Raw genomic sequence first — 65,272 nt, forward strand, 5'->3', positions numbered from 1 at the left:
TGACTAGTTTCCCCATAGGTTTGAGTCCGAGGACCATGCAAAACCTTGGTTCTGTCTAGGATTTTCTTCTTGAAGTAGCTGGTTTCCCTATAGGTTTGAGTCCGAGGACCATGCAAAACCTTGGTTCTGCCTAGCACTTATATTTTCTAGTGACTAGTTTCCCCAAAGGTTTGAGTCTAAGGACCATGCAAGACCTTGGTTCTGTCTAGCACTTTCTTCTTGAAGTAGCTGGTTTCCTCATAGGTTTGAGTCCGAGGACCATGCAAGACCTTGGTTCTGTCCAACACTTATATTTTCTAGTGACTAGTTTCCCCATAGGTTTGAGTCCAAGGACCATGCAAGACCTTGATTCTGTCTAGCACTTTCTTCTTGAAGTAGCTGGTTTCCCCATAGGTTTGAGTCCGAGGACCATGCACGACCTTGGTTCTGTCTAGCACTTATATTTTCTAGTGACTAGTTTCCCCATAGATTTGAGTCCGAGGACCATGCAAGACCTTGGTTCTGTCTAGCACTTTCTTCTTGAAGTAGCTGGATTCCCCATAGGTTTGAGTCCGAGGACCATGCAAAACCTTGGTTCTGTCTAGCACTTATATTTTCTAGTGACTAGTTTCCCCATAGGTTTGAGTCCGAGGACTATGCAAGACCTTGGTTCTGTTTAGCACTTTCTTCTTGAAGTAGCTGGTTTCCCCATAAGTTTGAGTCTAAGGACCATGCAAGACCTTGGTTCTGTCCAACACTTATATTTTCTAGTGAATAGTTTCCCCATAGGTTTGAGTCCGAGGACCATGCAAGACCTTGGTTCTGTCTAGCACTTTCTTCTTGAAGTAGCTGGTTTCCCCATAGGTTTGAGTCCGAGGACCATGCAAGACCTTGGTTCTGTCCAACACTTATATTTTCTAGTGACTAGTTTCCCCATAGGTTTGAGTTCGAGGACCATGCAAGACCTTGATTCTGTCTAGCACTTTCTTCTTGAAGTAGCTGGTTTCCCCATAGGTTTGAGTCCGAGGACCATGCAAGACCTTGGTTCTGTCTAGCACTTATATTTTCTAGTGACTAGTTTCCCCATAGGTTTGAGTCCGAGGACCATGCAAGACCTTGGTTCTGTCTAGGACTTTCTTCTTGAAGTAGCTAGTTTCCCTATAGGTTTGAGTCCGAGGACCATGCAAGACCTTGGTTCTGCCTAGCACTTATATTTTCTAGTGATTAGTTTCCCCTTAGGTTTGAGTCCGAAGACCATGCAAGACCTTGGTTTTGTCCAACACTTATATTTTCTAGTGACTAGTTTCCCCATAGGTTTGAGTCTGAGGACCATGCAAGAGCTTGGTTCTGTCTAGCACTTTCTTCTTGAAGTAGCTGGTTTCCCCATAGGTTTGAGTCCGAGGACCATGCAAGACTTTGGTTCTGTCTAGCACTTATATTTTCTAGTGACTAGTTTCTCCATAGGTTTGAGTCCGAGGACCATGCAAGACCTTGATTCTGTCTAGCACTTTCTTCTTGAAGTAGCTGGATTCCCCATAGGTTTGAGTCCGAGGACCATGCAAAACCTTGGTTCTGTCTAGCACTTATATTTTCTAGTGACTAGTTTCCCCATAGGTTTGAGTCCGAGGACCATGCAAGACCTTGATTCTGTCCAACACTTATATTTTCTAGTGACTAGTTTCCCCATAGGTTTGAGTCCGAGGACTATGCAAGTCCTTGGTTCTGTTTAGCACTTTCTTCTTGAAGTAGCTAGTTTTCCCATAAGTTTGAGTCTGAGGACCATGCAAGACCTTGGTTCTATCCAACACTTATATTTTCTAGTGAATAGTTTCCCCATAGGTTTGAGTCCGAGGACCATACAAGACCTTGGTTCTGTCTAGCACTTTCTTCTTGAAGTAGCTGGTTTCCCCATAGGTTTGAATCCGAGGACCATGCAAGACCTTGGTTCTGTCCAACACTTATGGGAATTCAGTGAATCGGGCTACTGGACCCACGAGGATTAGCCCCTTGGCAAATGTGTGGGGCATAGATTTGATGTTAGAAGCCCCTAGAACTGCTCGTGCCACTGGCACTTCGAAGTGTAGCTTTGAGTGGGAACTGAGTTAGGGCAACAACCGCATGCTGTTGGAAATGATGGGGAGGCGTTCGCATAGCTTGCACCACTGCCAAAATTATTTCTTTCGAGGGACCCTTGTTGACAAGGGCTTGATCTTACCATGACTAACCGCCACCTGCACCAACGCACAAGCCTCCCCACAGACGGCGCCAATTGTAAGGTCTCATTTTTCAGCCCAATACCACACAGTGGGTGGGATCTTGGACCAACGGGCCCAATACAATGAATTTGTAGAGAGTGGGCTAAAAGGCTAGGCCTTGGTGAACGGACAGTCGTTAATCATGGTGTTCATGATAATCGCACAGAGGTGAACTGGGTTTATCTAAGAAGACTTTCTCCTCGGCACAGCCTGGGTGGTTCTGGTTCTTTGACCTGGTCCCCCTCCCATTTCTGGACTGCCTCTTCCTTCTTTTTATACTAGCCTTTCCCCCCCCCCCCCCAATGTCCACGTGTAGATTCAGCTTTATAGGGCTGGTACTCGTCTCATCAACCCATACCTAAAGTGGTTGGGAGTGGTTGTAAAAGCTGAAAAGCATGGCTTTGTCAGGTGTAGAGTACTTAATTGCAGTAATGGCAGCATTTCCCTTATTCTTTGTCGTTTTAGTACTTTTCTTGTTCGGTGAAATGACCCAGAATGTCATCACCAAGACCGAGTTGCTCTCTTTGCCTTCGACTACATTTATGGCTGAGGAGGGTCCTTCCCATGGCCGAGGAGGATCCTTCCCATGGCCAAGGGGTGGGCCTTCCTTGGATCGGGCCTTAGGCCCAGCACAGACATTAACATGGGCTTCCCGATTTTATACCCCCACATATATAAATATATATAAATATATATATATATATATATATATTTTTTTTTTTTTGTTGAATTAATATTCAAATATTATAAAAATTCCACTCAAATTTTTCGTCTTAAGCCTTTTCAAGCCAGTCTTGTGGAGGAGAAATATAATTTTTTAACTAATTAATTATATTATATTTACCGTGTCATATCCTAATTTTTTCAAGTGTCACGGTGTCATTGTATCTCATGTCTTTGTCGTTGTCCATGCTTTTTAGTTTAAAAGTAGCAAACATAAGCCAAAACCTTATTGAAGTTCCCTTCATTTATTTTATTTGTTAGGAAAAAAAAAATTAAAAAAATTGGAAGTAGAGGTTCCTGTATTTTTACTCCAATGACCAATGCCCCAACCCACGCCAAAAACAAGAGATTAATAAGTCATTTTCCATGTAGAAGCCCCGTTGTGTCAAAGTGTTCAAAGTCCTTGTATGTTAAAAAGACTTCATGTGGAGGCAAAGCCAAGAAACACCAACAACCCCCTCTCATATATAATTTTTTCTCTTTTTTTTTTTTTTTTTTTGCTTTTCTCTTCTCTCTCTCTTTCTCAACTTCCCTCCTTCAAACTGAAGCCAAAACACAAACCCACAAAACAAAGACAGCCTCTTCTCAGTTCTCAGTCCAATGTCTCTTTCTCCTTAACAACCCTTCCTGCACACCCTCTAGCTAAAATAAATAAAAGTCCCTAAATTTTTGACATCTCTAGCCCAAATACTAAGCAAGGTTAGGTAACAGATAGCTACCTTGAACACATATCAAACCCTTACTTCTACAGCATAACCATCACAAGGGTGTTCTTGCAATTCAACTCATATCATCAGCTCCTCTTTCGTTGGTTGCCGAAGGAAATAATAAGCCCGCTTCCCTGACCAACAACTTTATACGTCGGGGTTTTTTTATTCTATTTTTTGGCTTCAGGTGTATGTGTATGTGTCTTTCTTGGTTTTTTGTTTTGGACAAAATGCAGCTTTACATATCTCCAAGTTTGAGGCACATTACAGTGTTTCCGGCCAAAGGGTTTAAAGAATTTATGAAGGTGAAGGTTGGCTCAAGGCGGGTTTCGTATCGAATGCTTTTCTATTCGCTTCTGTTCTTTACATTTCTTCTCCGGTTTGTGTTTGTGTTGACAGCAGTTGACACCATTGATGGAGAAAACAAATGCTCTACCATAGGTACGTACATTCTAAGCCAGTAGCTCACTCGGTTTTGCATAAGCTAGACACTTGCAGCATTGGTATCCTGGTCTTTGAAAAAGTGTGACAAGAAATCTAAGAGAAGCTAACCAAAATTCAAATTCCAATATTAGTGTTAAAACAAAGACAAAGTTAGAACATATAAAGAAAATTTGTTATATTATGGTGTACTATATATTATCCATCTTGGTCTGTTGTGTTATAGGAAGCTCAACCACAAATACAATAGATATAGTATAAGATCTGTACTTCTGTTGTGGTTTGCTTATCTATATGGGTTTTTTTTTTTTTAATAATTATTTTATTGGAAGGTTGGTTTATTGTTTATATGTTTATCACTAAAAGACATAATCATCTAAAGCATGAACAAGTCCCTAGGATTAATGCAGAAGGATGTTTATTCTGCCTAGAAGCTAGAACACCTCGTAACTGACATTTGAGGATATAAAATTTGATAATTTACCCATAAACTGGTATAAAAAATTGGATGATAATCCATTTAGATTAATTATCTATTCAGACATCAGAGTACTCATTAAATTCCAGTTTAAAGTAAATTAATAATTACCTGATAAATTTGAAAGACTCAAGTGGGGAATTCAAATCTTGTAAATCTCAGTCTCTTGCGTTTTGCCGGGAGATCCAGTTTACGTAGACAGACTTGGCTATAACTGTGAATTATCTAGAATACCCCTATGAAAGAATGATTTAATTTGGTATTCAATAATTCAATGGTTCATTCTTAGTCATTTTGTCCATGATATAATTAATAGGTACAATAACACAGAAACATGTGGTCGGTGAAATTGATTCACCCCAAAATAAAATAAAATAAAAGTTGTCGGTGATGATGATAAGGATAAATTTTATTTTATTTTATTTTTTATTTTTTGGGTGCTGAATATTAACAATATTATTATGCTTAATTTCTACACAGTTACTGATGTAATATTATGTTCTAATTGTATAGGATGCCTGGGAAAAAGATTAGGACCAGGTATTTTGGGAAGAAGGTTCGAATCAAATGTAATCTCTGGACCCTTATTTTTGTTTAAAACTGTTCAATTTAGTGTTTTTTTTTCTTTCCCAATTATATAGTATTCATGCTAATTTGGATTATTGATTGAAAATAATTTTGGTATTTGCAAGGTCCCAGAAGTGATATACCAAGTACTAGAAGAGCCCATTGGCATAGATGAATTAAAAGGAAGATCTGATGTTCCTCAATCTTTAGAAGATTTTATGGCTGAGATTAGAAAAGGGAAAACAGACGCAAAGACCTTTGCTTTCAAGCTTAGAGAAATGGTACTGATTTTTTTCATCTCTGTTACACTAGCTCTTTTACTAGTACTAAGAAATTAAATGCTATTCACCAATAAGAAGTGTAGGGGCCATTTGGCAGTGGAAATAAAAACTGTTTTTTGTTCTTTCAATTTTACAAAATGTCAATTTCCTGTGTCTTCAAAATCATAAGCCTATTAATCATTACCAGTGGAATCAAAACCAAAAGTTCTCACAAAATTTATGATCATTTCTGAAAATAGTTTTCAAAGTTATACTATTCACTTTAATTTTCCATCCAATTCAGTCCTTAATTTATGATAACACAGAACACATTCAAGTAATTGACTGTGACTAAGACAGGGTCTCAACTAAAGCTTTTACAAATATCAGGTTACTCTTCTTGAACAAAGAACCCGGACAGCCAAAATCCAAGAGTATTTATATCGCCATGTAGCATCAAGTAGCATACCAAAACAGCTCCACTGCCTTGCACTAAAGCTAGCCAATGAGCACTCCACCAATGCAGCTGCCCGCCTCCAGCTCCCTTCTGCTGAACTCGTCCCGGCCCTTGTTGACAACTCCTACTTTCACTTCGTCCTCGCTTCAGACAATGTGCTAGCTGCATCTGTTGTTGCAAAATCACTTGTCCGAAACTCATTGAGGCCCCAGAAGGTTGTCCTACATATAATCACGGATAGGAAGACTTACTATCCCATGCAGGCATGGTTCTCACTGCATCCTTTGTCTCCTGCCATAATTGAGGTCAAGGCATTGCACCATTTCGATTGGTTTACAAAAGGAAAGGTCCCCGTTTTGGAGGCAATGGAAAAAGATCAACGTGTTCGATCACAATTTAGAGGCGGGTCATCAGCCATTGTGGCAAATAATACTGAAAAGCCTGTTGTCATTGCAGCAAAGTTACAAGCATTGAGTCCTAAATACAATTCTGTGATGAATCACATTAGAATACATCTACCGGAGGTAAAAAGAAAATAGTTAGCTATGGCTTAATTATCATTTCGAAAGTAGACTCATTGTTTATGAAAGCAAAATTGTCATTGCTTTTTTTTTTCTTCTCTGCAGTTGTTCCCCAGCCTAAACAAGGTGGTCTTCCTGGATGACGACATTGTGATTCAAACAGATCTTTCACCACTATGGGACATTGATATGAATGGAAAGGTCAATGGAGCAGTCGAAACTTGCACAGGAGAAGATAAGTTTGTAATGTCAAAGCGGCTGAAGAGCTATTTGAACTTCTCCCATCCTTTGATATCAAAGAATTTCAACCCCAATGAATGTGCATGGGCTTATGGAATGAATATCTTTGATCTAGAGGCATGGAGGAAGACCAACATAAGCCTTACATACCATTACTGGGTTGAACAGGTATATCTCCATCATACACTACCTTGGTTTAAGAACAGAAAAAATCAAAGTAAAGTGATGCTATTCAGTTTTCTAACTTTTTCTTTTAATCCTTGTATTTGAAATTTCCAAACAGTTATATTATAAATAATCCCCAACTTTGTTTTCCTCTATGCAGAACTTGAAATCAGACTTGAGTTTGTGGCAACTAGGGACATTACCTCCTGGACTAATTGCTTTCCATGGTCATGTCCAAGTTATCGATCCCTTTTGGCACATGCTGGGGTTGGGTTACCAGGACAATACAAGCTTTTCTGATGCTGAGAGTGCTGGTGTCATCCATTTTAATGGCAGAGCAAAGCCTTGGCTAGAGATAGCATTCCCAACACTCAGGCCATTGTGGGCTAAGTATATCAACTTTTCTGATAAATTCATCAAGAGCTGTCATATTAGGGCATCCTAGGTTGGATTTTGAGAAAAAAAAATGCTGAGCATATTGATAAAAGTATATCTTTCTGTATATGAAAAAGAAATGAGAGTTCTTTGCTGAAAGAAAGATGATAACAGCAACAGCATCCTGTTTTTGTGAACTCTCATTTGTTGTTTGAAGCTCCCTTCTTACTCTTCCTATTTCTTTCTTATTTTTCTGATCTTCAAAGGTTTCAAATCATAATTTATTTATTCAAAGTTCTTGAAATTTGTATACATATATATTTACACACACAAAAGTATACATATATCCAAGATGCAGGACAGCTCTTTTTGTCTGGCACTTGGACAGAGAAGGAAAGCCTCAATTGTTATTCACCAACCCCCACTTCCCCCCCCCCCCCCCCCCCCCCCCAAAAAAAAAAAAAAAAAAAAAAAAAGAGAGCAAAATAAGAAAATGGGCTGCGAAATAAATTCATCAAAGATGTAATCATTTCTGCCATCTCTAATTCAAGACAATCTCAGAGGCTAAATACACCGAGTCTCAAAACATGATCCCATCATTCTATATTCAAAATGCCAATCCAAGTTTTTGTCATATATCATATAACCAGTAGAGCAACCAATATAGCACATACATTGACATATAAAAGTGGTCAGTAAAAGCACAACTGCGTTCATTCAGGCAATTCAACAAACACTACTTAAAGTTCTCAATTCCTAATCATAGATCAAAACAGAGTTATTTAGCTTACTTCTTTCCAGTTACATTAGAAACCAAACCCCTAAAAAACTTTGCAGACTTTGTAATGGGTGAATTGATTGCCATCAAATTATACAGAACATTCTCAACTTCGCCTATCGATGGCCGCGTCTTGAACCTCATAATCACTTTCAATTCTCCTTCTTCTTCAACAAGAATAGTCCATTTCTCACCACTCACAACCCCATCTCTCACACACTTGAAAACCACACCCTTTCTCTTACTCAAAACCCCTCTAACCTCCAACCCCATAAATGAATAAACCACTTCAAATGACCCCACAAACCCACTCAGCTCACCAAAGTTGCTCTCCTCTTCAAACACCCATTTTGGGTTGAAAATCACCACAGGCTTTGGATAAAAACTCTCGGTAACGGTTTTTATAAATGCCAATTGTGAAGCCTCTGGGGCCAAAAAGACTGCCACGTCAGCAGAGTTCAAAATATTGGTATCAGCATTAGTAACTGAAGAGATGTCAATGTTTTCAATTTGGTTGGCTGAGTTCTGAGTTTGGAAGGCTTTAATTGCAGCTTCTGTTAAGGTAAGGTTAGGCCATAGGATTAACAACTTAACAGGAGAGCCTTTTCTTTTAATGGGTAGGTCTTGAAAGACATTGAAAGCTAGTTGGGATAGTGATGCAGACGAGTCATCAATGACCGGTATTTCAATCCGGAACCTGGGTTGCTTTAGTTTCTTGAGTTTACCAACTAGTTTGGGGTTGTTGAGGGGCTTCTCTAAGGTGGTTGAAAGGCAGGTTTTTGCTTGGAGTATGGCTTCTTCTTTTGAGGTGGGTGGGGTGTAAGAGGAGGATAGTGAGGAGCGGATTGATATGGGTTTGTGGTGTAGAGTTGGGGGAAAGAATGAGACATGGGAATGGTGTTGGTGTAGAAGGATTTGGTGTGAATGAAATGGCAGAGACGTCAATGGAGTTTTTGAGTGTGGAAATGGGGTTGATGGCTTGGCAGTTTTAATGGTTTGTAGATGCAGTTTGAGAAGATTGGAAGCCATTTTGAGGCTTGGAACTGAGTAAAGAAGGCTTGGTGGCTTGAAAAGAAACTAGCTTTCAAAAGCTCTAATCTAGATAAGATTTCCTATCAGAGGATACTAGCCTCACAAGATTTGTAACATAGAAGTTGGTCCCGGTTAGTAACTGTCAACATCCTTATCCACTCCATCATTGTAAGATTTTTTGTCATTGTTGCAACCCCTTTTCCAAACAAAATTTTAGGCTCCATGATAACGCCGTCCTAGGAGGTATTAGCTAACCAATGTGCATCCTAAATTCCTAATAGGCTAATATTTTTACATCTGCTCATCAAGGGTTTTTTTTTTTAGAAAGATCTGCTCATCAGGTTGATTATTCTGATTCAGTATTTTCCACCATCGAGTTTCAGTGAACCTTTTCCTCGATGAGAAAATCAAATGCAACATTATCACGAGGTTCCATCAAACAGGCAAAAAATAAACAAAGATGGCTAGACAAATTTATTAACATTTACATGGTCATTCCAGCATCAATTCATAATAGTAGTTGCAACGCAAATAAAGTCATCCACCAAATCCAGTTAGACCTTAGAAGACTTCGGCAAAAACTAATACAGGCAATAACAATAACAAAATGAATACACTTGTTTGGGTCAAAATGTAACCCAAATCATCGTAGGTTGCCCAACTTAAGCAACTGGTGGGCGAAGTACATGATCCTGTGAGGTGTCCACTGCAGCAGGTGGCATGAACTGCCACATTGCGACTCCAGGGTAACCAATGATAGGCAACAATTTGTTGCCAGAGGCCTGGCCCTGAGCAGCATATGCAGCAGGGATTGCAGGAGGGGGAGCCAAGTAGCTAGGTTGAGCATTCATGGCTTTCATTTGCTGCTCCAACTTCTCTTTTTCTGCCTTTAGCCTCTGCTTCTCATCTCGGAGCTCATTCTTCTCAGCCTACACAAGGTAAAAAGGAACTTTAATATAATTGGCATTAACTGCCTACATCTTTCCTCATCATCTTTTGGACATACCCCTAGTTTCAAGGTAAATCGTAATGTAAATATGAGTACACCATATAGAATATAAACCTTCAGGCAAGCATTTAATTCTCAAAAATTTTCATTTAACAGGAATTAAAATAAATTCACCTTTAATTCTTTGATCTTCTCCTGGAGATTTGAATTTGAATCCTTCAACTTTTGGGCTTCACCCCGTAACTGAGTCACCATTCTGACGGCGTCAATTAAAATAGCAGCCTTGTCCGTTTTAGGAGGCCTTCCAGGCTCCAGAATAGTGCCCAGTTCCACAAACCTAATCATGTCAAACATAAGAACATGCAAAACACACAGGGAGGAGGTTGAGGAGAAAAGAAACCAAGAGAATACTTGTCATTCAGTCTATCCCTACGCAGCTTCTCCCGAGAAGCTTTGGAGCTAGATGCACAGCATGATTCAGATCTACCCCTGTAGCAGGAAATGCAAGAGATAGGTAAGATAAGATCTAATAACAAATTCTTTGGCTATATTCTATAGTTTTCAAACAATGTACAATAGTAAATAAAAAAATATTTGACCCATGTATTAAACTTCTACCGAATCAATTTTTGGACATATTTTATTTTATTACATTATTTAGCTAAGAAATTTAAATGGAAAAAACATCTTTCTAGACGTTGTGCTAATTTTGATGAAAGGATACTGTAAATTGATTGATTAAGCTAAATTACAATCTGGGCTACCTATTGTTACATCATCTTCACTAAAAACTTGTAATGATGCATAAATCATATATCAGTCACATTAAAGTCCCACTTGCAACACTAAACTGTATGGTATTGGCAGCTTGTGACCATAGGCATGCATTTGACTAACTGAAAAACTCGACAAATTTCATTTAATTACTTAAACTCAGGCTTTTGTAAGACTAGCTATGCATCTATTCATTACAAACAGTTGATGAAAATCCTCTTAAAAACACACAGACATAGGGGAACAAAGTTTAAAAGCCTTCACCAAGGATTAGCAAACACAAGCTTTTGTGAGTAGTATAGAACCTTGTTCCATCCATTTAAACCGAGAAGAGAAGAAAGGAAGTTTTGTACCTCTTCTTTGGGCAAGACTCCTTGACGCCATCTGAATCCCCCAACGAGCCATCAATTTCCACACTAGAAATAGATCATATAATCACACAATAACTATAAGAAGGCAGTAACCATACAGATACCCATTGACAAGGTCCTAAAATAAGATCAACCACATGTTGCAGCTTGCAATTACATACAAATTGATTCTTACTCACTAATTAAATGTTTAACATGACTTCTCAGATTATATAAATAACAGCATATCATTCTTCACAGAAACACAAAGCATTAAAATGAAATCATGTAACCTTATTTGTACTGAACAAGGTATTGTAACTTCCAATAAATTCTGTTAAAACACTATCATCTAAAAGAAAAGGATATCATATCCATAGTCTCCAGAACTTTGCTGACCAGCCACTGATACCAAAACCTTTTCAGAACTAAAGTGAGTATTCTGCATTGCATTGGTATCGAGATAGGAAGGAAAAGAACGGTTTATATGGGTATATTGCTACATCTTCAAAGAATCAGGAGGAAAGTGTGATATATAATAGTAAACAAATAGCGTCTGAGTCACTTAGTAACACCCTATTTTTTCTGTTCTAACTTCTGTCAATCAACGAAAACCAATAAGGTCACATAAACACCAATGAGCCACTATATTGAATAAACCCCTTCCATAATTACAAAACAGCTGATTCCACCCTCCGTGGCAATTCAAAGAGTTCCATCTTTGTAATAGCCCCAAAATAACAAAGTTCACATTCTAATAATGATTATAATGCACCCCATCATTTTTCTTTTTTTGATTACAAGATAGAATGCCCCATCACTTAATCCATAGACATATCCCCAAATTTATGGTACAAAAAAGACAATAAAGCTAAGTTTTTCAACATACACACAAAAAGATTTCCCCAAAAAAAAAAAAAAAAAAAAAAAAAAAAGAAAGAAAGTAAAATGGGTAACTAGAAATGTACCAATTGGACTCAAATTAATCATGCAGTAACACCCAAAAAAAAAGTCCAGGCACATGCATAATTACAACAATAATTTCAACCAGTAGTCATTTATGAGCCCCAAAATACCCAGACAATCAATATAATTAATTTTCCCTTAATAGTAATCAAACCCTGAACCATTTCACATGCACAAGACCAAAATCAAACAAAATTACTAATTGTATTAAACCACAAATTCCAATACAAACCAAGAGAACCCAAAAACAAAGAAAGCCCTAAATTGATAACAAGATACAGAACCCCAATCAAAGAAAATTGGGCAAAACCCCAAAATCGAGAGAGGCAAAGAAGAGCTGAGCAAGTACCTAACACTGGAAGAACCATTCAAAGCCTGTACAGGCCAAGTGAAACCCGGGTTAGGAACAGAGAAATTCGCATCGGGAACAGGGATATCGTCCATCAATCCGTAATCGAAGAGCCAATTGGTGTTGTTTTCTGGGGTCACCATTCTTTTGCCGGAAAAAAAAAAACCCTAAATTTTTTTTTCCGGCTAGGGAATTTGGGTTATCCTCGGAAACAAACAGAGGAAGAGGGTAGTTTGGGCGTGTTTGGAGAGAAAAAAAAAGAGAGAGAAAAGCAAATGAGTGTTTTATGTTTTTTTTTTTTTTTTTTTTGGTAAGTTGCGTGGGTATTTGAGGTTTTCGGGAAAAGTGGGAATGAATATGGAAAGTGTTTGTAGGGAAAATCTCAGAAATGGAAAATGTTAATATGGGGTGATTGGTGGCTGGTGGAGTTGGGAATTTGGGATGGGATGGGATTCGTCATCCTTCACCCAGTAAACTCATTTTCTTTTCTTTCCCTCAATTTCTTTTTCCTTTACTTTCCCCTTTTTTTATTTTTATTTTTTTGGGGTTTTTGGGCTTCAATGTTCAAGCCTTTTTTTTTTTTTCTTTTTTTTTTTTTTGCCTAGTCCCAACCGATTGGAACGAAAAGAGAAATGTTAGGCTGAAATTTACGGATTCTTTATGCTCTTTATTTAGTCTAAAAATTTATTGAGTACCTACTTATGGAGTAGGTGATAAGTAGCCCCCTTCTCTTAGAAAATACTATGACTTTTATTATAATAATTGAATTTTGAGAATATTAAGATAAGGTAAATATATATTGTATATTATGTCATTAAATTATTAATTTAGTTAATGGATGCACTTAGAACATTTGTTATTGAATTATTTTTAAAAAATTGTAATACCACTTTTACGGAAATTATAGAAAACCGTCAAAAAATCAATGTCTTTTTTCATTTCTCATAAAAAGCTTTTAAAAATATTTTATAAGCCAATATCCTTCAGGCAACAATTAACTTCTCCCTTAAATTATTTCAAAAAATATATATATTTGCTTTGTCACATATATAGTGTTTAGGACTTCTTTTCTTTTTTTTTTTTTTTTTCTTTTTTCTTTTTTAAGAAAAAGATAAGTGCAATAATATTAATTTCTAAGTTACAAAACTCTTGGCATGGCAAGTAGCTAGAGGTACTTCATGATTTATGAAAAGGTGACCACAGAGATTTGTTGCCTCAACGTGAATCACCATCACTCCATGAAATAAATAGATATTGGACTACAATCTTTATATTCTTCTCAAAAATTAAATAAATAAATAAATAAAAATAAAGAAGAAAGAGAGACTACAATCTTTATAACATACGCATGGGGAATATTTTAGAAAGTTCAGGTTTAACAAAATCTCCTTTTTTTTTTTTTGGTCAAAAGGTTTAACAAAATCTCTAAATTCGATTGGTTTTTATATATTCTTCATATAGATTTTATAAAAGCTGATATTTTAAGTGATACATAAGGCCTAGATCTTAGCTTTCAATTGGGTTCAGTATTTTCACCAGATATAGACGGTTTCTTACTTTCTTAGCCTAGTGGGCCTTTTCTAATAATAAGATAACTTAAATAAAATAAAAGGTATTACCCCAAAAAAAATATATATATATATATATATATATAAATAAAAGGCCTAGTTCACTTTCTTGCGTACGTAATTTTCTCCTATCATAGTCTTACATTTCTTTTTAAGATGAATCATAAGCTTAATTGATTGGACATTAGAGCATGCCTATGCCTATGCCTATGCCTATGCCTTACACACAATGTGGTCCAATAATGCAAAATTATTACTATTTTTTTTTTCTTCCACTAGTTAAATTTGTTGCCATCGAATAAGAAATTTAGAGTTTAAATACCACCTATACCAAAATCAATTGATAGATTTTGGTATCTTAGCCTGATTATAAAAACAATTATCAAATCATGAAATATACGCAAAATGATGAAATTCTATCTTTTTTTTTTTTGAGAAACCTTCTATCCTATTTATGCACACACAAATAAATAAATAAAAAAAGAGAGCAAGATCATAGTCTTTTGTTTGTGTATGAGTGTGAGAGAGGAGAAAATCATATTCTTAATTGAAGTCCAAATTCTTCTGATAAAATAACCAAACTACCTTCAATAAGGATATCCATATCCTGTCCGAAATTGTAATTCTTGTTCAATGAGATACTCAAGACTTCCTTTCTCACTCAATTCCTCTTCTAGCTCTTTTGGTGTTGGTCTCTAAAACCCTACCACCCCTTCCAAAGACTTCCAACGTTTTAAAAGGATCCCAAAGAGAGTGAAAATAGTTGGATTTTCAAGTTTAAATATTCTCAGAGACAAATTGGTGGAAATTACAGTCTCTACTGAGCCAGCTTACTTTTGGGCTTTGATTTATAATTTAGGGTGGATGACCTCAGTCTTTACTGAGCCAGGCCAGCAAACATTTTCACTTCCCACACAAAACAAAACTGAGTAATTTCTTTTTTTGGTATACAATAATCAAAACTAGGTAATACACAAGAATGACAGCAGTCGCAATACAAACATGCTTCTCTTCTTTTAAGATTTGGATAAGGCTTGGCTCTAGTGCTCCAGTGCAGAGAAACCTGAAGCAATGGAGCTAAGCAGAATCCTTAAAATTTATAAGTTAAAGAGTCATCCTCACCTAAATTGCCTCCTCCATTAGTGATGGCACCATGTTTCATAAATGGAACAACTTTAGCTCATAACTGTGACAGCGTGGCTGTGGCTGTTCGGCTGAGGTGAAGGGTTACTACTTACTAGCCAGAATTTCTCTATTCAAGGAACATTTAGGTTCCTCCGAACCCCCACAAAATGTGTTACAATAATATACCAAATTCAGGCCAAATTGGGCAGCCGAAAGATGCATCTTCTAACCCTGCCAATAAACCCACTTAGATAGGCTCAAGAAGTTGCCACAGCATCCCACCGCCAAATAGTCCCGTCCTCACAGCAGCTGAGAATGGTGCTGCAACATACAGAAAGGGAGGTTGCATGTTATACTTTTAACAGTCACTACAGTTGTCATGATCATAAATAATAGTCACATAATCTAAGGCTATAACTAATAGTCTAATATATGTGGGCTGACCTTCCATCAAATGACATGGCAGTTTGTCTAATTGGAGACTTTGATTGAGCATGTGTCAGCCTGAAAGAAGTTAAAAAGAGTAAGAAAACATCATTCATATAGTACAGAAATTGCAACTTTCTTTAACAGAAACTTTAACCAAGACAAGCAAAACCAACCAACCTTGCAATAAGAACAGGGGGGCTGGATTGCAATTCCCAGACAAAAATCTTTCCTTCCCTATTCCCTGGTAGATAAGACCATATAGGATTAGAACTCCACATACTGTAATGCAAAAGCTTGAAGACATAATGCTCAAGTGGATGCAATTACAAGGAATTATATCAGCAATTTCCTGGTTGATGATTCATACAATTTCACATCCATTGACAATAAATCTCATGTTTCTATGCGTGTTTATATTACTAAGCGTTGCATTACCTATAGCAGCTGCATTATAATGAAAATCGCAGGAAAACTTGATGAACCATATATCACAGTCTGGAACAGGGTATTTCTGAAGGATGTCAACTGATCCCTAAACGATAAATGTCAAAAATAAAAAGATAAACTGGGGATTTCACATAATCGATCAATGTCAAGAATAAAATTTTTTGAATAAACTGATGTAGCTTAGATATTCATAAAAGACAATTCATAAGTGCTGGACTGATGACAAATTCTAACCTCCCCAGGAGACTGGTCCTTCACTTTAGGTTCCCATAAAACAATTTCATTGTCAACGCTCTGGAAATGGCAGAATAAGAACATTAGTATGAGCATAGATGACATCACCAAAAAAGCATCTAGAAGCAACTCCAAGTTCTGATGACTCCTAGTACTTTCTACAGTTACATTTGCTCAACAATTTCCAGTTCAAGCCAACTGACAATAGATTAAGAGTTTGACATGTCACTTTTTTGACACTTATCTTTTCATTTGAATACATGTATTAGAGGTTAATATTAACACAAATGAAACACAGTTTATAAAGCAGCAAATGGCATCTCGAGAAGTTATTTAAAGCATCTGACTCCCTGATTTCAGTTTGTCAATCAAAAAAGGCAACACATTTTCAAATCTTTTAATGTTTCAGCCCACATAATTTGTTCCCCCCCCCCCCCCCCCCCCCCTCTTGATTTTGGATTAGCAAACACAAAATGGTGAATCAAGCAATAATTCACCTTTGAGAGGATAAAATCACCGAGCCACCTATTACAGTCAACATAGTTTGAATGAATTGAAGCTGTGAACACCTGAAAAGGGTAAGGTGAACTAAGATACAACGAGAAAAAAAATATTCATCAGTAACAAAAAAAATGGCTGCTACTCACAGGAAACTGAACATATTTTGTGGGGAACTTAGAAGGGAGATCAGTCCATGTGAATGATTTCTCTACGTATGTCCAGAACTCTGAAGCAAGATTATAACAAGACAAAAAATTTTAAAAGAAGTTATAATGATGTTAACTTGCTAAAATTAACTAAACTAGCTGACCTGCCTGGCATTCAATCAAGCAGGCCAACTCTCAAATGAGAACCTGACAACACACCATCTAAAAAGTTCCAATCATTTGACTTGGAACATTTGAACACTAATATGAAGAAATAAAAATGTTCCAAAAAATTCAGGCATAAATAAAATCCATAGACAACTAACAGAGAATTTTTTGTGCAAATCATAAGTGTCCTAAACTGATTGAATTATACGAAGAAAGAAAAATGTTCCAATAAACACTTATGGCACAAATAAATCTATACACAACCGATGGAGAACTTTTAGTGCAAATGATAAGTGCTCTATACTGATTGTTTTCTAAACAAGCTTTTTCCAAAAATTTGTACTTGTATTCCTAGAATCCAACATTTTTGGAAAAACCAATGCTTTTAACACTTTAATCCAAGATACAGGTCACTTAAGACATTTCATAAAGAATATAATTATCACCCCCATAACATCCTAGAGCAACATTAATGGCTTACCAGAAGATATGATGCACTACATAGACTGTTACACTCAATATGATCGGTATTAATATAATTTGTGATCGTTGTTTATAATTTTTAATGTTAATTATTCTGTGATGCATATTTTTTTTTTCATCTATTCAAATTGGTGTGTCAAACAGTGTTTTAAATCAGACAATCCATCTAAGCAGTCCAATGTTCCAATTTTGTTCAATAACTGTTTCTTTTTTAAATAAATTGCAAGAAAAACAACAGTAATGCCTTACCTTTCATTGACCAGATCTTAACAGTGTTGTCCATGCCACAACTTGCAATGCGATATATGTCTGAAGGATGAAAGTCCTACATAGCCAAAATAGTGTTTGTATAATCCTTTAAAAGTCCTTATTTTGCAACATGAGCTACAGTCAAATAGTGAATAAAGAACTCAAGGGTTTTTTAGTTTTTCCCCCTATATCAACTTCATAGGGAGGAGGCCGTTACTCTTTCTATCCTTCACTCACCACACTCAATACTTCATTACGATGACCCCCAGCTCCAGAAAATATCAAAATGCAAATGCCAGTATGGACATTCCATATGCGAACTGATTCATCCTGGTCACAGTTGAATATTAGTAATAATTATAAAACAAAAAGGTAGGAAAAAAAATGGGTAGAAAAAAGAGAATTTTATGATTCATACTTTGCTTGCAGATACCACCAGTGATGGCTTTAGTGGTTGAGTCCTGATTTCATTTATAGAATCCCCGTGGCCAACAAAACTCTGCACGACACAAGCATGTCACAGGGCAAAACAAGAATTATTTATAATACTATATTTCAGAATTACACAGTTATATACCCATGAATAAGTATAACCATAAAATAGTATTTTATGACTTTCAACCAAATTTAAAACTATATATATATATATATATATCTTAACTGTATATGAATAGTGCCAATGCGAGAGGCAGAAGGGTATGTATATAGCCTAGATAGGGTGTGACAAATAACAAAAGCCAACTTGGGTTCATCTCTAGGCAACCGAAATGTACGCCCTATTTTTAGAGCTGCTTTTGTTCTATAACTACTACCCAAAAAAAAGTCTCAAATTCAGGAAATAAGAAACCTTGTGTATTTTCTCGCTGCCGGCATCAATGACACGGAGTATACCATTGAGTCCTCCAGCCACTACAAAAGGCATACCATCAATGCTGCATGCCCATGTCACAGTGTAGAAAGACTCATCCTTCTGATCTACAAAACACATTGAATTCATATCGGTTTTTTACATATGAACACATTGAACAGTCATTCATTAGAAAAATAAGAATCAAAGATAGCTATCAACAAAAATTATGTCATTCATCAATGGACAGTTGTCTCCACATACATCTTCATCAACATAAGACTGCAAGACAGCAATGACACCCCCTTCAAGACATTGGTATACAGTCACCTGTGGAAACAAACATCAAAAATTACAACTACAATTACACCAAAATAAATAAATTTTGTAACTTGTACATGTTCCACCAAAAATTATGTCCTTAATAACAAATGGGTCTCCACCATATTGATATAAAAATTGTTACTTTTATATGTCCCACCTAAAAATAAGTCCTTAATAATAAATGGGTCTCTTCAAAAATATAACTTTAACCAACACTCTAACATTTGCAACATATAGTGCACTTAAACTAGCACAATAACACAAAGAACAAAAGTATAAAGCTACAAGTATATATGTCACACAAAATGTCAATATAACCAAAACCCAGAAGAGAAAATGGATATATATAGTAAAAAAGGGAAGACGGACCCGATTGCCGCCAACAGTGGCGAAGACGTTGAAGTGGCGAGAGTCGATGAAGTTGAAAACGACAGCGTATAAGGGGCGCTTGCCTTCTTGGAGTCTGTTGGTGACTCTGTAGTCTCGCTTCTTTGATGGGGTCGGCAACCCCATCACTGGCTCGCTCCCAATGGTGAACTTTCCTGACATCACTCTCTCTCTCACCAAATTTGCTTCAACAAATTCTCAGAATATAGCAATCACACACCGTGATTAGTGAGAATTTAAGAAATGTATGTAGATTAAACCCACTTCAATCAGCCCCAGAACACTACTAATAAATGTCAAAGAAACCCCAAAAATACATTTTCTATAGCCATTTATATATAACACAATTTTGGGCTATGGGCCGGGCTGTGTTGGATTAGGCTATTTTTCAACTTAACCCAACCCAATATATGATAGTTCTGAAAACCAACCCATCAAATTTTGTCTCATCATTCCTACAATCAAGAGTTGTGTGTGTGATTACAATTGATCTTTGTCCTTAAAACTAAATTACTGATAATGATATTTGTTCTCTCTTGTTGAGTTTAAAACTTTTTTTTTAAATATATGTGAAGCCAAATTGCCTTACCTGGTTTCTTAACTTGGTTCCATTTGCTTCCACATTGGCATGAGGCATGGCCTCCACAGTCCTTCACTTCCTATCTCATCCAATTCTAAACCCTCTTCATCTAAACCACCTTGTCCCAAGCCTAAACCCCCAAGCCTCCACTAACTCATCACAGTCAGTACTCGTCTATAATATCCCACACAGAAAGCACTTCTTCATCAAATGCACTTCTGAGTCTAACTCTACCCCTCTGCCTGAGCCTGATTTCCCATACCCAACTCCAATTTCTGATACCAACAACAAAGCAGAGACTTTCCCTATTGAAAGGCGAAGAAAGTCTGAGATAATCCATGACAGGGAGTCCAGAACTGGGCTAGTACAACCTGAGCCACCCAACTTTGAGATTGGTTGGAAGAGAAGCAAAGAGATCAAATTGGATAAGCCAAAAGGGTATGTCATAGCTGACTTTCTAGAGAAGTTGGAGGATCTAATGGGGAAAGAATTTGGCTCCACGGAGCTGCTAGCAAAAGCTGGAGAAATTGTGGCTGAAAGAGCTAGAGAGGAAGCACAAGTGTTGAGTGATAAAGGAGAAGTGGAGGAGAGGATGATGACTGAGTTGTTCAGAGTGTTGAGACTAATGGAGATGGATTTGGCTATGGTAAAAGCTGCAGTGAAGGAAGAGACATTGGGTGAAAGGCTTGAGCAGGCAAAGGCACGCTGCAGACAAGCTATACTTGTAGCTCTCTCCTTTTGAAAGGCTCATATACGTAGAGGATTTGAACAATTGATTTATATCTTCTTTATAAGAATTAGCAACATTCACAAGGTCTTGTTTATTTGGAGATATGGGGTTTAAATAAGAAACTCAGTTCTTGTGACTTCTTAATTAGACTCAAGTAATTAGCTTTAAGTCAAAAACTCAAAAATCAAGCTTGCATTCAAGCTGCATTATCAACAGCAATACCCTTATGCTTGTTCTATACTTAAATTAGTCAACTAATTCAAATTAGCCATCCAAGAAAGCTAACAAGTTTTTTTAATTTATTCTAATTTTGTTCTACCTGCTATGAATGAAATTAGAAATGGTTATACAAAAAGTTGAAAATCAACACCGTATAGAGAGATCTACATTTGAAAGTAAAAAAGCACTTCCATATGTACTTCCAGCTTTTTAAGTGATGTACTAATGACAAAGGACCACCATTATAAGACATGGAAAAGTTGATGATCACTAATTAAGATGGTTTATTGATTTTTCAACTTATTTCTGTATACTTAAGCAACACCCTGTCGACAGAGGAAGTTATTTCCGTCTTGCACTCTTCCTTAATTTAAGATGGTAAACCTAGTCCATATAAGAGGTTTCTTGACAAATCTCATGAAATCACCAAAGCGCATCATAGCAGATCATATAATTAGAATAAACATTTTGAAAATAAGATCTGAGTCAAGATATCTAGAACTGCTATCACCAATATTGGTTCCTCTCATGTTACTGTTAACATAGGGATGGAAATTAATAAAGGTAGCAATTTTGGTTTCCCTCATCGAGAAAGAACAAATATGAAATTAAACGATGACAATTGGAAAGTAGTAACAAAATTAATATAATTGTAATTTATTATTTAAGAGTTGAATGACACAATTCCTTATATTTGGCATATCTCAAATATTGATAAACCTCAATTGTCTCTCTCTGCTGCAAACTGTCTAACTAGCATTAACCATGAAAGTTCGTAATAATGTGTCTGAATAAAAAATTATATGATATCAATGAGAGCATTCAAATAATAGTCTTTAAATTTTACAAACCAAATAAGAAATTAAGACATTCCAAACTCCAAAGTATCCAAATACAACTAATGAGAGCAGTTCATAAAAAAGGAAAAAAAAAAAAAACTAAAGGAAAAAAATTGCAAGATGATCATTGTTGATCGAGTTTGCTACGGCAATTAGGACAGGTGTTGTGCATCTGGAGCCATGCAAGTAGACAATATTGGTGATATATATGAGAGCAGTTCATACGAATGAGCTTATCCCCTGCTTGTGGCTCCTCCAAACATATACTGCAATAAAAACCCACATCAAATCCTTGCTTTTGTTGACTGCTGCCAACAACAAAGCTGCCATTTTCGACCAACTTATCATTGGCACTTGTTGATGCATCCTCCTTACTGTCAAACAGACTGAAATTTGGGCTCACCGAGCCATGGTAAGTTGGTTCATGTTCGTGATCGTCGCTGAACTGGCTGGGTACATGTTCATCATCATCACTGGACAGGCTGAGTTCATGTAACCGGCTGGGTACATGTTCATGATCGAACAGGCTGGGTGGTGCATGTTCATCATCATCACTGGATACATGTTCATGATCATCATTGAACCGGCTGGGTCCATGATCATGATCGAACAGGTTGGGTGGTGCATGTTCATCATCATCACTGGATACATCATCACTGAACCGGCTGAATGATGATGGGAGTCTTGAGGATGAGAATGAAGCCTCACGGTCGGTTGGTTCACGTTCATGACGACTGAATGATGATGGGAGTATTGATGGGAGCAATGAGAATAAGAATGAAGCCTCGCTTTCATTTAACAGACGGGATGATGATGATGGGAGTCTTGAGGATGAGAATGAAGCCCCACGGTCACTTAACCAGCCACGGTCCGCTGGTTCACGTTCATGATGACTGAATGATGATGGGAGTATTGATGGGAGTAATGAGAATAAGAATGAAGCCTCGCTTTCATTAAGCACACGGGATGATGACAATGGGAGTCTTGAGGCTGAGAATGAAGCCCCATGATCACTTAACAAGCCACGGTTGGTTGGTTCATCATTGAACCGACTGTATGATAATGGGGGACTGAAATTTGGGATCATGGTTAGTTTGATCAATAACTTGACGAGTCTGTAGAATTTTGAAAATTTGTTGATTACTGTTTTTTTTTTTTTTTTAAATAATTACATCATGCTGCTAACTCGCCGTTCGAACATTTTTTCCCTAATTAAACTACAAAACTTTTGACAGATTACTGTGTTTTTGAGGGAGAAGAAAACAGAGACTATTGCTGTTTATATATAATTTGTATATGAAATTGTAACTATATAATTTGTTTTGGAATGGGAGAGGGAGACGTATGTAAACTCTCAAGTGTTTACACGACACTCCCAATTCTTCAACTAAAATCAACAACTCAACAGTCCTCATTCTACTAAAATCAACTACTGTAGTGTAGAGGTACAAGTGTGTCAAAATATGCCAATTAGATTAACCTTGACCCACTCGTTTGGAAAAGTTTAACTTAAATTTTGGATTTCTATTGGTTTTAAATTTAACTTACATTATTAGTTTTTCTATTTTGTGATTGAGAGATTGATCTCATGGTTATTGATGGCATCTACTGAGTAGGAGCTTATATTGGTTTTGCTGTTGCATCAATAATGAAGTATTAAAATTATTGAGAATATCGTTAAATCGCTAAATTTCAACAGAAAAAATATCAACATTCTTTTTATTTGTTACAAATGTAATGTTTAGCAATATTTTCTAAATTAGAAGTTCAAAAACCACATTGTCCCTCATGTCAAAGTAAAATTGTGATATTTGTAAAAATTCGTGTATTTTTTTTTTTTTTTTGGTCTCTAAAATTTGTTCTAAGTTTGATTTATGTTCCACTAATTTAGAATTAAATTTTGTCACTAAAAAGCTTTAAAAAAAAATACAAAATCTATTATACAATATACAGATGGAGTACTAGCGTGGTTTGTAAAAAATCTAAGTTGATTTGAAAATAATTTCATAAAACATGAATGGAAAAATGAAATCATAGCTTTTTAAAATTTTCAAGAATGAAATTGTAACTGTAGGGACACGATTATTTAACGGCCCAAGAATGTCGTTGGGCTCGCACATGAAAGATCCCTCACAATATGAGTTATAGAGAGTGAGCTTAAAAAACTTGCTAAATTTCAACAGAAAAAATATCAACATTCTTTTTATTTGTTACAAATGTAATGTTTAGCAATATTTTCTAAATTAGAAGTTCAAAAACCACATTGTCACTCGTGTCAAAGTAAAATTGTGATATTTGTAAAAATTCGTGTATTTTTTTTTTTTTTTGGTCTCTAAAATTTGTTCTAAGTTTGATTTATGTTCCACTAATTTAGAATTAAATTTTGTCACTAAAAAGCTTTAAAAAAAAATACAAAATCTATTATACAATATACAGATGGAGTACTAGCGTGGTTTGTAAAAAATCTAAGTTGATTTGAAAATAATTTCATAAAACATGAATGGAAAAATGAAATCATAGCTTTTTAAAATTTTCAAGAATGAAATTGTAACTGTAGGGACACGATTATTTAACGGCCCAAGAATGTCGTTGGGCTCGCACATGAAAGATCCCTCACAATATGAGTTATAGAGAGTGAGCTTAAAAAACTTGACTTTGATCATGGGGCGATGATCCGGACCTGATTTTAGGGGAACTCAGGTAACAAAGGGTTCAGCCTGAACTTCCAAGCTCTACAGCTTCGTAGCCTGAGGGATTGGACTCCTCGGACTTAGTCCGAGGAGCGTTAGGTTCTTCCCCCCCCCCCCCCCCCTCTCTCTTTCTTCTGGCTTTCGTTTCCTTTTATACTCATATGCCTCCTTCCCTTTAGGGTCCACGTGTGAGCTTTTTCTTCGGGCAGAAGACTTGTCCTATCCATCCCGACCTCCAGTGGTTGGGAGTAGACGTAAAGGTTGAATAGCTTGGTCAAAAATAGGGGTTTGTCAGGCACAGAGTTCCCTACTACAGTATGAGTAGTCTTTTCACTTATCCTATCCGTGCATTAAACTCTTCCTTGACAATAGGTCTCCTCAGATCAGGCCTTGGGCCTTAATATAGGGCGGGCCTGGGCCATGAATTTTCTGACCCACAATAGCCCCTCAAAATCCTGCTGCCCGACTTTTAGTTGGGGAGGAGGGTTTTGGTGACTTTGGGCCCACATCATGACTCGTTCAAATTCTGCATGGGAGACGTGCCAAGTCAGGAGTCATCCCTTCGTTCGCGAGTACCCTGAAGTTTTAGCAATCGAAGCGCGTCTTCCCGAGGATCTTGAGATCCTACGGTTGTGGATGGTGTGGGAAATTGAGCCAAAGCTGCCTTGTCTGCAGCGCGTCTTAGGAATCTGCTCAAATTAAACTAAATGGCCCTTCCTTACCCTTTATATAAGTAGGACAAGTGGTTGTTCTCCTGGCATATAAACCCTTCCGCTCTCTTCAGAATCATAACCCTTTGTCCATATCCAGTTCCCTCCTCCGGTGTCATCTTCTCTTTGCGCCGTATGTTTGAGGCTTGGGTGGAGATGGAGGAACTTCACCCGCCACAAAGACGCCGAACCCTTCCGAGACGCAAAGTGATGTGGCCTGGGCAGGGGAGGCACAGATTTAAGGTGTCTTCCCGCTTAGACATGGTGGGGACGGTATTGTCCCCTTTTTTAGTCAAAATTCGAAGCAGGTTCTGGTCACGCCAGATTTGTGGTGTGTCAGGAGAAAGATTTTCCGCCATCAGCGCCGTCTGCCTTGTTGCAGGCAAATTTTGGTGTAGGCTCCTTAACTTCCGTTCCCAACACCTTCTCTTCAACGATGTGGGCCTTAAGTTGGGCTCCCTACACCTTTTCTTCGGCTGCGCTAGCCCAAAGCTGGGCGCTCTCTGCACCTTTTCTTCAACGGTGCAGGTCCCATGCTGGGTTCTTTTACTGCCTGAGTTATGGGTATGTAAAAGTGTTGAGGAATAACAAAGTCTTAAAGCAGCAGCCAACCTCTCATCTGTACTACCTCCTCGGCTTTATCTTATTCTCTTATACTGCCTCTTCAGCTTTATCCTATTCTCTTGTAACTTTCTTTTCGATTATGTACTTAGCTTTAATATGAGCTGACCCCAACTTTTCATTGTAAGCTGTACTATTTCTTTGTTTTAATAAAAAGGGAAGTTTATTTATTTGTTTTGAATATTTTTCTTTTTTTTTGCAATATTACTTTGTGAATGGGTGTGCTCCATGTGTGTTTTTTCTTCGATGATATTTAGGGCAAGAAAACTTTAAAACAGAATCTAACTAATTTTAATTTACCGGCATTACCAGGCATAATAACGATAATTCACCGTAAATTAAACTTAGGAAACTAACCGAGATAACAGCTGAATATTCTGTAATAAGTGCGAGGCGACCATCCGAGAACGATAAATTCTAAATAATTCATCCGAGGGGGCAACCGAGCAGTAAGGGACTCCGGTTGTGTTTTTGGTAACATATTGCTCTATATTGCATCAATCCCTTTGGTACTGAGGATCCGAGAGTTGACTTGAGAATCCATGTAGTTTAGGAGTTAACCCCATAGTTAATGGAGAGTTCTCCTCGGAGGGATTCTAAGGTCCATGCAACGTAGTTTTTTCTTTGAAGTAGTTGGTTTCCCCCTAGGCTTGAGTCCGAGGACCATGCAAGGCCTTGGTTCTGTCCAAAACTTTTTTGAGTGCTTGGTTTCCCCATAGGCTTGAGTCCGAGAACCATGCAAGGCCTTGGTTCTGTCCAAAACTTGTGTTTGAGTACTTGGTTTCCCCATAGGCTTGGGTCCAAGGACCATGCAAGGCCTTGGTTCTGTCCAAAACTTTTTTTGAGTACTTGGTTTCCCCATAGGCTTGAGTCCGAGGACTATGCAAGGCCTTGGTTCTGTCCAAAACTTGTGTTTGAGTACTTGGTTTTCCCATAGGCTTGGGTCCGAGGGCCATGCAAGGTCTTGGTTCTGTCCAAAACTTGTGTTTGAGTACTTGGTTTCCCCATAGGCTTGGGTCCGAGGACCATGCAAGGCCTTGGTTCTGTCCAAAACTTTTTGAGTACTTGGTTTCCCCATAGGCTTGGGTCCGAGGACCATGCAAGGCCTTGGTTCTGTCCAAAACTTTTTTGAGTACTTGGTTTCCCCATAGGCTTGGGTCCGAGGACCATGCAAGGCCTTGGTTCTGTCCAAAACTTGTGTTTGAGTACTTGGTTTCCCCATAGGTTTGGGTGTGAGGACCATGCAAGGCCTTGGTTCTGTCCAAAACTTTTTTGAGTACTTGGTTTCCCCATAGGCTTGAGTCCGAGGACCATGCAAGGCCTTGGTTCTGTCCAAAACTTGTGTTTGAGTACTTGGTTTCCCCATAGGCTTGGGTCCGAGGACCATGCAAGGCCTTGGTTCTGTCCAAAACTTTTTGAGTACTCGGTTTCCCCATAGGCTTGGGTCCGAGGACCATGCAAGGCCTTGGTTCTGTCCAAAACTTTTTTGAGTACTTGGTTTCCCCATAGGCTTGAGTCCGAGGACCATGCAAGGCCTTGGTTCTGTTCAAAACTTGTGTTTGAGTACTTGGTTTCCCCATAGGCTTGGGTCCGAGGACCATGCAAGGCCTTGGTTCTGTCCAAAACTTTTTTGAGTACTTGGTTTCCCCATAGGCTTGAGTCCGAGGACCATGCAAGGCCTTGGTTCTGTCCAAAACTTTTTTAAGTACTTGGTTTCCCCATAGGCTTGGGTCCGAGAACCATGCAAGGCCTTGGTTCTGTTCAAAACTTTTTTTGAGTACTTGGTTTCCCCATAGGCTTGAGTCCGAGGACCATGCAAGGCCTTAGTTCTGTCCAAAACTTTTTTTTTGAGTACTTGTTTGTACTTATTTGCTTTTTCGCAGGTCAGCCCCTTGACCATGGCGGGGAGAGTTGGCTTGAGGCCGGAAGCCCCTAGAGCTGCCCGTGCCGTTGGCACTGCAGGACGTAGCCCCTGGCAGAAGTTTATGCCGGAACAACAACTGCATGTCACCGGAGATGGGGGAAAACCCGCGAATCTCTGCTTGCTAGAAAGTTGACTCAAACGCCACCTGCGCCAACGCGCAAGCCTTCCCACAGACGGCGCCAATTGTAGGGACACGATTATTTAACGGCCCAAGAATGTCGTTGGGCTCGCACATGAAAGATCCCTCACAATATGAGTTATAGAGAGTGGGCTTAAAAGGCTTGCCTTTGATCACGGGGCGATGATCCGGACCTGATTTTAGGGGAACTCAGGTAACAAAGGGTTCAGCCTGAACTTCCAAGCTCTACAGCTTCTTAGCCTGAGGGATTGGACTCCTCGGACTTAGTCCGAGGAGCGTTAGGTTCTTCCCCCCCCCCCCCCCCCTCTCTTTCTTCTGGCTTTCGTTTCCTTTTATACTCGTATGCCTCCTTCCCTTTAGGGTCCACGTGTGAGCTTTTTCTTCGGGCAGAAGACTTGTCCTATCCGTCCCGACCTCCAGTGGTTGGGAGTAGACGTAAAGGTTGAATAGCTTGGTCAAAAATAGGGGCTTGTCAGGCACAGAGTTCCCTACTACAGTATGAGTAGTCTTTTCACTTATCCTATCCGTGCATTAAACTCTTCCTTGACAATAGGTCTCCTCAAATCAGGCCTTGGGCCTTGATATAGGGCGGTCCTGGGCCATGAATTTTCTGACCCACAATAACTATATAAATTTACAATAGGAAAATTGTAACTAAATGATGAAATCAACTCAAGCACTAATGTCAATAAAATAAAATAAAATACTATATTCCCATAAATTAGCGATATATTTTTAATAGATTTTTATAATGAATAAATTTTAGTAACGTTAAAAACAAAAAAAAACAAAAAAAAAAAAAAAACAGAAAATAGACCATTTTTTCTTATAAAATTGGAGCAATCTAAGAAGTGCAATTTACATATTCTACTAAATGATTTTACCTAAATTGTTTTTCCTTTGATCCTTTCACGGTATTGTTTTAAAAAAACCAAATTAAAATATCATACTTAAACCCATTTTTTAATTACTTCGCAAATGGCGAAGTGGGAGCTGGTATATAATATATACCTCCCACAAATCACAACCAGTTTATGGATTGAAATTGAATAGATAATCGATTGCAACAACATGCACATGGGCAACATTTTAGAAAGTTGAAGTTCATGTCATATGCCCAATAATTTCTTTAACTAGTGTGTAGCTCCGTGTATATACACGGGTATAATTAAAATAATCACAATTATACGATTCAAATTATACCTTTTTATAAAAGATGTTCAAATTATACATAATATTAGTTTACATTTTTAAATCATATATTTCTAAAATATGTGATGATTTCTCATATTATATATATGTGTGTGTGTGTGTGTGTGTGTGTTTGTGTGATTTAGAATTAACTGGTTTTAGACTCTTTAAGATTTGTGTGATTTAGAATTAATTGGTTTTAGACTCTTTGATTTTTGCACCGAATAATTCACTTATCACAAAAATTAAAAACTTAGATGGACACATAGTAGAAAATTGAGAATCCAATTAAAATTTAATTGGATTTTCTCTAAGTTTTGGTTATATATATATATATATATATATGGTATAGGTGTTCACAAATTACAGGGATAGAGAAATCTTATAAAATTCTCCTATGTCTTTTTATTAAATATGAATTTTGAAAATCTAATTGTTGGATTACATTTTCTTTATGTTCTTAACACACATGTCAAATTTCGTTCAAATCATATGTTATTTACTATTTGATCAATAAAAAAAATTATACTTAATTTTATACCACAAAAACTTAAATCTAAATATTTGATTCATGACATAATTATTATATTTAATCTTTTTGAAATTTAATTTACAAGCATGAAAAATATGATAAAAACATACAATCCAACAATTATGTTTTCAAAATTTACATCAAATAAAAAGTCATAAGAAGAGTTTAAAAGTTTAAAGAGAATTGCTTTCCTTGCTTACAGAGCTTTCTTAATGGATAGATCTTATAAAAGTTTGATCGTTGCAAGCATAACTGCAAGCAATTGGTTTTAGCTTTCAATTGATCATATGAAATTTAAGTGATGCATAAAGCCACTAGCTCTTAGCTTTCAATTGGTCTTTTTTCTTTACCAAATAAAGAATTTCTTTTTTCCTTACTTTTGTTGATTGCTGCAAATAACTTGTTGATGCACCCTCTTCAGGTGAAGATGATGAGGATGACCATGAAGATGAAGATGAAAATGAGGATGAGCAGTTCATACGAATGAGATAATCCCCTACTTATGGTTCCTCACTATCACTGAAACAATACACCTAGTCCATAAAATCCACAAGTGAATCAACATCGTCAGTTGGTTCATGTCCATGATCATCATGGTTAGTTTGATCAATAACTTGTTCCATATGGTGGCAGTGGAACTCCAATTCAACCACAATGGAATAGCCAAAAGAGACAAGGTTGAATTTTGAAAAATTCTTGATGTCTAAGAATGACTATTTTTTAAGAGAGAAGAAAGCAAGAAAAACAAAACATAGTACTGTGATAAAGCTGCCTTTTTGTGTTTTCCTTTTTGAGAGAGGGAGACCTATACAATTATGACAAGCGTGTGTTGGATAAACCAATTTTAAATGCAAATCCTAGCATATGTGATAAAAGTGTTTTTTTTTTTTTTTTTTTTTTGAGAAGAATATAAAATGTTAATTACATTTATAATTTTGGGTTGGTAAAATATTCAACTCAAGCAATTTGGCCCATTTCATGCAATCAAAATGTGTTAGTTTTATTTGTTTTAAATTTTGATACTTAAGTACTAGGACATAAACGATTCGAGCTTTGTCGAATATTAAATGTTCAAGCTTGATTCAACAACAATATGAAATATTCAAGCTTGGCTTAAGCTTGAACTAAGCTTACAAACAATGTTTGAGCTTAATTGAATAAGAGATTTAGAGTTCAATCTCTACCTACACAAAAAACCGATTAGTGTCTGATTTTGATGATAAAAAGTTATCATTAAAAACGAACGTCATAGGTTGAAACTCTCTCAAAAAAAAAAAAAAAGTTTGAGCTTGAGGTTGTTAGATAATCCAAAAAACTTGAGCTCAGCTAAGCTCAAACCCAAGCTCTATATTAAGTTTTTGAACTTGAGATTCAATAAAAAGTACATTATTAAGCCTATATTAAGCATATTATCAAGTCTATTTGGTTTAGACATGTGGACTCAAATCTCAATTAATTAAAGGCTCGGTAAAATGAGTTTATTTTTTAAGTCCATATCACACTTATTACCAAGCTCGTAAACTAGTTTAATCTCAACTTGTTTTTTATCGAGCTCGATCTATTATTCACGAGCCTATTCATGAGCAACTTCTTTGTTTAGCTGAGCTCATTAATTAAACAAAATTAATGTTCAAACTTGGCTCATTTATAAACAAACAAACATGAATAAACTTTTTATTAAGTCAAGCCCAAGTTGTTCATGAATAGATTGGTTCGTTTACAACCATAACTTAAGTTTAAATTTGTTAGTTACGATAGTATTTTGAGAATTAGAGATTGAGATCTTATGCAATAACTTTTAATGGCCAAGATTGAGAGTTGAAAAAAGCAACTTTCAATTTCAACTATTGAAAAGAAATAGTTAAAAAAGTAAAAGAGTAAAAAAAATTGTGAGAGGAAATTGAACAATTGCACCAAGTGGTATTGTATCTAATATCAATCCGAGAGTTTTTTTTTTTATCAAATTAGAATATTATGTCTAATCATGTAAATTGTATCATTAATTGATAACAATTTAAAATAATTTAATGTAACCCAATTTTTTTAATATTCCTACCAAAATGTTTTCTTAACCCAATGAGAGTTAGTCCATAAATACATTCTCCTTTCTCCCATATGATACTTATCCTATGTTTGAATCCATTCTTCTTCTTATTTTATTTTACTTTTTACACAATGCACTATACATATGTATTAGAACTTCTCATCCCTAACACTTACTAAGCTTGTCCATTTATTAAAAAAAGAACTCAATTACAAGTAAAATCCTTCAATACTCTTTTAGAAATTAATACAACAAAAGATGTTCAACTTCTACTCCAAACAATTTAAAAAGCTTTATAGGTAAAATCAAAGTAGAAAACTATCAAATTGCATTTAATTATTTTTTGATCTTTAATGAATGTAATAAACTATTTTTTAAATATAAATATGAATGTAAACATAAACTTGTACTTATATTATTGTTTTTATATTATGTTATAAACATAAACTTATGTTGATATTTTTTAAATATAAATGCTATGATTGTACTTACATTCCATGTACTCTATTTTGATCCTAATTAATCAAATCTATAGATTCTCGAGCATCTCACCAAATTTACTTAAGTCATATTATGCTCATTCTCCTCCTAATTAATAAGAACCTTACGTAAGGAGTGATTTTAAGGGTATTATAAAATTTTCCATATACAAACTATTGAAAAATATTGAATGTTAAAAGCTTTAATACTATATTTTTAATTAAATACCTTAGTCAGAAGGTAACTAACTTCAATGCGAGCATTAGTATTATGAAAACAAAAAATAGTGCTCTTGCATTTTGAGTTTGATTTTAGAATCATCATGTACGGACAAAAATACTTTGATAATCTCAATAACAGAAAACACCCAAAAAATGAAAAACACCCCAAGTGGTGTCATTTTCTCCACAAGAGTTGACATGATGGATAGTTTTATCCAAAGTGTAAAGAAAAAACATGAGAGAGAGAGAGAGAGAGAAGTTTTAATCTCGTTTAATCATTTAGTTGCTGGCTAGGTAAAATCTGCATTTCGTCCACCTAGTAATAACTAATAACTGAAAATATTTTTATAAGAAATGTATCCAATGCCATTAATGTCAACTTAAGTATGATGTTTAAAAATAATAGGGTGTCATGTTTCCTTAGTGTGTCAGCCATCACAATGCCAACAAAACTTCCAACTATGGTAGAGAAGTAGTGAAATAGATTGTAATTTTCATTTTAATAGTAATGTTGCACAAAACCTGCAAAAAGGGTATGAGAAAAACCATGTAATTGTGATTTGTGATAATTAAAATAAAATTATACTCCTGGAGCATCATGAACTAAACTTGAGAAGAATTCAATTACAAAATAAGTTTTTTTTGTTTATTTTTATAATTCGATAATTAAAGGAAGAGGAAGGAGATTTAAACCTCATATATTTTTGTTTTTTTTATTAGAAAACAATTCCCCCCCCCCCCCCCCCCAACACCCAACCAATAAAAATTACATATTACAAGGTCTAATATTTAAAATTGTGAATTAGGTAACTAAAACTATTAACTCTAATTTAATTATGGCGTAAATGCTCTTTTCGTCCCTATATTTTGGGGTCATTTCTATTTTGGTCCCTACATTTTCATTTTACCACTTTTAGTCCATAAACCAATTAGCGCGTGTCATATCAGTCCTTGCCGTCAGCCAACTAACAAAAAAAGCTGACGTGGCTGACGGCACTATTAAAATAATAGTAAAAATATATTTTGGCATTAAAAAATGCCACATCAACATTTAAATTAAAAATTAATTTTAACTAAATAAAAAAAATTAAAAACAGAATTAAAAACAAAAAATAACATGAATTGAGATTTAAGAGTGCCTTGAACAAGAACAATAAGAACACAAATCCAGATTTAAGAACAAGAAGAAAATTTTCCTTTATTTGACTTTTTTTTTTCTTAGAAAACAAACACAAGATTAAGCAAGAACAAATTCAGATCTAAGAACACAAACCCAGAAATTAAAATCCAAAAATTAAAAAATCTCAAAATTACCATTTTCTCAAACCCAGCAAAATCATCAAATCCCAAAGCACCAAAGTACCAAATCAATCCAAAAAATACAACAAAACCAATCCAAACAAAAAAATCTCAAGCTCAAAAAAACCCATCTCTAAACCCAACAAACCCACCTCACTCTCAAAAACCCAAACTAAAAACAACAAAAACAAAACATAAAAATCGAAATCAAAACGCTGACTTTAAAACACTATGAAGATTTTCTTGATTCTCTCGTTAGCTTCAATCTTCTGCTTTTCTCTAAGCAATTCCATTGAAGACGATGTGATGTGCTTGCAAGGCGTGAAGAACTCTCTCTCCGACCCGGCCAACAAACTGAGTTCATGGACCTTCACGAACTCGTCCGTCGCTTCAATCTGCAAGCTCCAAGGAGTTGTGTGCTGGAACGAGAAGAAGAACCAGCTCATCAGCCTTCAGTTTCATACGATGCAGCTTTCCGGCGAGGTTCCGGAGAGTCTGAGGTATTACCGGAGCCTCCAAACCCTATATCTCTCCAACAACTCCATCTTCAGTCCAATCCCTTCTCAAATCTGTAACTGGTTGCCACGGTCCAATCCCTTCGTGATCCCCTAGATCTGGAGTTTGTGGACCCATTTTTGCTCTTTGATTTTCTGTAGTTCAATTTCATAGATCTAGGATTTATGGACTCATTTTTGCTATTTGATTTTCTGTAGGTTTGGTTTGTGGTTTCTTTTTTTCTTTTTTTTGATTGGGATTGTGGTTTCTGTACTTTGGGTTTTTTATTTTCTCTAAGTTGACTTCTCGTGCCTGGGTTTTGATTTCTATGTTCTTCTCGGGTTTGTGTCAATCTTCATTTTCCTGTGTTTGCTTTTGTTCATGCTCTTTGATTTGGTGATGTTCATTTTTTTTTTCCCCTGTAGGTTTGATGTTCATGTTCTTTTATTCTGGGTTTGCTCTTTGATTCTGGATTTGATGTCGTTGCTGAGTTTATTTCTTGATTTAAGAAGAACATTGAAGAACAAGTTCTTATGTTCTCATATTCTTAGATCTCACTTCATGTAAATTTTTGTTTTTAATTTTTTTTATTTAATTAAAATTAATTTAAATGTTGATGTGGCATTTTTTAATGCCAAAATAATTTTTTTATTATTATTTTAATAGTGTCGTCAGCCACGTCAGCTTTTTCTGTTAATTGGCTGACGGCAAGGACTGATATGACACGCATTAATTAGTTTAGGGACTAAAAGTGGTAAAATGAAAATGTAGGGACCAAATAGAAATGACGCCAAAATGTAGGGACGAAAAGAGCACGCCTTTAATTATTTATTAATCTTCAATTAATGTAGTAAATTGTTTTATAAAGCATAAGTATATGTTTATAAATTACTATAAAACATATTGTTACATTAAACATTAATGAAAAAAATTGAAGCATTTTAATATTATGTAATTAATTGATATGTGGGTTAATCTCACATTGAAAAATGAGTGTGAGTAAAAGAAGTTTAAAACCTGTGCTATGTATCCAAGAGTTAGGCCATTTTGGATATACACCACTGTAAGTTTCTTTAAAAAACCTTCTCCCCTTTTCCCGTGTGTGTGTGTTAAAAATACTTAGTATTCTCAAAAAATAATTAATTGATATAAATAAACATAACAACTTAAATGTAAATATATGAGAGTTAATATGGAAGATAATGAGTTAGTAAAATATTTAATTCCACATTGAAAATGAGAGAGACTCATTTTCAATGGTAATTAACGGGTTGAAATGTATTAGAGCGGATATTATGCTAGATACGTGCGCCATAAGAAAATGAAGGGAGAAGGTTATAAAACCTGAGCCTATTATTAGACTCACTCATACCCATTCCAAGTTAGAGCAATTACAAGAAAAATAGAGAAGTTCTTGGTAAAGAAGGATGTCATTTCTAGTGGAGCAAAAATAGAGAGATTCTTGGCAAATAAAAGTATTCTTTCTAATGGAGCTTTGTGTTTAAATGATATTCATTTTTTTATTCAGTTTCTTTTTTGTGTTATTTCTATTATTATTGTGTTGGCACCAACACAAATAAAGTACACCAAATTCTAATGTGTTATTAAAACTGCATCCATCCAACAACACCCATTACCCATTAACTACCTACATTCAACATTCTTATTTTGTCATGGTATTACATACAAAACTTCACCTTACGAAGAACATATTGCATCCCTTCTTATGGTAACTACCCTTCACAAATAAAAACATCCATTACCCATTGCATACACACTTCGCGTTCATCTAAGGTCATGACATTCAAAACCCATGCACATCTTCAACATTTCAACTCTATTACAACCATTTAATATTATATAAACACAATAAAAGTAATTGTATGAGTATATATCTAACGAATAAAAATTTATATAAACCATATCTTAGAAAAATAATGATCAAAATTTAAATATATGTTATTTATTTGTAAATTGAGATATCCAATGGTTCAATAGAGTAATAAGAAGTTTTGAATGAATCGAAGGTGAGAAATTAAGACAAATTAAAAAGAAAGAAGGTGAGAGAGAGAGAGAGAGAGAGAGAGAGAGAGAGAGAGAGTTGTAGAAATTGTCTGGAACAAAAGATAAAATGTAGGGATGAGGGTTTGCTGAGTTTAAAGATAGCTGGGCATGGATTCCCAAATTCTTAGTGGAGCTCAAGTTTATAAAAACTGAATTCTCTAAAGAGAAGAAGAAGAAAAAAAAAACATTAAACACTCAACTCTTAAAAAGTCAAGTTACATATAAAACTCGATTTTATAAAACTTGATTTTCTTGTTAACAATTTTTTTTTTTTTTTAATAACAACTTTTTAAGAGCTATGTTCCTTGCAATTTTTTTTTTTTTTTTTTTTACTTAGACCATAATTTCTAAAAGAGTAAAAGGGCCAAGTTCCACCTTTTAAAAAAAAATTACATATTTACCAAGAAATCAATTTTTCAAAGTTCATTGTAATTTTTTTTTTTTTTTTTTTTTTTTTTTTTTGCATTTTACTCGAGTTATGAAAAGTCGAGTTTCAAGTGGAATATTTTTTATAAAAAAAATGCCATATTAGCCGCACCACATTAGTTGTTAGTTTCTTAGAGCTCAATTTTGGAAAGTCAAGTTACAAATAAGGCTATTCCCCTAGATAACTTTCATAGGAACTTGCTTGGTAAAATTGTTTGGGGAAAAGAAACATTATTTAACAAAAAATGGCCCATTATAGTTATGCAATTTATCATATGAATGGAAAGATAAGAATACTCAATTGAAGAGTTGATCCTAACCATATGTCACTTAAAAATAAACTTAAATTATCATGAGATAGGCTTGCCATTAAAAATATAAAACCATTTGGTCAAAAGCACTACTCTTAGGCTTGCCATTAAAAATTCAAAACATCTAATGCTAAGTAGTTATTATGGGAGAAGTAAGATCTGAGTACCAAATGGAGCTCTATAGACCCAACTCGAGGAGGTGGAGGGGCCCATCCCCTCATTAGTCTTAACCCAATACATAGATGAGAGCCCAAGAATAGAGGCCAACCACTTGAGGAGTCTAAAGAGTGAGCGTTCCTCGAGAGACATCGAGTAGTCCACTTGCACCAGAAGATAAAATACTGAAGAAGACGGTAGAGACGAGCAAGCAAAGAAGAAGGGAAATATTCAGATAAAGTAATCATCACCTACGCATTCAATGCACTATACCAACTTAGCTAGTCATATTAATGGTGGAATGACTCTTGAATAGTACCCTTACAGCTTGCAGCACATTCTACTACCTCCAACAAAACCCTGATGGGACAAGCATTCAAAGGAAGATCTGTGATTGTACAAGTGAAGGGTTTGGATGCAATTCATTTAGCTATATAAAGAAAGGAAACCCCTCCAGATCAAGGGATGAAAAACTAAAAAGAGAAATATACCATGTGTAACACTACCTTATAATTGAAACTTGAATATTATATGAACTACTGCTCCCGAGGAAGTGTTAATCTCAAAATTTTACTTCTCTCTTATGAGGTACTTGATGTTTTCCCATTAACTTAAAAGCTAAACCATACAAGCACACCAAGATTGACCTCGAAAACCTATTCTCTAACAAATTAATTGTACTAGGCGGTCATACCTAATTTCTCTATTCTAAGAAAGTTAAGTCCGTTTCTACCCGCTTACAGTTATTATTATTAAACAAATGATTTTAAGTACCTATATTATTTGTCCTTCACAGTATTGTTTTGAAAATACCAAATTAAAAAATCATACTAAAACTCATTTTTAAGTACTCCGCATATGGCTAATGGAGATTGTGGGAGGCAATTGAGTGATGATTTATGAAAAAAAAAGTGACAATGGAGATTTATGGCCCAAATCACTACCAGTTCATGGATTGAATGGATAATGGACTGCAATCTTTATACGATGCAGAGGGCAATATTTTAGAGAGTTGAAGTTCATGCCATATGCACAATAATGGCTCTATTTAGATGGGTGTTTAAAGAGTTTTTCATATGGATATTGGATAGATCTTATAAAAGTTTGATCGTTGTGAGGCAATTGGTTTTAGCTTTCAGTTGATTGTCTGAAATCAGTTGGTCTTTTTTTTTACCAAATAAAGATGGTTTTTTTTTTTTTTTTTTTTTCGTATTCTCCAATATGGTCCGGCAAAATGCAAAATTAGAGTGTTATTCCTCATTTCTACCTTCAATGAGGATTATCCTTTTCTAGTGGTCAGTAGTGGCCATCACTATGCAAACGGATATAACCGAAAGTGAAACTCTCATTCTATTAGCCACTCAAAAACACTTCCTTTCTCACCCAATTCCTCTAGAATGGCTCTTTTGGCAGACATAAATGTTGTCTCCAAAACTCTACAAGCCCTTCCAAAGCTTTCCAAAATTCAAAGGATACCAAATAGGATGAAAATAGTTGGATTTCTTGGCAAGAAAGAAGATGATTTTCAAGAACACCTCTTACAAACTACAAGAAGATTAGCGATAGGCCTTGCCTCCATAGCTCTTATTGGAGATTCTACCAAGGGGATATCTCTAGCTAAGGATAATGGGTTCTGGTACGAAGGCCCTATACCTGTGCCTCCTGTCTATAACAGTAAGCTTTCTCAATAACAACTCAGTATGTAAAATGTGCACTTTACTCTGTTTGCTTCTTTATAAACTGTTGAAATTGCTTCCCAGTGCAGCCAGGCTTCTCTACTTGTTTCATAATTGTTCTTTTTTCTTACAGAGATTGCAAATGAGAAGACGGGTACACGTTCTTTTCTGAAAATTGGACTCTATGTGGCAAATATAGGAAGCAAAGGTAGTGAATATAGGCTGAGGAAAACCGCCTTTGATCTCTTATCAATGCCAGATTTGATCAAACAAGACACTCTAAACTATGTCAGGAAGTATCTGAGATATAAGTCCACCTTCATGTACTATGATTTTGACAAGGTGATCTCAGCTGCATCAGAGAACGAAAAACAACCTCTGACTGATCTGGCTAACAGACTGTTTGACAGTTTTGAAAAGGTAAATCATTTGTCACTTAAAAGCTATATGATAATCACTTGCAACTTCAATATAAAACTAGAATAGCTTAGAATTGTAATCCAATGTGTTGACAGCTTGAAGATGCGGCAAAGAACAAAAATCTGCCTCGGACAGAATCATCTTATCAGGACACAACAGTTATCCTCCAAGAGGTCATGGAAAGATTTGCATAATCTATGGAAGCTACTGTTGTAGTTTAAACAAAGTCAGTGTACTTAATTTTGAGGTACTATTGAAAATATTAAATTGCACTTTGCTTTGCCATATTAGTTTTCAAAAACACTCGGTATATTTAAAACAGTCAAGTTCTTTTAAATAGACCAAAAAAAAAAACAGCTTTCTTTTTCTTCTCTTTTTTAAGTAAATGACAAAACAGCAATGTTAGCATGTTTCTGAGGTCTCATTTTGGATTCATGGTTAGTTTTACATCAAAAATAAAAGTACTAGGTGTACAGTGTACTTTTAAATTATATGATTTAGAAAACACTAGAGCTATGGTTTGGCTAACGAAAGGCAGAAGAGAGACTTCAGTAAGCAGAAAGTTATCAAAAATCAGTTTCAGGCTTTCAGCACAATTGGAACCTATAATCAGAAACGCACATTCTTTAATTAATACAAACTCAATATTTTTTTTTTTTTTTTGCTATACAAAATATAGACCTATGTTAGAATCACTCATTTCAAATTTTGATACAAGTAATGCAGATACAGGAAACTTGGTTGCCTCATAAAAGAAAAGGAATTATTAATCTATCAAAAGATCAGCCATAGCTTAGGCGAGAATCTGAAGGGCGCACATTGTTGCTGGTTTGACGCCGGGGAATCCCAATTTCACAAGCATTTACCCGGGCTGCGAAACGGAGTGAACAAAGTGACTCCCCAACTGAGGAGGGATCAGGAGATATGTTTACGAACATCAATGTCTTCGAGTCCCCACCTAAGCAAGGCTGGTCAACCAGTGATTTTACAAGATTAGAACATCTCAAATGATCATATGCAACTAGAAGAATAGCAAGAAACAGTATTGAATAACCATAGTCTATTTCTTTGCCTTTTTACAACATGTTTGCTTAATTTGATCCAAGAGTGTCATTAAAAAGCAAAAGTTGGAATCATATATCCAAGCCATAATATATTAGTTTCCAAAAAAATACCATGGCCATATTCATCAGATGCAACTGATTAGCTTGCTCTTCGAATAAAAGCAGTGTACTGTAGACAGCATATCATCCCAAGACATACACATTTTTCAATAGAAAATTGCTAAATCAGGCAAGTAATTGAATCACAAAATCCAGCTAGTGATTCTCCAGTCAGTTGACTCTAACAGTGATAATTAAAACACACAAATGTTGCCATGTCATGAAATAAGTGCTGTAGAGAAAATAAATTAAATAAATAAAAGTTGTCGTAAAAAGTGGCACAATAGATGCTAGAGCTAGAGGTTTTTATTTATTTATTTATTCTTCAGCATAAGCATTCAAGGATGATAACTGAGTTTCCTCTACCACACAATCATAAAAAATTTGAAGAAAGACTCTAGATTCATATTGAAGCTAGGAAATTAATTTATAAATTTTTAAAGAAATTACCTGAAGAAGATATGTAAGCTTCGAGTTTCTAAAGGGTATGTGGTCCTCCTTCTTTGCCAATGCAAATATAACATCACTTAGGGATGATAAACTTTTATTAATGGCCTGTTATAATTGCAAAACATAAATAAATATCAGAAAATTCCACAAAATGAATTGCAGAAGAGAAATAGAATCAAAATAGTTTTGCCAAAATACTTGGGTTTCTTTCAATCGATCCCCAGTTGATCCGCTCTTAGAAAGGCGCTCACTCCCAGCAAGATCAATAAGATTCAGAACTCCTTGTACTTGTTGTTCAGTGCTCTAGCACACAAGAGTGGAAATTAAGAAAAATAAGTTTCAACAATACAACATCTAAGAAACAGAAGAAAGAGAACTGGACCGTGCTAAACGATTGTACCTCATTAATACCAAATATTCGTAGGGTGAAAACAAAATGACTTCTCGATGATTGCTCATTCATCTGGGTCTTGCCTACAGACCTAAAAGGATATAAGTAAAATATTTTAATGATAACTTCTTGTGAAGTACAGGGAGCTTTGGGACCAAAAAAAAAAATCCTTAAACCTAATATAACAATATTGCACCATAGTTTACATATATCATTTAAACAACTTTCATAGACTGAAATTGAATCACATCCAGCAAGCCTTGGTACCACTAGGGAAATTAAATTTAGTAGAACAAAACATACAACATTGCAAGTAAAATTTAATAGCTATCCCTTATAAAGAGAAATCATATTTATAAAACAAAAGAGAATCCTTACATAGAAATATGGCTTCATGAAAATCAACTTTGAAATATGCATGTTCTAAATTTTTACCTGCTCTGTTCAGCCTGATCTAAAAGAAATGAGACCTCTTTAGCACTGCGGACATCCAAAATTGTAAGATCAGAGACGTGTGTGTTTCCATTCCCGTCATGTTTAATTGCATACTGCTTTCCAGCAACCCCATTGTCTGTTGAAGATGATCGATTGGTTGATAACAAATCACGAATTGTTTCATTGTATATTTCCAACATAGACACCTAAAAATGTTTATAAAATTCAAATTTTCAATAATTATGTATAGGAATACAGTCATTTACTCCGGAAATGAGAGCATCATAATAAAAAGATATCTTGCTCACCTGCATTTCATATCTCCAACCTTGAGCTTTAAGAGCTTGCCTAGTTTGAAATATTTGTTCTAGGGAACGAGGTATTAAACCTTTTTGCTCAGGATGTCCTGGCCTACCCATCATGGTATACGTTTTACCAGAACCTGTTTGACCATATGCGAAAATGCAAACCTGAAACATGCATCCATGGAAAAATTCTATCACGTATCAATCATATTGACTAAAATTTCAAGTAGCTACCCACTTATCAACTTTATATGTAAAACACTAAAACATATAAGCAAATGGAATTATTATAAGATTGAAAAACTCTTATCTCACAAAATTCTAACAAAGATATATAAGCATACAAATACAACGCTATTTTTGTGTATATATTATACATATATGTAATATACACACAATATATACATATATATATACACACACACACATTACTTGGAAGAAAATTAAATGATTAAACAAAAACTATAAATGCATTACTATGATAAAATACATAAAATGACTTCAACATATGGAGCTAATTAATCACCTTATACCCATCGAGAGCACTTTGTACAAGCTGTGAGATTTCTACAAAAACATCATCTTGTGTTGCATCAGGCATGAAAACCTGGTCAAATGTGAAAGAATGTTTTTGCCCTGATTGCAATATAAACTTAAGTGAGTTCTTAATTTTCAATTTCCACTATGAATTTTCATATAATTGCTATTGTGTAGAAAAGAAACTTGTTATCTAAAAATCTTTTCACCAAGGAATTTACCATTTTGCCCTACGTCAATTCCCCGTCCAAGAATTTCAGTTGATGTGGGATAAGTGATAACTTTTCCTTCTGTGCTAATACCATCATCGGGCAAAAGAGGCCGCACTCTACAGAATACTCGTATATTCCCTTTTAGTTCCTATAGTATAAGATACCTTAGTGAGATATACAAATTTTCAGCAAATAAAAGTTCGTATGACAAGGGTATTACCAAGATGGTATTATGTAATTTTTTGCGTAGCATCTCTCCTTCCACAAGTTTGAATTCTGCATCTGCTAGGCGAGTTTGTAACTCATTTATAAGTTTCTTTTGCCCTTCATATTCAGTTCTCGTCTCCAATGCAGATGAATCAGAAAGCTATAAAGAGAGAAAATTTGATATCAATTATAAATCTACCAACATGACCTAATGATTCATGCCTTAAAATTTTAAAACCACAATGGCACATATGCAATATAAAATAAACACAATTTTTGCTTAACTTAATATCACTACCTGCAATTTCTCCTCTGCAGTCGCTAGTTGAGTATGTAGTATCTTTAATTGGTTATTTTGTGACGAACAAGTTGCCTGTAAAAGAAACCCAACATCTTATAAAGTTTTCATTTTAAATGTAAATCCATAAGATTTTATAAATATTAACAAATAAAACCAACATTATAAAGTTTTCATTTTAAATGTAAATCCATAAGATGTTATAAATATTAACAAATAAAACCAACATTGTTACTAAAACAGGGAAATCAACCTCTAGTTCACTTGTTCTTGTTGTCAGGATGTCCAACTCAGCACCGTATTTTTCTGAGGACTCCTTATATTTCACCATATCAGTTGTAAGAGCCTGTGCTTCTGATTGTAGCCGATCACGATCATCTCTCACTTGGTATAGCTCTGCCCGAAGACAAGCAGCTTCATTCACCAAAGCATCCTTTTGCTTTATAGCCTCATCTTGAGAAGCCTAATAGCATCAAATTCAATGCAAGAGGTAAAATTATAAAGAAATATTAACAGTGAAGATAAAAATAAGAGGGAAATATATTTTCACTCTTGAACCCAAAATTATAGAGGCAAACTGCACAATTACTACAAACTCCATGGTGCATAGTAAAATCCTTCATATATCCAAAACAATCTGCCAACACAATCATAACATAGCAAACATAACATTCAATTATTTTGATAAATCTTCCAAAAGAAAGCTTTTGTAAGAGCACTGTTAAGTATTAGTATATTTATGAGCTTTGATATCCATTATTGGCCTGGTTCCCAATAGTAAGAAGCTTTCAGGACCGATGGGTGGAGTCTAGTTATCTGTGGGGTTTCTGAAAATTTTGAACACATACACCGTATCAAAAGCGCCAAATAAATTTTTTCACTGCAAGAATAAACCGTTTCCTGATTACACAATTCAGACCAAGTTCTTTGACCATCTTCTAATTTATCCAGCCATTCCCAATTTTGCAAGTGGGGTAAAGGTAGATAACTATGTCTTCTTACAAGTACGCACATTAAAATCACAATCCATACAAAATAAATAAATAAAAATAAAATAAACTTACTCTGGACATAGTAAGTTGACCCCTTAACATGCTGAGGTTTTCAACCATGGTAGCCTTATCTTTTTCTATGCGCTTAAGCTCATCCTCAACCGTAGAAAGGTCTGTGTGAAGTTTACCATTGTATTGCTGCAAGCTTGTGTTGTATTCCTGTAATCGCTTGTACATATCATTAAGTGATGATATCTGCAGAGTTCAGCAAACCCAAATGCAAACACTTAAGTTGATACTTCTGTATAAATAACTTAAAGGAAAAAGGAAAAACAAAATAGGACTAGGCAGGTGAGTTTGAATTTATTATCTGCTTTACCTTCTGATTAGCACTTAAAAGATCTCGTTGAGCTCTGGCAAGCTCTTCTGATAGAGAAGCTTGTGATCGCTCAATATTCAGTCTAGCCTCTTTCTCCCTTGTAAGACAGTCCATTGCAGCCTGATTTTGATATTCAAGACATTTTATAATTAATAAACGACAATCATTTAAACAATAACTTCATGACTAGAATGTATTAGCTTTGAAACTTGTCCTCTTACCAACTTATCCGATTCTTCCTTCGTAAATTTCTCTTGTAAAGAAGTGTAATTCCTTCTTAGCTCCATGATAATTGAATTCAATTCTTCTTCCTTGTTTTTCATTAGTACCTCTAAAATCAAACAAATCTATTTACATCACCAGTCAAATTTACTTAGAACCCCAATGAAACCAAAGAAATCAATCATACCAATTTCGTTGCATTTCTGCTCAGCTGAATCCAACGTATTCTGCAACTTCTCTTGCTCTAATAAGTAGCTTCCCTCAAGCTCTTGGAACCATTTGATGCATAACTTTAGCCTCTTGATATACTCCACCATATTATCACATCTTTCCTAGAAATCCAACAATTTAAACCAACAACTTGATAAAGCAAAGTCCAAAGTCCAATTCCTATTTAATTAAACCAGTGCAAACTAAAGACCCAATAAGTTATACACACAAACCCTCCCAAAAAAGAAAAAAAAAAAAAAAAACTGAATCACAATATTATCACATCTTTCCTAGAAATTTAACAACTTGATAAAGCAAAGTCCAAAATCTTAATTCCTATTCAATTAAACTATATAAAACCCAACACCCATTAATCAATTCACTCATGAGAAAGGGGAAAAAAATTCAACACATGAACTCAAAATACTCAAAACCCACTTACCTTAAGATTGAACCTGTCCTTCCTTTTGGGTTTCTCATTCAGCAAAGCTTCAACATCTTCTCTAGTAAACTCAATCCCTCCACACTCCGAGCCAGCATTGCTGGCCGGAGCGCTATTGGGGCCGAGATCTTGACCGCCATTTACAACCGAAAAGGCTTGCCTGAACCTCCCATTATTTGCCGTTCCAACCATTTTTTCATCACCAATACACTTCTTCTAATAAAAACAAAATTCACCCAAAAAAAATTGAAGGAAAAAAAAAAAAAAAAAGCAGAAGAAATAAATTAAAAATAAATAAGAGTGGGAAGTGCTAATAAATCTTAACCCAAAAGAGAAAATCAAAAGCAACCCATTATTATAAATGGCATAGAGAATGAAACCCAGGTCTTGAAATTTGAAAGTGTGTAAGATAGTATAAAAGAATAAATGAAAGCTTACAGTTGAAGAAGGGCATGTGGGTGAGGCCCTTGTTGTGGGGTTGTTGTTGTTGTGTGGAAATGGACGCTTGTTCTGGTTCTCCGAGGCCATATTGTTTGAATAATAAGCACAAAGACAGAGAAAGAGAGAGAGTGTGTGTATGTGTGTTTGTAAGGTTTAGAGTGGGACCATGAATTGCAATGAAAGCTAACAGTGTATCAGAGCCGTTGCTTGAACGAGCAGGAAGATCAAGAAAGAAGGGTCTGTGAGACAGTGAAATATTTTAACGTTTTTTTTCTTTTGGAATATAAAAAAACTCTTTGGAATTTGATTTGAATTCTTTTGAAATGGTATCAGGCGGTAGCACGTGAGAGATTCGTTAGAATGCCGTTATTCCTGAATTGCCCTTATCTTGACTTACTTCATCTACTGTTCAAATGTTTTTGTTTGTATTGTTCCTAGCTTTTACTATTCCATTTTTTTCTTTTTTGCGATTTGAGTTTTAATTTATTGTTTCCGCTCTTTATAATTATTTTTTATCATTATGTAGATTTTATCACTTCATATCATAAGACACCTTAAAACCTCTAGATCGATGGTATGATGGATTTGAACTTGAAGCATTTAGGGTTTATGTCATACCTCATACTAATGAGTTTATACTAGTACTTTTATAAATATGGGTGTCTAATACTTATGAGATTTGAGTAGCTGAATAATCTCATATTATACGTATGGTTTTCTGCCCCCACACAATATATAATTATTGGAAAGAATCGTTGAAGTGTCTTGCCGCATTAGTTAAGAGATTTGAACTCAAGATGTCATGGATCGCATTAAGCTTAAAAACAGCTAGATCAAGACTTGAAGCTATTAAGAACTTTTCATGTGCATTGAAAAAAATTTATTGTGTAATTCACGTTTTTTTTTTTTTTTGAAAATAACTTGCTTTTCTGGAACTATTCTAAGAATATATTTAAATAAAATAAAATAACTGCCTTGTTTTTTTCAACCTTTGGTTAAGACCCTGAAAATGAGTTTTAAAAAAATATTCTTTACTATGTTGACTTAAGAAGAGAATCATCAGTCAAAAAAAAGAAGAGAATCATTGGTATTTTCTATAATTTTAAATAATTATATAAACAAAATTTTCATTCACGAAAATAGAACCTATAGTAAAATATTTTCTATCTTTTTCGTCATTTGTGAGTCTCAAATAGGAAAACAAACTCAAAATTTAAAAGGAATACAAAATAAATAAATAAAAAGAATAATGCTACAAACATAAACTATTTTACAATATTTTTACAAACTGCTGATAGTTTGTGTCTATAACATTACTCAAATGAAAAAGCTACTAATCAATAAACCGTTGATCAACAATTGGTCAACTGTCGGTTAATAAAAAAGAAAGAGTAAAAACAGTCTGTTAATAAAAAAGAGACAGAGCAAATAGTGATATGTTATCAATGGGAGAGTTTTTGAGGTTTGGAGTTTATTTTTGAGTGTGTATGTTTCCGGGAAAAAAAAATTTTGCTCTTAAAAAACGTTTTTCTCTTTATCAACTTTTTTTCGTTATTCGCTAAAAATGTTTCCTATTAAATTGTATTTTTCCTACTATACCAAACATTAGAAAATGCAATTTTTTTTTTTTTAATTGAAACAAAGAGCTCCAATAATTTCTTTATTGTAAGAAATTAGGTGTCTTTCGTAAATAATTTTTTTTTTTTAAATCAAGTTGTAATTCCCCCCACCTCCCTTAAATTTTGACATTGTTACACTTTTTTTAATTAAAAAAAAGATCTTTTTTTTTAAACAAAAATTAAAGAAGCTATAATGAGAAGCTTGTATTATATACACCTTGATTATTAAATAAATGGACTTGACACTGTATTCACACCTAAATTTTATATTAAAAAAATCACATTTATTTGTATCTTGGTGATAAAAAAATAATTTAAAATATCCTCGTTTATTTTTTAATATCCTCTTTTATTTAATTATTATACATGGAACCAAATTGTATCAACCACAACCGAAACTTTTATTCACACCTAATTTAAAAAAATATCCTCGTTTATTCACACCTAAATTTTATATTAAAAAATTCACAATTATTTGTATCTTGGTGATAAAAAAATAATTTAAAATATCCTCGTTTATTTTTTAATATCCTCTTTTATTTAATTATTAATCATGGAACCAAATTGTATCAACCACAACCGAAACTATGCCAACCTCTAACCAAACTGAGTTATTCTTTTCATGCGGATGACAAATAATTATGCAATAAAAAAAAATGTGGAACAATGATAAGATAAAAATAATTTTTTTGATTAAAAAATTAATAAAACCATCTTTATGAATTCAGCAAAAAAAAAAACCATCTTTATGAAAAAAAAAAATATTCAATCAATTATGTTGAGAATCGAGGTCGCACTGCAGTCTTGGTCGTTATTTATTTTATTTTTTAAACTTTTCCAGCTACGTACAATTGTCGAACTTGACCAATATACAGTTTTGTACTCCAAATTGTGGCTCCATTATATCAATAATTTGTACATAGGTGATAGGGCTGCCCCAAACAATAACCTCTTGCATTTATGATTGTTTGATTGAAATTATTTTTCATCTTAAAAGAAAATGTACTAGATTTCTAAATGATCATAATATCATCTTAGGTGATAAAGTGATTGATTGTGTCCCATACAAGCTCAGGCATTGTTGTTGTTTTCTAAAGCATCGTTCTAATTGGTTATGGGGAAGACCTTTGATCACAGCTGCAGTTAGTAGTGAGTAAATCCCAATACAAAGAAAAATGTTAGAACCTAACACAATGTCTTATATTGTCACCAAATGCCTTCACCTTAAAAGACAAGCTAGCTATAAGCATGCCTATAAAAGAGCCACTCATGGGGTATCCTCTCTCTTTTGCCGTACCAAACCAAAGATTCCCATTATTCATTTGTATGGTTACAGATTCGTATATATTAGTCCCTAAACTTTCACACCAGCTTGGGATTAAACAAATATAATTTCTCTTTGCGTTAGATGGGAGCCAAGAATTTTCATCTTTACTTTCCCATGAAACTTTTGGGACCTCTCACTCTCACACACTCTTTGGTAAGGTAACAAACTTGGAAAGAGTGGAAGTATCTATCTCACATGGTACTAGTTGTTGGTATTGCCATTCCATTCTTGGTACTGGGCTGCAATCTCAACTGTCTTTATCTAATTATCTCTAATCCTTTTTGGAACCTTGTTCTTTACCCATTGCCCCAATTGACTTTCCCTCTTTATATAGTTTTATGCTAAACTTGTTGATGAGATAATATTTAAAAATATAATTTCATGGTGATGTATCATAGATTTGATATATCACTTTCCAGCTTAAGCAACACCTTAGCCTTCTTTACTAAAGGGAATAAAGGCCAAGATTCTGTGTGTCAATCTTGATGTTCATAGCTTGCCTTTTCTGATAGCTAATCAGAAGCTGCTGAAAGAAAATTCAACACTGTTTGTCGGTGCAAGTGACAAAAAATTATGAGTCAAAATTTTTGACAGTTTTGGTGGCTTGTGCAATATAACTTGGTAAGGTCGTAGCATTCAACTCTAGATATGAATTTAGTGGCATTTAATTGAACTTACTGCTTTGGCAAGCAATGTCTGGTGCTCCTTTATGACTTATCGTAAAGATGATGAAAGTTCCTTTTCTTCTAGCTAATACATGTACATGGAGGCAAATAAAGAGCAATTACAATCTCATAATTATAAGAACAAATAGTTAGGTGTGATGAGTAATAACTAATTATTTGTTTTTTATGATTTGAATATACATATTAAAACATGTGAGTCGATAAGTCACTAAAAATAAAAAAATAAAATGTCAGCCTGCAACTACTATGATTATTCAAAACCTCCTTTTTTTCATGAATGGAATTTATAAATCCTTATGTTTAATTTTGGTCTAATAGCAAAAGAGTTGTAAGTTGTAAGTTATGGTATAAAGTTTGATCAGCTAATTGTAGGAGGCAACAATCAATTTTGGTTTATCCGACACTCTAATGATTATTCTTTTGACTATTCTAGTGATCCGATACCGATAATTGATTAGACATATACCAAATTAACAAATCCCAATTGTGTTTGATTTGTTGGTGCAACTGGTTGGTCTCTACATAAATAATTGAGGCATGAGTACTACCTCTCTCTCTCTCTCTCTCTCTCATTTTCAAAAAAAAAGAACAATAAATCGAAGCAACACAATTTACTCTTTTTTTTTTTTGGAGTAGACAATTTGCATGGTTGAACTTTGATTACTTGAGCCTTATTAGCTTAATGGGATCACAAAAACCATAGCTAGGCACATGGCACTATTTGAGAGCTGAGGAGTCTAATGCTTTTGAGAACCGGACAGGACCAACAGGGTTGACCACAATAACTGTCTAGTACGTACTGGGGCTCCCAAGCTTATAGGAGCAACTGTCATGGCTTGCAAAATATTCAAAGCATGTTTTCCAGGACATTTGTATGGCTTATTCAAAAGGTTTTCAAACTTGGACTAATTGAATGGCCATTTTACCATATTCATGGGCAGCCATAATCACCATATTCCACTGTTATGTAACACTCAGAATACAGGCACATGTAAAACATATTGGGCCAGCAATGGTTAATGCTTACTTTAATGGCCTGTTTGGAAGTTTAAAAAAGGAGGAGTAGAGTAGAAAGAGGGAGAGTAATTCAATTACCTTATTTGGAAATATTTTAAGGAAAGAGGAGGAGGAATTTGGAGGGGTTTGGAGGGGTTTCAATCACCTTTAACCCCTCATTTTTAATTCTCCCAAATTGGAAAGATTTGGAGGGAGAGAGTAGAGTAGATAAATTATTGACTAGATAAATTTTCCAATTTACCCTTTCTAAATTAATAATAGACCAATGTTGCAAGTTCATTTTCAAATAAGGGTAAATTTGTCTATTTTAATCATTTCTTCTCCTCTCCATCCTAATTTTTAAAACATCCAAACAAAGGGAAGGGTTAATTACTTCGTTCCCCCTTACTAATTTTAAAAACGTCCAAACAAGGTGGAGGGAAACCATTCCCCTCTACTCTCCTCCCCTCTACTCTCCTTCCCTCTACTCTCCTCCCTCTCTAAACTTTCAAACAGGCCATAAAGGATGAATTCTTGGTTTTTAGGATAAAGAAATACTTCTCTTTATTTAAGTACTTATGACAGTTCTCGTTATATATGTCAGAGAACAATGTGAAGATTCAAACCACCCTCTTGACTGGGGACATTTTAAACTTATGATCAATCATTTGGTGACTTTTCTTTATTCTCAATTTGAATGATGAAAGTAGTAGATATAATAAGATAAAGCCAAAAGAAAATGTTTATAGTAGTATGGAATAACAACATTAAAATTATGAATCTTAATTAGATTGCTAACTGTCGAGGGCCTGAAGAGATTAAAAAACATGCACTTATGTAGGAAGTTGATTAAGCTTAATTATTTGACTTAGTTGAGGTTTGTTGAACCGGAAAATGTAGTGGCATGACTCTTAGATTTTCTTTAAATAGTTGTCATTTGGACGTTTGAGAGTTTAATTAATTATCCTGAGCATACCAACCTGTAGCTTCATGTATAAAAAATTTCTTGAACCTCTTATCCCATCCATTCATAAAACATAAAAAAATCTGTAAATGGAAATGCCGGGTAATGGTACTTTTGTGTTGGGAAGTTAATAAAACATCAAAATGAAATAGAAGGATATATCCTTCTTTTTGCATTTTTTTTTTATCAGAAAATTTAAAAACACAACAAAATCTCATAACATTTCACAATTATCTTAATTTTAAGTTGTGGTGAATCCCAATATAATTTTATTTGGACTTATAGTAGACTGGCATCTCAACTTTTGTGAAATGTTAAAAGATTTTGTTGTAGCTATAAAATAATTTTTTTTTATTAAAAAAAGAAATAGACATTTCAATTATTTAACTAAGAGATTCCTTGATTCTGTCCATTGTCCAATTTGGTTAGAATCCGTAATTTCAAATGAGAACCTAAATTTCCATTTTACAGTCTTAAAAACATCTTGAACAATTTATGGATCTCACAAGTCACAATGCATTTTTATTCCATTGAACCAGTTGTGATTTTGTGTTGTTTGTCATTGAAAAGCCACAAAACAATTCAATACATGGATAAGGCAAAAACATTTTATAGTACTCTATTACATGGATTCCATTTGTTTATCGGGCCGGACCTCCATTCAGTTGACCCAGTCCTTAGGCCCATGTCGTAAACTAAAAAAAATTCAACACGTAATAAAAACGTGGAGATGCGGGGTATCGATCCCCGTACCTCTCGCATGCTAAGCGAGCGCTCTACCATCTGAGCTACATCCCCTTTTTGATTTTAGACTTACATAATTATAATTAGTAATATAAAATATCATGGCTAATATACCCCCGGTTAAAGAACTACAGAATAGAACCAAACTCGTGAACACTGAACCTGAGATTGGGCCAATACTTGATTAGGTACCTTATTCTTTCCAATATTTTCTCCCTTTGTGTTTGAATGATTCAATCAATCCACTGCAAATGTGAAGTAGACATGATGGGCTACTTGTGGGCCTTTTATAATTACTTATTATGCTCTTGAGTCACTATTTCACATGTTTGTGCAAGGAGTAAAACATTCAAAGGGTAATCAACTAATCATCACATGTCAGTTTTGATAGGTTTGAAGTTGAACAACTAAGGAACAGGCTATGACTTGTACATGAAGGACAAATCGTGCTTGATGCTGTGGAGATAGCTGTGACTTGTCAAGGAAGGGATTTAGCCCATTTGATAGGCGTGAATGGCTTGGTCTTGCTGTGGTCTCTTCTTCGTGAGATTTTTTGTATCCAATAGAGGGATTTAGCCCCTAATAGATAAAGTTTTATTTCCTTGATTCTAGTTGGCCCCTAATTTATAATGAAAATATTATGATGTGTTAAGTAGACACTATTTGGACACGTGATGTCATAATTCTGGACATTCTTGAGAAATATAGACACTTTATATGAAAATATGGACATTGCTTGTAGGTATCGTGAGTGTGGAACAATAATTTTTCCTAAGAATTTAAGGGTTACATGACATCTAGCTTGAACAATAGCTAGCCTTATTGCATATCCGTTATCCTTAAAGAGTTGACATTAAAGTACTCCAAAGTTTATGCGGATGTTTTGCATTCACATGTACTGCGTTTCCATCCAATATATTTCTCACACTGAAGGAAAAATTTTGTACTTGGGCCTCCATTGACTGTAAGCAAACTTCACGCTTTCTCTTTATTTAGTTTTATTTTTTAGGTATTAGTAAGCAAAATTATGGGAAGACATTATTATCATTATCAATATCCATTTTGTGAAAGGGGACAGGACAAACATGATTAACTCATCTAAATCAACAAAAAAAAAAACTCATCTAAATCATGTCAATCAGTAGATGGTTGGACTACTTCTCTGATAATTGTACTTGCCTTGGGTTTCATGCCAGAATCCCATTGTTGCTTTTCTATCATCAAGATGCATGTTGCCTTGAGTGGATAATGTTATGAAGTACGATTTCCAAGTTCTAAGTAACTAATATTGTTGCTTATTCTTGTGATTATTACTGTTGTTTCTTGAAGTACTTAGTTAATTACTACTACAACTTCCATATGGTTACAGAAAATGCATGATTGACAATTTATAAATATGCTGTGTGTTCAACAAAAAACATCAATACATCTTGATCCATTTTAAGTTGTTTCATGCGTTTTAAATTCTTCATTATGCACATCCTTATTTTAAAGAGTAATGTTAGGAATACAACATTTTTCATAATAGTTGATATGATCTGTTGTGATTATAGTAACATTACTTTCACCTATATCTACTACTGACATTATCTTTATTATGCACTAATTACAATAAGTCATGTTAGTAGTTGCGATAAATGTTGTTTTTCTAGACCTATTGTATTTTAAAAGGTTGTACCAGCACACAAAAATTCCACGCGTATTGGGTTTAGAAGAAGTGATTGTACCAGAAATATAAAATGTTTTGGTACAATCTATAAACATATATACTCATACAGTTTATGTCATGTAACTTGACTGAAGGAAGATAGTCCAAATTAAACAGTCCTAAGCAGTCTGCTTAACACATCTTAACTTCCACCAACTTCAGAATCTTTCCTAGCCGCATCATTTCCTTGAGAAGCATCACCAACCATAAGGTTCTTGGGAATTCTAACTTCTATGAGTATGTCATTACTCACAGATGCCTCTATCCTCCTCCAATCTGCATCTTCTGGCAGCTCAAGCCTCCGAACATACCCATATTCCCACCAGTGGCCACTTCTCCAGTCCTTTGTCTTGGACTCCCTTTGCTGTTTCCATTGCCCACTAATTTCAACAACCTTCCCCTTTTCAACACAGACTTGAACATTATTCCCAACTCCTGTTTTATCATATAATGAACACTAGTGTCATTGCAATTCATTTCACCACCCTAGTTAAAAGTACAGCCTTTTCTAGACTAAACCTATGGAGTTTTGGCCTTATCCCCCAACTCATATGGATGGATCATGAATAAACCTATTCGCTTCTCATTCCTTAAATTGGAACCCGATATTATTATAAAAAAATTTAGACACCAGGGTCCCCTTTGTTCCAGAAGATTTACCTTTGAGTTAAGGAATATTGCCTCTACTCCTTAGGTTTATATCTTGCAGTCTGATAACTTCATATATAGTAGCTGTCCCCTTGGTTCATGAACATTAAAATCAACTTTAGTTTAGAAATTAAATGACAGAGCCATATGATATTGAACAGTACAAAGGACTCTTACCTGGTAGTTCTGCTTTTAGTACATAATCTTGATCTGTCTGAGACCAATCAACAGTGCTTTGGCCGGAGCTCCGGAGATTAGATAACAAGATATCTGACTCAAACTCCCATAGAGGGAAAGCATCTGAAGGATCAAAGAATTTTCCAAACAAGAGTGGACTGAAAAGTGAACCTTCATTGAAGACCTTATGCACTGTTGGACTGCCCTGAGAGATGAATCTTTTGAAGACTTCTTCTCCTAATGAGATACACCATTTCTGTGGAGTTTGATCTCCTGAATGAACTTCAAGCTGTTTGCGACTTGCCATTGAAGATTAGAGAATTATAATTTTGAGAATTGGTGGAGAGAGTGTTGAAGTTTTTCTCCTCTTATAGTGGGAAAGGAGCCTTTTGGAAAAAGCAGTGGACAAATTCCAAAAGAATATTAAGAGTGCTGTAAAGCTATTAGGAATATTTCTTTTCTAGAAATTGCTCATTGTTAAGATGAAATCATGGTAGAGATTAGGCATGCAAAGATGCCATGTAGAAGTGACCTATGGGCCATGGCAAATTACTTGGTCTAGCATGGAGGATGTGGCAAAATGGAACTTGTATTAAACAAAGCTCATTCTAACATGTGACTCTAATAATCACTCATTCAGAATCTATAAAATCATCAACATCAGGGTTAGCTGTCCGCATAATTTTGATTACTCATTATAATTAAAGAAAATTTTCAAATTCCTTAACCTCAGCTCACAGATGACACAGTTTAGGAGATAAGATTCAAGGCACTGCTTCTACTATTATAAGCCAACCAATTTGGTACTAAGTGAGGGTTTGGATCACGTCCACATTTCGACGTTTTGCGTTTCAGCCCTTTTTTATTTTACCAGCGCCTGGTGCACTGTTCATGGGACATGAACAGTGCATCAAGCATGTGAACAGTGTTTTTAGTGTGAACAGTAACTCTTTTTTTTTTTTTTTTTTTTTTTCTTTTTTTTTTTTTTCTTTTTTTTTTTTTTTCAGTTTTCAATTTTCAGCAAAATAAGCGATATTCAGCAAAATAAGCGATATTCAAATGCACCAAAAAACTTTTGCCAAAATATCCAGAAGAATACTTCAAGTTGTCACTGGTTGAGCCAGACAGTCCTGGCATTCTAAGTCCATTAAATAGCCAACTCATGTTGTTCTTTTTCAGGTTAGTTCATCTAAAAGCTTGAGTGAATTTTTTTGGCAAAGATATTATTTTGTGTGTGTGTGTGTGAAAATCTAGGAAAGATCTTGTCTCATTACTAACATGAAGTGTGTGCCTATGATAAACTAATAGAATGTTTTGGACTGTATACTGTATGGTAGTCCAATGGAATATTTGTTACACATTAAGAAACTGCCAAGTCACGTTGAGCTGCCTTAACCTCTAAGGATTGCACTTGACTAAATGGCTTAAAATTTTCAAAGGGGAAGCAGATTCCTTTCAAATTTTAGATTTTCCATATCCTTAGGTAAAAGTACAAAAAATTACAGGATGTGATTACACTCTGTCAAAAACTCTATAATAAGTTCAGGCCATGTTCCTTTGTGAATTAATTTAGAATGCTTTAGTACAATGATTGTTGATCTCAATTTTTTTAGGAACAATTCCATCCTTTGATTTGCAAGTCCTTCTCAATGCAAATGCAAAATTAAAGGAAATGAAATGAATAAAAAAATTTTAAAAAAAAATCCATCACACAGAGCCGTGTGAAAGGAATCTTTAAAATGTGTTGGGTGCCTAGTGTCACATTGCACCTTCTCAAGCTTTACATACATACTTTTAATATAAAGTCTGTTTTAGTGGCAACGATTTTTTTGACTACTGGAAATGAAGCTTTATGCATTGCAATGCATATTGTAGAGGCATCTCTGGAGGACTACTTTTTACAAAAGCAGGATTAGTATATGCTTGATAGATGTTTGAATTTATGGCCATGAGAGAATTCTGCGACCACTTTGGATAGTGGAGTATGGCTATGAAGGTGTGTTCCCAATTAAAAATTGAGAGAAAATTATCCTAAAAGATAAGGGCTCATCATGCACTGCCAATCTCACCATTACTAACCCATATATAGATTAAGGGTTTGTTTGGATAGAATTTATTTTGCTAAAATTGAAAACTGAAAACTGAAAATACTGTAACAAAATAATTTTTAAATATGTGAATAGTACCGTAGGACCCATTTTTAATGAAAAAGTTACTGAAAAGTGAGATTTGTAGATCTCATACACTGTTCACAGAACCTACTGGTATATTGAAAAGAGTTAAAAAGTCAAATAGTGCAGCTACTGTTTATGAACAGTAACCGCACTATCTCCTTAAATGCGTGCAAAAAAAAAAAAAAAAAAAAAAGAAGAGGAAAACGCACCACTGAAAATGCAACGCAGTAAACGCTGTATCCAAACCCCCTCTAAGGCTCAGCCAGTGAATGGAGAGGATAAGGTAATCTCTTTGTCCACATATGTCAAATAAAGTTCATGCATTTTGCAGTTGGGAATAAAAGTTGATGATTTTTTTCTTCTTCTTTATTTTAGGACTCTCACTTTAGCCTTATTGAACCAAATCAGGTAAAGAATAAAGGGGGGGGGGGGGGGGGGGAACCAATTTGCACATTTTTTTAGAGTTTAACTCACAATATTAAAAATTCTTGAGATTTAGACATCTGTATACTTAGAATTGAAATTTTAATTGTTTAAAATGATCTTATATACATATTATTTCAGTAGCTAAAGAATTAATAATTTGGCGATTATGGATAATTTTTAAAAGAAAAAAAATTACCCTTGAACATTAATAAGCATATTATTTGTGTAAAAAAAATATTAACTATATATAGTTATTTTTAAGAAAGAAAAAGTGAATAGATAATGTAAGGACTCAATTTGTAACGATCCCAAATTGATATTGGATTCGAACATTAAAGGCCCAAACAATAAATTTGTAGAGAGTGGGCTAAAAAGTTAGGCCTTGGTGAAGGTACAGTCTTTAGTCATGGTGTTCGTGATGATCGCACAGAGGTGAACTAAGCGTATCCAAGAAGACTTTCTCCTCGACATGGCCTGAGCTGCTCCGGTCCTTGGACCTCATCTGAGGAGCTTAATGTTCTTGTTATTCCTTTTTACGCTAGGTTACCATGGTCCTAGAGACGATACATAATGCTCTTTATTTTTCCCCCCCTCTTTCCTGTGGATGAATTCTTACATTATATAGCCCCTCTCAGTTGATCCTGACCTTCCATCTGTTGATCAGGCAGGTAACTACTTGAGTGTTTGTCCCATCAGCCGCCTTCCCCCACTTTCTGTTAGTTGCAGTAACCGAAACCACACTATTCAGGGGTCTTTTCCCCATTAATGCGGCCAGGACGTTTGCTGGCGCATTCAATGCGGAGGTGACAGCTTTTCCTTGAACCGCTCCCACACTGTACCCCCGTGCACGTTCTACTGTACTCGCCCTTTCTTCTGGGAGCACTCTGGGGGCTGCCTTTGATGGCGTGTCGTTCTCCCCTTCTAGGTTTTAGGATGCCGAGGACAGGATCATCCTCAGCTACATTTCTAGGCCATTTGGACTTTCACTGCATGTCCTCGGCAACGTTTCTCATCGGTGCGAGCCTTGGGCCCTAATGTAAAGTGGGCCAGGGTCACAAATTCTCTGACCCCACAATAGCCCCTCAAAACCCAGTTGTCCGGATTATCGGACGGAGAGGAGGGTTTTGATGACATTAAGCATCTGTCATAACTTGTCAATCCTTGTCATCTATCAATATCAGAGACTCTTCGTCTGCCCGAGACACATTCTTGGCGCCTTAGTATGTGAAGCGCGTCTTTATTAAATGCAGGCGGCTCTATGCTTCCCACGTTCAACGGTGAGATGGTAATCTAACGGTGGAGATTTCCTTACCTTTATGGGCGGGAAAATTCGCACAGTTACTTTTGATGGAAGGTATAAATAATTTTTAGAACTGATTTGTCTCTTCACTTTCGCACTTAAGAGTTCTAGCGCACATATCCTGAGTTCAGTCAAACTTCCATCCAAACTCAAGTCTCTCCCCAGCATAAAAAGCCCGTCCGAGGAACTTTTCCTCCTTTCTGTAAGTTTTCTGCTCTCACTAATTCGTGCTTTCTCTCTTCTAGGTTTATTTTTCTCTTGTTCCTCTCATTCTCCCGTCATCCCCTGAGTCTGTTTAGCAGTTCCTAGAGATGGATAAATTAAAAAAGTTGGTTGAGACCAAAAAGGCGATGGAAAAGTTCATCGCCGACTATAGGATACCTCCCAATGTGAGTTTGAGGTACTGCAAGGAGGGGGAGTGACATCTTAAGAGAAGAACGGGCGAGGTGGTGATTCCCCTTCTCGCCTTTATAGAAGGGGGTGTGAGAATCCCCATGGGGCCGGTAATGAGGGATTACCTTAGGCATTTCCAATTAGCTCCCACCCAGTGCGCTGCTAATGTGTTTAGGATCCTGGGTTGTGTGGACGCCTTAAACGAAAAAATGGGGCTAAGACTGAACCGTCATGATGTAAACTGGTGCTACAACCTCCAACATTTGAGGGGCAAATCCTATTACATGAAGACGAGAGACGATAGGGTTCGGCTAATCCAGTGCCTCCCCAAGTCCAGCAAATAATTGAACAAGGACTTTCTTATTGTATCTGGGGAGTGGCACGATGGCCTTCCTTGCCCAACTGTGGAGGGAGAACCAGGTGGGGTGTAAAGAGTAGGAAGGGGCTAATCTTTTGTGCCGTCTTAATTTGAATGATTCGGTTACTAACTATGAACATGCTTTCTTTTTGCAAATCCACACGCCTTTCATCGACACTTTCATCTGATCAATCGGGCGGATTTGGAAACCGTTCTCAAAGCGGCGGTTTTTGTAAACGAAGAGGACAACCAAGTTAGAGCCGCTCACAAAATCTTAGGGTATGATCCTATCCAAAAGTCATTTGCCGCCCCGAAGCACGTGATCAGAGCTAATGATCCTCGGCTTCAAAAAATTACTGTAGCCGAGCACGGGTTTTTGATCTCTGAAGGATCTCCTGTCCCGGAAGGCATCCCGTTGGCAGGCTCTTCTCCGTCCCACCAAGTAGTGGAGGACGAGGGTGATTTGGGCTTCTCCAAAGAGGGGTTCGGTGTATTTAACCAAGCTAATCCATCCGAGGATCCTTCCAGTGACCTAGGTGACCCTGACTTGTCTGAGGCAGAACTGTTGTCAGTGGGAACATCTTCTCGGGCGGAGATGGATGTTAAGAGAAGGCCCCCGACCAACTTGTTTGACCTGCTTGAGGGCCAGCCGGGGAAGGGTGTGCAGGGAAGGTCGCAGTCCAGTGCTCCAACTCCCCCACCACAGTCCCAGCCTGTCCAGACTAGGTCTTCTCCTTCCCGGTCGCAGTCACAATCTCCCTGACCAAAACTTCCTGCCCCCCCCCCCCAATCTACTTTGCCTCCTCGGCCTGAGTCCACCGACCCAAAGAGGAAGAGGAGTTCCAAGGGTAAGGAGCCAATGGACGGGGGGAAATCCCAATCCTCTCGAGAGGAGGACAAAACCCCGCAAGCTCAAAAATAGTTAAAGGTTGGGCATCAAGGCCAGGGAAAAGGGGTCGATTCCCAATTCGCGCCCAATACTTGGCTTCTTGCCCCAATGCTCCATGGGGAGCCTCTGATGGAAGATGCATCCATGAAGAGCTTCCGAGATGGCGAAGGCGCTTATGTGGCCAACGCGTTGGAGAGGACCCTACTGCTCCCCACTGACATGACCGAATTGAAGAATATGAGGATGCATGAGGTTTTTCTCAGCATGAAGAGGTACCTGGGTATGGTAAGGCTCCTAATACCTATGACTCCATCGACCTTTGCTCCTAGATTTTTCATTCATAATGTGTTTATTTCAATTGGCAGGCCGTCCATGCCACCTATAGGCTAGAGGATGAGGCTAAGGGGCAGAGTAAGTCTGTAGAACTTGAGCGTAATAAGCGTATAGAGGCTGCGTGAACCCTTAAAAATTCCGAGGTTGACCTCGCGAAGGCCAGGGAGGACTTAAAGGAGATGACCAAGGCTAGGGACAGTGCTGAGGCAGGCTTGGACGGTGCCCAAAAACAAGCCGAGAACCAGACGAGGCGCCTGCTTGCTGCCGAGGAGCAATTGGAGATCGCCAAGGAGCAAATCGGTGATTTAAAGAAGAAACTGATCGAGGCAGAGAGGGCTAAGGGCATCACGGAATAGGCTAGGGACGAAACCGTGAGGGCCAAGACAAAGGCTGAGTTTGCCAAAACGGAAGCCGAGACCTCCAAGGACAAGGCTGAGGATGAGGCTTACGATGCGGGGGTGGCTGATACCCAGGCCACCCTTAAAGCTTAAATCTCTGGTGTACGCAGGCTATACTGCTCCTAAGTTTGGAATGAAGCCCTCAAACGAGCTGGGGTGGAGGCTTCGTCCAACCTGTGGAAGGCAGAGAAGGTGTATTATTCTCCGGCCATCTGTGAGACCGCCTTTGCCAGCTCCGAGGCCATAAGCGCTCAATAGGAGACTGAGGCTGCTCAACCGGAAGCTGCTCAGCTCGTTCTCACTCCTGACGAGCCGACTAAGGGAGGAGAGCTTCATGGGGCGACAGAAACACCTGGTGGTCTAAATCCTGAAATGCCCCAGGAGGTTGCCAAGTCCATAGTCAGTGCTCAAGTCTCTGATGCCGAGGAGCCGGCCCTCTTGGTTCAGCCCCTTCAAGCCATTCCCCTAGCTGATGTCTCCGAGGGCCTTGAGGCTAATCCTGCTCGGCCTCCCCAGGAAGAGGATGTCTCTCAGGGTCCCGAGGCTAATCCTGCTCAGCCTCCCTAAGAAGTGGCCAAAACAAAATTGAAGAAGTAGGAGCCCTGGCCAACTTTTGTATTTGTTTTTAGTTTAGCTGTTAATTAGTTTCCCTTTTGTTTTGAGGACCTTGGAATTTGCTTGTAATTAAACTCTTTGACCATATGTATGAAATTCTTTTCTTCCTTTTTCCTTTAAATTATAAGTTCGTTGCCCTTGCCGATATTTACTATTGCTGCGAATCTCATGGTTTTTGAATTAGTTATCTTAACATGTATAAATGGTTGTGCATATGATATATTTGGAATTACATCCCAGAATTCTAACTTACCCGCGCCCATGGGATGTTGAGTTTGCATCTACACATACTTCTAGGGAGCTAAATGCATCATCCGAGGTGCCGAACGTGTTCTTAGGCCATGTCTGGTACTTAGATTTTCTTAGAGTATCTAGTTTCCCCATAGGTTTGAGTCCGAGGACCATGCAAGACCTTGGTTTTGTCTAGCACTTAGATCTTCTAGTGACTAATTTCCCCATAGGTTTGAGTCTGAGGACCATGCGAGGCCTTGGTTCTGTCTAGCACTTATATTTTCTTGAAGTAGTTGGTTTTCACATAGGTTTGAGTCCGAGGACCATGCAAGACCTTGGTTCTGTCCAACACTTATATTTTCTAGTGACTAGTTTCCCCATAGGTTTGAGTCCGAGGACCATGCAAGACATTGGTTCTGTCTAGCACTTTCTTCTTGAAGTAGCTGGTTTCCCCATAGGTTTGAGTCCGAGGACCATGCAAGACCTTGGTTCTGTTCAACACTTATATTTTCTAGTGACTAGTTTCCCCATAGGTTTGAGTCCGAGGACCATGCAAGACCTTGGTTCTGTCTAGCACTTTCTTCTTGAAGTAGCTGATTTCCCCATAGGTTTGAGTCCGAGGACCATGCAAGACCTTGGTTCTGTCCAACACTTATATTTTCTAGTGACTAGTTTCCCCATAGGTTTGAGTCCGAGGACCATGCAAGACCTTGGTTCTGTCTAGCACTTTCTTCTTGAAGTAGCTGGTTTCCCCATAGGTTTGAGTCCGAGGACCATGCAAGACCTTGGTTCTGTCCAACACTTATATTTTCTAGTGACTAGTTTCCCCATAAGTTTGAGTTCAAGGACCATGCAAGACCTTAGTTCTGTCTAACACTTATATTTTCTAGTAACTAGTTTCCTCATAGGTTTGAGTTCGAGGACCATGCAAGACCTTGGTTCTGTCCAACACTTATATTTTCTAATGACTAGTTTCCCCATAGGTTTGAGTCCGAGGACCATGCAAGACCTTGGTTCTGTGTAGCACTTTCTTCTTGAAGTAGCTGATTTCCCCATAGGTTTGAGTTTGAGGACCATGCAAGACCTTGGTTCTGTCCAACTGTAACGACCCAAGGAAAAAACGCTAGCCACATCTGTGCTATACCTCAAAATGACTAGTCACAATTGAGGCTCCTTGTAGTTGTTAATAAAACCCAGATCTACCCAGTAAATATCCGATGTGGGACTCATCACATACCCACACACATCACACAATCAATCAAATTGGGGCATTACAATCTCCCCCACTTAAATTTCTAACGTCCTCGTTAGGGCCCACTTTGTGGGGTAGTGTCTCTGAGCCCACATGGGGTTACCGGGTTGGCTTTGATACCATATGTAATGACCCAAGGAAAAAGCGCTAGCCACATCTGCGCTATACCTCAAAAGGACTAGTCGCAATTGAGACTCCTTGTAGTTGTTAATAAAGCCCAGATTTACCAAGTAAATATCCGATGTGGGACTCATCACATACCCACACACATCACACAATCAATTAAATTGGGGCATCACACCAACACTTATATTTTCTGGTCCCGCAAGGATTAGCCCCTTAGCACATGTGTGGGGCATAAGCTTGATGTTAGAAGCCCCTAGGACTGCCCGTGCTATTGGCGCTTCAAAGTGTAGCCCTGAGTGGGAGTTGAGTTAGGGCAACAACCGCGTGCTGTTGGAAATGATGGAGAGGCTTTCGCATAGCTTGCACCATTGCCAAAACTATTTCTTTCGAGGGACCCTTATTGACAGGGGCTTGATCCCACCATGACTAACCGCCGTCTGCGCCAACGAACAAGCCCTTCCCACAGACGGCGCCAATTGTAAGGACTCAATTTGTAACGATCCTAAATTGATATTGGATTCGAACGTTAAAGGCCCAAACAATAAATTTGTAGAGAGTGGGCTAAAAAACTAGGCCTTGGTGAAGGTACAGTCGTTAGTCATGGTGTTCGTGATGATCGCACAGAGGTGAACTGAGCGTATCCAAGAAGACTTTCTCCTCGACATGGCCTGAGCTGCTCCGGTCCTTGGACCTCGCCCGAGGAGCTTAATGTTCTTGTTATTCCTTTTTACGCTAGGTTACCATGGTCCTAGAGACGATACATAATGATCTTTATTTCCCCCCCCCCTCTTTTCTGTGGATGAATTCTTACATTATATAGTCCCTCTCAGTTGATCCTGACCTTCCATCTGTTGATCAGGCAGGTAACTACTCGAGTACTTGTCCCATCAGCCGCCTTCTCCCACTTTCTGTTAGTTGCAGTAACCGAAGTCACACTGTTCAGGGGTCTTTTCCCCATTAATGCAGCCAGGACGTTTGCTGGCGCATTCAATGCGGAGGTAACAGCTTTTCCTTGAACCGCTCCCATACTGTACCCCCGTGCACGTTCTACTGTACTCGCTCTTTCTTTTGGGAGCGCTCTGGGGGCTGTCTTTGATGGCGTGCCGTTCTCCCTTTCTAGGTTTTGGGATGCCGAGAACAGGATCGTCCTCGGCTACATTTCTAGGCCATTTGGACTTTCGCTGCATGTCCTCGGTAACGTCTCTCCTCGATGCGGGTTTTGGACCCTAATGTAAAGTGGGCCGAGGTCACAAATTCTCTGACCCCACAGATAAATTTAATTATATATCATATTAGCAATTCTCAAATATACAAGATATACAAGAATTAATAGTTCTTAGTGTTTCATGGCAATTGAGTTGTTCATGGAAATTATATTCTTGAAATTTTGTCAAGCGAACAATCATAGTTTGACAAATTTTTGACAATAAATAACTCGTCCCAAATTTCTTTTTTCTAGTCGGATTTATACTAGTATTCTAAATAGTAAAAAAAAAAATTGACACACATGAACAGATGGGTCAAATGACTGAAATCACAATTGTACGAAATCATTAAATTTGAGCCCAGTCCATCAAGACTTGTAAATGTTAGTCTATGATACAATTGCAGCTGTTTTTGGCTGAATGTGATACAATTGCAGCTAGACACATTTCAAGGCACAGAAAATATTTTTTTATATTCATTGGTGTACACATTTTTTTATTTATTTATTTTATTAGTGTTCATGTTTAAAATGTGAAATTAATGATGTGTATGAATGATATATACTAACAAGTGTAGAGAATCAATGCCCTTTAACCAAGTAGCAAAGTGACTCATTCATTTCTTCTTTTTGTGCTTTATTGCATGTTGGAGCACCTTATAGAATGAGCTGGTTCATTAACATTCTAGTGATTTCTAATGTCATACACCAAAAAAATAATTAAATTTACGAGAGAGAGTTTGGATCACTCAATTGATTTCCACACTTTCGATTTCTAAGGAATAATCTAATTTATAATTTAACAAAATATGATTATTTCTCTTTTATTTTTTGTATATGATTTTTTTCTCTTTAATTTTTTTTTTAATCTAATTATGAAATTTGTTAATTATGATATCAATAACAGGCATTCATTATGGTTAATTTTGACTATAAATTATTTATTTTGCCTATCACAATGGGTGAGGGTCATTAAGCA

The 65,272-nt window shown here is 36.2% G+C and overlaps 9 protein-coding genes and 1 non-coding gene across 14 annotated transcripts; 3 read left to right on the top strand and 7 right to left on the bottom strand.

Moving 5' to 3' along the window:
• Positions 1 to 3,647: 3,647 nt before the first annotated feature.
• Positions 3,648 to 7,416, top strand: LOC126694741 (probable galacturonosyltransferase 12). Its single transcript, XM_050391238.1, has 6 exons — positions 3,648 to 4,105; positions 5,097 to 5,152; positions 5,276 to 5,431; positions 5,801 to 6,391; positions 6,494 to 6,796; positions 6,954 to 7,416. Exons 1-6 carry the CDS (start codon positions 3,856 to 3,858, stop codon positions 7,236 to 7,238), a joined length of 1,641 nt encoding a protein of 546 aa, XP_050247195.1. The 5' UTR covers positions 3,648 to 3,855; the 3' UTR covers positions 7,239 to 7,416.
• A 332-nt stretch (positions 7,417 to 7,748) lies between these two features.
• Positions 7,749 to 9,057, bottom strand: LOC126694742 (uncharacterized). Its single transcript, XM_050391239.1, has one exon. It carries the CDS (start codon positions 8,973 to 8,975, stop codon positions 7,956 to 7,958), a length of 1,020 nt encoding a protein of 339 aa, XP_050247196.1. The 5' UTR covers positions 8,976 to 9,057; the 3' UTR covers positions 7,749 to 7,955.
• Positions 9,058 to 9,429: 372 nt separating this feature from the next.
• Positions 9,430 to 12,903, bottom strand: LOC126694743 (transcription factor ILR3). The gene is made up of 5 exons (XM_050391240.1): positions 12,367 to 12,903; positions 11,055 to 11,117; positions 10,339 to 10,416; positions 10,102 to 10,264; positions 9,430 to 9,907 (listed from the first exon to the last, which is right to left on the bottom strand). The coding sequence occupies exons 1-5, from the start codon at positions 12,507 to 12,509 to the stop codon at positions 9,641 to 9,643; spliced, it is 714 nt and encodes a 237-aa protein (XP_050247197.1). The 5' UTR covers positions 12,510 to 12,903; the 3' UTR covers positions 9,430 to 9,640.
• Positions 12,904 to 14,860: 1,957 nt separating this feature from the next.
• Positions 14,861 to 19,592, bottom strand: LOC126694744 (polycomb group protein FIE1-like). Its single transcript, XM_050391241.1, has 13 exons — positions 19,257 to 19,592; positions 18,828 to 18,893; positions 18,564 to 18,686; positions 18,135 to 18,215; positions 17,954 to 18,046; positions 17,717 to 17,792; positions 16,817 to 16,896; positions 16,667 to 16,738; positions 16,170 to 16,229; positions 15,924 to 16,020; positions 15,666 to 15,729; positions 15,504 to 15,563; positions 14,861 to 15,380 (listed from the first exon to the last, which is right to left on the bottom strand). The coding sequence occupies exons 1-13, from the start codon at positions 19,434 to 19,436 to the stop codon at positions 15,317 to 15,319; spliced, it is 1,116 nt and encodes a 371-aa protein (XP_050247198.1). The 5' UTR covers positions 19,437 to 19,592; the 3' UTR covers positions 14,861 to 15,316.
• Positions 19,593 to 19,849: 257 nt separating this feature from the next.
• Positions 19,850 to 20,722, top strand: LOC126694745 (protein CHLORORESPIRATORY REDUCTION 41, chloroplastic-like). Its single transcript, XM_050391242.1, has one exon. It carries the CDS (start codon positions 19,910 to 19,912, stop codon positions 20,594 to 20,596), a length of 687 nt encoding a protein of 228 aa, XP_050247199.1. The 5' UTR covers positions 19,850 to 19,909; the 3' UTR covers positions 20,597 to 20,722.
• A 1,044-nt stretch (positions 20,723 to 21,766) lies between these two features.
• LOC126695922 (uncharacterized) lies at positions 21,767 to 22,729 on the bottom strand. Its single transcript, XM_050392716.1, has one exon. It carries the CDS (start codon positions 22,727 to 22,729, stop codon positions 21,767 to 21,769), a length of 963 nt encoding a protein of 320 aa, XP_050248673.1.
• Positions 22,730 to 38,272: 15,543 nt separating this feature from the next.
• Positions 38,273 to 40,123, top strand: LOC126694748 (photosynthetic NDH subunit of lumenal location 3, chloroplastic). Of its 3 annotated transcripts, none has more exons than XM_050391245.1 (4): positions 38,273 to 38,619; positions 38,755 to 39,041; positions 39,137 to 39,267; positions 39,768 to 40,123. In XM_050391245.1, exons 1-3 carry the CDS (start codon positions 38,343 to 38,345, stop codon positions 39,233 to 39,235), a joined length of 663 nt encoding a protein of 220 aa, XP_050247202.1. In that variant the 5' UTR covers positions 38,273 to 38,342; the 3' UTR covers positions 39,236 to 39,267; positions 39,768 to 40,123. The 3 variants fall into 3 exon arrangements, 1 of the variants encoding a protein (XP_050247202.1); XR_007645869.1 differs by having other exon boundaries at positions 38,274 to 38,619; positions 39,137 to 39,288; positions 39,760 to 40,123; XR_007645868.1 differs by having other exon boundaries at positions 38,274 to 38,619; positions 39,137 to 39,288.
• Positions 39,648 to 45,933, bottom strand: LOC126694746 (kinesin-like protein KIN-14N). Of its 2 annotated transcripts, none has more exons than XM_050391244.1 (17): positions 45,723 to 45,933; positions 45,285 to 45,497; positions 44,820 to 44,964; positions 44,632 to 44,741; positions 44,411 to 44,530; positions 44,104 to 44,286; positions 43,293 to 43,502; positions 43,040 to 43,114; positions 42,755 to 42,901; positions 42,544 to 42,682; positions 42,312 to 42,421; positions 41,789 to 41,950; positions 41,481 to 41,686; positions 41,055 to 41,136; positions 40,853 to 40,957; positions 40,655 to 40,759; positions 39,648 to 40,009 (listed from the first exon to the last, which is right to left on the bottom strand). In XM_050391244.1, the coding sequence occupies exons 1-17, from the start codon at positions 45,810 to 45,812 to the stop codon at positions 39,824 to 39,826; spliced, it is 2,388 nt and encodes a 795-aa protein (XP_050247201.1). In that variant the 5' UTR covers positions 45,813 to 45,933; the 3' UTR covers positions 39,648 to 39,823. The 2 variants fall into 2 exon arrangements, with proteins under 2 accessions (XP_050247201.1, XP_050247200.1); XM_050391243.1 differs by having other exon boundaries at positions 45,285 to 45,500; positions 45,723 to 45,932.
• Positions 45,934 to 52,042: 6,109 nt separating this feature from the next.
• Positions 52,043 to 52,115, bottom strand: TRNAA-AGC (transfer RNA alanine (anticodon AGC)). Its single transcript has one exon. It is a non-coding gene; the product is annotated as a tRNA-Ala (tRNA).
• Positions 52,116 to 53,763: 1,648 nt separating this feature from the next.
• Positions 53,764 to 55,070, bottom strand: LOC126694749 (21.7 kDa class VI heat shock protein). 2 transcript variants are annotated; one of them, XR_007645870.1, is made up of 3 exons: positions 54,595 to 54,739; positions 54,430 to 54,508; positions 54,128 to 54,204 (listed from the first exon to the last, which is right to left on the bottom strand). XR_007645870.1 is itself a non-coding variant. In XM_050391246.1 (2 exons), exons 1-2 carry the CDS (start codon positions 54,899 to 54,901, stop codon positions 53,912 to 53,914), a joined length of 600 nt encoding a protein of 199 aa, XP_050247203.1. In that variant the 5' UTR covers positions 54,902 to 55,070; the 3' UTR covers positions 53,764 to 53,911. The 2 variants fall into 2 exon arrangements, 1 of the variants encoding a protein (XP_050247203.1); XM_050391246.1 differs by lacking the exon at positions 54,430 to 54,508 and having other exon boundaries at positions 53,764 to 54,204; positions 54,595 to 55,070.
• Positions 55,071 to 65,272: the final 10,202 nt, after the last annotated feature.

This window comes from Quercus robur, chromosome 8, assembly GCF_932294415.1.
Source record: "Quercus robur chromosome 8, dhQueRobu3.1, whole genome shotgun sequence".
Classification (NCBI taxonomy): Eukaryota; Viridiplantae; Streptophyta; class Magnoliopsida; order Fagales; family Fagaceae; genus Quercus; species Quercus robur.

Coding starts and splice junctions, on each gene's coding strand:
- LOC126694741 (XM_050391238.1), top strand. CDS start 3,856: ATGTGTATGTGTCTTTCTTGGTTTTTTGTTTTGGACAAAATGCAGCTT. Junction 5,153..5,275: donor GAAGAAGGTTCGAATCAAAT/GTAATCTCTGGA, acceptor GGTATTTGCAAG/GTCCCAGAAGTGATATACCA. Junction 6,392..6,493: donor TTAGAATACATCTACCGGAG/GTAAAAAGAAAA, acceptor TCTTCTCTGCAG/TTGTTCCCCAGCCTAAACAA.
- LOC126694742 (XM_050391239.1), bottom strand. CDS start 8,975: ATGGCTTCCAATCTTCTCAAACTGCATCTACAAACCATTAAAACTGCC.
- LOC126694743 (XM_050391240.1), bottom strand. CDS start 12,509: ATGGTGACCCCAGAAAACAACACCAATTGGCTCTTCGATTACGGATTG. Junction 10,265..10,338: donor AGGGATAGACTGAATGACAA/GTATTCTCTTGG, acceptor TGACATGATTAG/GTTTGTGGAACTGGGCACTA. Junction 9,908..10,101: donor AGAAGATCAAAGAATTAAAG/GTGAATTTATTT, acceptor TACCTTGTGTAG/GCTGAGAAGAATGAGCTCCG.
- LOC126694744 (XM_050391241.1), bottom strand. CDS start 19,436: ATGTCAGGAAAGTTCACCATTGGGAGCGAGCCAGTGATGGGGTTGCCG. Junction 18,687..18,827: donor AGTCTTATGTTGATGAAGAT/GTATGTGGAGAC, acceptor TTTGTAGATCAG/AAGGATGAGTCTTTCTACAC. Junction 15,564..15,665: donor CCCCCTGTTCTTATTGCAAG/GTTGGTTGGTTT, acceptor AACTTCTTTCAG/GCTGACACATGCTCAATCAA.
- LOC126694745 (XM_050391242.1), top strand. CDS start 19,910: ATGGCCTCCACAGTCCTTCACTTCCTATCTCATCCAATTCTAAACCCT.
- LOC126695922 (XM_050392716.1), bottom strand. CDS start 22,729: ATGATCCCAAATTTCAGTCCCCCATTATCATACAGTCGGTTCAATGAT.
- LOC126694748 (XM_050391245.1), top strand. CDS start 38,343: ATGGCTCTTTTGGCAGACATAAATGTTGTCTCCAAAACTCTACAAGCC. Junction 38,620..38,754: donor TGTGCCTCCTGTCTATAACA/GTAAGCTTTCTC, acceptor TTTTTCTTACAG/AGATTGCAAATGAGAAGACG. Junction 39,042..39,136: donor TGTTTGACAGTTTTGAAAAG/GTAAATCATTTG, acceptor ATGTGTTGACAG/CTTGAAGATGCGGCAAAGAA.
- LOC126694746 (XM_050391243.1), bottom strand. CDS start 45,812: ATGGCCTCGGAGAACCAGAACAAGCGTCCATTTCCACACAACAACAAC. Junction 42,683..42,754: donor AATTACATAATACCATCTTG/GTAATACCCTTG, acceptor CTTATACTATAG/GAACTAAAAGGGAATATACG. Junction 40,760..40,852: donor ATCGATTGAAAGAAACCCAA/GTATTTTGGCAA, acceptor CAATTATAACAG/GCCATTAATAAAAGTTTATC.
- LOC126694749 (XM_050391246.1), bottom strand. CDS start 54,901: ATGGCAAGTCGCAAACAGCTTGAAGTTCATTCAGGAGATCAAACTCCA. Junction 54,205..54,594: donor ACTAAAAGCAGAACTACCAG/GTAAGAGTCCTT, acceptor ATGATAAAACAG/GAGTTGGGAATAATGTTCAA.